Source organism: Patella vulgata, chromosome 7, assembly GCF_932274485.2.
Source record: "Patella vulgata chromosome 7, xgPatVulg1.2, whole genome shotgun sequence".
Taxonomy (NCBI): domain Eukaryota; kingdom Metazoa; phylum Mollusca; class Gastropoda; family Patellidae; genus Patella; species Patella vulgata.
This window is the reverse complement of record NC_065885.2, coordinates 21563816-21635904: the sequence shown is the minus strand read 5'-3', so window position 1 is coordinate 21635904 and position 72089 is coordinate 21563816. Positions and strand designations below refer to the sequence as shown.

Below are 72089 nucleotides of genomic sequence, written 5' to 3'. Positions count from 1 at the left end.
GGCCCTCTGTCCTATACCACTGACAAGGGGGGAAACATGTCGGAAAATACAGATGAACTTTCTCAACACCTTGATCGAACAAGGGACCGCAAGGTTTGTGAGTCACTGTGGCACCCAGTTATGAAATGGGTTTTAACATCCTTTTTTCTGCACCACCTGGGGTAATGAAGACGGGTATACGCAAGATTATAGTATGCTATGGGGTACTTTTGCTGAACAGCAGCGCTATGGCCTAATCTTATTTCAAATTCTGTCAAAGGATTCTTTTACGTGAAAGACAACGTGTACACCAGTTTCCAGACCTGTCCGAATATAAGACACTGTTCCTTGCCAGGCCCTCCATCTTGCACTATAGTGAAAACCGGAACCAACGCTGGAAAATCCTGAGGTACTTTCTTGGCCAACATTGGGTAGGATTGAACCCATGACTCCTGGTTAGTGGGCCACCATGGCTCCTGTTTTATGTACCAACCAGGCTGATGAAGACAGGCATACGTATGGAAGCCGATGGGTACTCTTTAGCTCCTTCTTGGGTTAAAGTAGCTAAGTCTCTAATTATATATCATCCAAAGTCTTCAACATTGAAAACACGAATTATCTGTCAATTTAAACCAACATTGTTGTTGTGATCTTACCGGGAAAAGATGGGCTTCTGATATCCAATATTTAAGACAAAATAAACATTTTACCATTAGTACACGAATCGTGTACCATAATGCGTTTCAACGTCATTTGTAACAAGGGACTCGAAGAACGAGGCTAGACATATTTCACAAGTCATGTCAAACGGTGACGCCATATTCTTATCTGGAGAGCATGCGTAATAAATACTATCGGTGTAGACTGGAATAACCAGACGTTAGAGATTGCCATTCGATTGAGACTTCTGGCATATTTCGCCGAACATAATTGATTTGAAAATGAGTAAAAACGGAAACGATTGAATGTAAATCAGTTTATATACATTCATATTACATTATTATATCCGTTGCGACCCATTTGTGTCAATTTCTAGGTCCCAAAAGTTAGCGATTTAGCTCCTTTAACATGCTAAGCCGAGAAGCTGCGACAAGTAGTCAGTCTCGTTCAATTGTGGGTTCACTTCCCTATGAGGTTCAGCGCAAGGGGCACCAAATAATCAGTCAATATCAAAGCAAGTCGTAAGATAAAAATAAGGCTAAGCTAAGAAGTGACTGATTAATTTTTGCCTTTGCGAGATTAGGACCATTTGTTACGGCTTCCTGGGGCCTGTTTCACGAAATTTGAACTAAGTTAAAATCCAAATTTTAGTAATTTGATTGGATAATATTAGATTGATTTTAGTGCTTAGCCAATCAAAATTGAAGTATCTACTACAGGGTCCTGGTTTTACACTTCGTCAACTTAAACAAAAAGCGAGTTTTCGTACAATCAAGGGTCATAATTCAGAAAGTTGCGATCCGATATGCGCGAATATCGACAGGATATATTCAAACGGGTTTTTTAATCGGATAAAAATTGTTACCTCTAGAGGGACCACAAGCTAGAAACGCGATTTTTCGTACAATCAAGGGTCACAATTCAGGAAGTTACGATCCGATATGTGTAAATAGCGAAAGGAACCAAGATCTTTGGGTTATAAACATGCATTTCAAGTTTCATCAAAACAGATGAAAATTGTGACCTCTAGAGTGTTATAACCAAGCATTTGAACATTATGCTTGGACGACATATTTTTCTTGTATTATGCATATTCATACATAAATAGTTCTTGTCATTTTATTATAACAGAATTATTATACATTGTAACTTGAGACCAGTAATACCTATAGTCAGACACTAATCTCCAAGCTTGTTTCAATATAATTATATGTATTCATTGTTTTAATCTTTACAAACAGAAGTTTTATTGCATAGTTGTTTTAAGGATTTAATGTTTAATTAAGCTCCTTCTACACCCTTACGTATTGTCTTATAATTAACATATTTTCATTTAGTATAAGTCACCAGTGGCGACATTTTGTTTATATAAATTAGATTAAAGTTTCATATAGAGAGATATTTTTGGTTATAGAAAGAATGCACATCATATTGTTGAGCTTTTTTAGTTGTTAGTCGATTTTAATGTTGTTGCTGTTTGAATAAATTCATATACAGATTATACCGTTGTTCCCGTTTTATGGATTTTCCGGCGTGGTTCTCCCTTGTCAGTGATGCAGGACGGAGGGGCTGACAAGGACAGCTGTCTAGTCGTTCGGATGGGACGAAAAACCGAGGTCCCGTGTACACATTGGCGTGCACGTTAAAGATCCCTTGACAGTTGGAATTCGATATAAGAGTAGGCCGTAGTGCCGCTGTCCGGGCAAAATTTCCCTCATAGCACACTGTATGGCGTATGCCCGTCTTCATTAGCCCAGTTCGGAGCAAAACAGTAGGACGTTAAACCCCATTTCATTTCATTTCATTTCCCGTTTTATGGAAGTCACCTACTACGTTACAGTGTCCACAAGCTAAAAACATGATTTTTCGGACAATCAGGGGCCATAATCCATGAAAGTGTGACCTCTAGATTGTCCACAAGCTAAAAACGTGATTTTCCGTACAATCAGGGGCAATAATCCATGACGTTACGATCCGAAACATGTCAATATATAAAAGAATCGATATCTTTGGGAGGTAAACCTATATTTCAAGTTTCGTCAAAATCGAATAAAAATCGTGACCTGTAGAGTGTGCACAAACAAATTGCAGACGGGCGGACAGACGGATAGACGTCCGGACGGATAGGGGCGACGACAACATACGTCCACATTTTTTTTTTAAAATTGAGCATGACCGATTATTTGTGAAGTTGTCCGGCACTGCCCACCAAGCCCTCCCCACCCCGCCGCCCCGCGGTCTCATGTGTCTATGAATTTGGAGCAGTGACGCAGGGTTTTCTCACAGCAGGACACGGTCGTGTCACACCAATTGTGTTTTATGCTAAGTTAGACGAAGGTATTATCGAATAATTTCTTTTATTTTAATTAAAATTGTGAACTTTCTTTGTCAGTTCCAGAAACATTTAAGCGGAAGGGCCCCTAGGACCCGGGAGGTTTCCTCTATTACGGTTATAAAACCGGGTATGAGAATTTATATAGTCCAACCATGCTTGTTTGCCCACCCACATCTGGTATTGATCATTTCCAAATCTTTCCTTGCATTCGTCTTCACTGATAACACCAATAGGGTCTGGTCTGTAACAATCCCCGTTTGATCCAATATATATACATGATTCAGAGCCTGTAAAATAGTTTTTATATATTTTCATATGCCACAGCCTAAACAAATTTCGTTCTGTTGTATTTATTGTTGTTTAGATGTTTACCCCTTTCATGTCTGTTTATCTTTCAGTACGAGTGGATTGCGATCGGTCTACTCCAGCTCAACCTATCAATCAAAACCTGTGATACGGACAAGAAACGGCATCTAGTCGTTCTGATGAGACGAAAAACTGGAGTGTCCTGTACACGCTAGCGTGCACATCAGAGAATTCGTCAAATAATTCCTCATAGCAAACGACAGGGCGTATGCCGCCTTCGTTAGCCATGGTTGGTGTACACAATTAGGATGTTTAACTACATTTCAAAGCCTGAATTTAAAATATTTACATATATTTAGTGAACTGTAAGTAATTATATATTAGATAGTAAACATATATTTTACCTGGACGGTGGAGTTGTCCCGGTGGGCCTGGTGGGCCTGGTGGGCCCGGTGGACCTCGTACACAATCTGTAACATAATTGTAAGTGCTCAAGGAACTATCCAATGTTTTTATGTGCACACTAGTCACTATGCTGGTTTCCTGCTATGAATATTTCGTCTTCATTTCAATTAAATAGATGTTTCCACCTTATGATTGCAGTTACCATGCGGAAACAATTTTGAATTATTATTTTTTTTTTTAGTGTTGCGTTTTTCCTTATATGAGCTCCGTGGTTCGTTCCATCAAATAGGTTCCGCATATTTATATAAACCAGAGAACAGTGTCCGTATGAAGGTTGTGTGTTATTTGTTCTGAGATTGCCAACAATCCATGAAATAGAGGGTTATTAAACGCTTAATGTCCCACGTATCAGTCAAAACAGGAATCCAGAGATATCACCTAAAATATATGCATTTATAAGGGTTACCAACAGTTGCAGACCAACCTCGCCAGAGCCTTTCAGACCAAATATCCAGTGTCCGCCACTGATTACGGAGTGGAGGTCAGAAAAATGAGTTCAGAAACAACTAATTACAGTAGTTAAGTCTCTAACTCATTCGACATTGAAAACACGAATTATTTGTGAGTTTAAATCAACATTGATGTGATCTTACCGGGAAAAGATGGGCTTCTGATATCCAATATTTAAGACAAAATAAACATTTTACCATTGGTACACGAATCGTGTACAATAATGCGTTTTAGCGCCATTTGTAACAAGGAAATCGAATAACGAGACTAGACATATTCCACAAGTCATGTGAAACGGTGACGCCATATTCGTATCTAGGGAGCATGCGCAATAAATACTTTTGGTGTAGACTGGAATGACCAGACGCTAGAGATTGCCATTCAATTTGCGTCTGGTTATTCCATTGAGTCGCTTCATTACAAATGGCGCTTGAAAGCATATTGACACGCGATTCGTGTGCCAATTCTGAAATGTTCATTTTGTCTTAAATATTGGATATCAGAAGCCTATCATTTCACGACAAGATAACAACCTTAAAAAACCTTTAAAAAGCAACTCGTACAACATTAGCTATTTCTCGACAATGAAACAAGTTAGAAGCAATTTATTGATAACTTTGCGATCGTATTGGCTTTATCCATTCAAGGCTCATTTGAATAAGATAATTTTTTTGTCAAAAATACGTCACTTACGGTGACGCTGACAAATTTGTTTGAAATAATGACTAATGGTTACAGGCATCAAATGTCGACATTTCCATGAAAATCAAATACTGGTTAACTCTTTTGTCGGCAAAAATCAAATGATGACAATGATTATTGGCTCCGAAGCAAATATCTGACTAAAGCTGATTATAATGTTTCATTGCGTGTAAGAGACTGTAAAGTGTTCCAAAACGGGCAAAGACACGGTACATCGTTACGGAACGTTTTCCTGTTAGTAAATAGTTTTTAGAAACTGTCAAAAGTTAAAAAGTAACATTAAACTAATGCCTCATAATTAAAACAAACGACAACAATGCGAATACAAAAATATGCCACATTAACATACTTACCAAGGTGGTCATAAGGATAAGTAGCCTGTGAATAAATATAAATAAATTTACATTAATTTAATTTAATTTTTAGCTGACGCTTACAGACAAGGTAAATGTGCAATTTCTCCCAATTTTCCTACTTAAACACACTTGTATCAGTGAATTGGTCCTGTATTAAAGCGAGAATTTCAAATTTTCTAAGAAAGTCAAAACATAATTATTTCTATGTCTTTTGCTCAATAGGTTATCAACTCACTATTATACGATCATGGGCATTATTTCCCACCCTTAAAAATCTATGACACAGGAAATAACAACACAATTACCTCCCCTGTTTTGCTATTGACAACATGGGGCAGCGATTTTCCAACGTTGGAATTTGAAATTAAAAATGATATTTTTGCCAATTTCTCAGGTGGCAATAGCGAATTATAGGATTAATAGGATTATTCTTTAAGGTAGGAGTGTTTATGGATACCATCTATTTTAAGGCTTTATTTTAATACATTTTAAAAATATAACTTGAAAATTTGAAATTTCCGCTTTAAGAGTATACTGTGCAAGTTTTAGTTTTTCTGCTTTTTAAAGAATACAAGTTCAAATATTAACATTACTTTCAACATTTACACATTATAATTCAGTATAAGATAATGATATATACTTACCAAGGAGATGGCTATTAATGACGAAAAGAAAATCAGTAGTTTCATAATGACGCTCTATGAACTGTTACTGGTTCTTTATTTATAATATCCATCATCGTTATCGTGCATGGTTTTTATATTGATATTTAACATCTGATAAATATGTCCATAACATTTTACATCCGTGTGTAAATATAATTTTACTTACAATAACCGGTATTACAATATAATCAAGACAGTTTGACATTTTGCAGGAAAAGAATATATAATTAATAACACCATTTAACAGGGGCTAAAAACGTCAAATAATTAATGTGACGGCGCAATTCCAGTGATAACGTAATTGCGTGTTTTCGACACTTTGCTTTAAAAAAAAATCTATATCCGTGATTGGAATTAAAATTCACAGAGAAAATTAGGGTGTTACTGCGACATTATTTTAAAGAGGTTTTTATGTTTTTTTAATCGTAATGTTTTAATGCTTAAAGGTGGTCTTTAGTCCTGTGTTCGAATCTTCGTAATGGCAGAGAAGAATCACAGGGATTGTTAAAGGAAGTCCCCATACTTGTCTGAGATGGCGTCCGCGGGCCTGGCAAACGATTGTCTGTTTTTAGGTGGGGTGAAAAACCGAGTTGAACCAGTGCACACATTGACTTCAATATAAAAGGGTAGGCTAAAAGTTCTCTTTCACATTGCAGACTTAATCATAGGAATAAAAATTAACCATATCTTAGACTTTGTATCAAAATGACAAAACATTAAACTCCATTCCATTTAATGCCTAAAAATATGTTTTACATATAATCCAGCAAACAAAATATCACTTTCGTTGTCAACAAAATATGAAAATTGAATTACAGAATTAACCACTTGGCACAAAAAACTATTTAAAAATGTACAGAGTATATCCGTCATAAAGCTTTATTGAAGTGGGAAAATCTTAAAAAGTTACTCACTTCACTAAAATTTCATGCTAAAAATACAGTTTTATTAAAACAGTGTCACTTCCGGTAAAGTCTTAAGGCATCAACTGATGAAACTATTTATGAAAATCTATAATGTGCAAAAAACAATGAAAAGTGGGTAATCGGCTATTTCTCGGCAACGCAACATGAAGATTTTAAATTTCGTTTGATATCTTTAAAGAAAAGCATCAGTCATCAAATGGTGGATACTAATCTAAAAAAGTCGAAACATAATTAACTCTATAGTTAAGTATATCTCGACATAAAAGTTATAACAGCTTTTGCATATTCAAGCATAAGACTAATGCACAATTTGTCACGTTTCTGGCCAATCGTCGAATCTGTATATTTTTCAATTTTGAGTTTTTATCGCCAAAACGTATAATTTAGAGCTCTGTACTTTCTGGCTAATCTGCATTTATGGCGAGCTGTTAGCTTTTCATCGACAATCGCAGCTTTAGTACCCGATGGATATTCTATACGACATTGTGCTAGAGGTTCACGGGAGGTGTAGCACTATTTTCTAAGTCATCTTTAAGTGTAAGAAAAGTCAAACATGCAAACTGTTCAGCTAGTCTCTTATGGCCAGCTATCTTAGTTTTCAAGCAAATGTTTTATGGAATAATCTACCATTTAGTTTAAGATGTTGTACATCTCTTTAATCTGATAAAAACAACTTAAAACACATTTATTTAACCAGGGGCCTGTTTCACGAAATTTTTACTAAGATAAAAGCCATTTTTTATTAATTTGATTGGATAATATTATATTGAGTGTAGTGCTTGAAGTATCGACTAAAATTTGGATTTTATCTTTAGTTAACATTTCGAGAAACAGGGCCCAGGCTTTTAATTGACTCTGTATACAACTGTTATAACATCCATAATCTTTATTTATGACTACATTACCACTTTATAAAGTGCCCCTGGGCATGTTATATGAAAGGGCGCACTATAAATAATAATAATGATACAGACGATCAAGTGATGAATATCAAAATGTCTGCACAACTGAGTTCTTGCAAAATGCATATGTCGGCATTCGCCACAGTCGGATTTTTAAATTTCAGTTTGTCCATGTTAGTTAGGTGGAGATCCCGGATATTCTTGGATGAGTGATATTTGATTGGTTCAATATGCCCAAATATGCAGAGAATTGCCCAAATACATGTATTGATTATGTAAACAAGAATTGAAAACTGCGTCTGATATATCTGATGATTCGACAAGTGAAATCTAGATGACATTTTATTTACGCTATCTGATGGTGGCAGATGCGTCTGCAACACGTTCTATAATTATGAAATAAGAATCATAATTTGAAACCAAATTAATTACGTTAATAATATGCATGTAGCCTAACAGGGAGCTTTTTAGGACAGGATGATATCATATTCATATTATTACACTTATGTATCGCAGCAATCTCCAATTATATTACACTCTTTTATGGGCAAATAACAAGCAAACTAAAATGTCACTCGATAACGGTACGCGCTAATCTCTGTTACCTATTTGATCGTATGCATTTATGCTAGGCCCTATACTAAATTGCTGTGCTTTTGAGACAACATCTATTTAAAAAGCTTAAAAATCTCGAAAAAGAATCGGTTTATAATCTAATGTTGACATAGGTTGTCTTCCTAACCCTAATGCTATAATTTTATGAAAGCTACTAATAAATAGTGACTCAGCGAGTAAGAAGTTGCCTCGCTAACCTGGGGGTTGGTCGAGAAAATTCACCGGGATTGTCCGGCGGGGTTCCCCCTTGTCAGTGGTGCAAGACAGATAGCCTGACAAAGGACAAAGTTTAGTTGTTCCGATAGGACAAAAACCGACGTCCCGTGTACACATATGCGTACACGTTAAAGATGGCAGTTGGTATTCGATATAAGAGTAGGCCGTAGTGCCGCTGTCCGGACCAAATTTCCTTCATAGCACACTGCCTGTCTTCATTAACAAAGTCGGGGGCAGAACGTACACAGTAGGACGTTAAACCCCATTTCATTTCATTTCACTAATACATAATTCATGAAAATGGTGAATGCATTTTAATTCTATACTTTTTTTAAACCTCATGTCCCACACTAATCAGCAGTGAATATTCGCTAAGCCACTACAATCACAGATAAGGATGACACCGATGCGACTTAATGAGCCACAAATATAAACTTTTTTCTTCCGACAAGTTAAAATCTAAAAAAATTTTTTGGGATGTATTAGAAAAATAAGTGAAGACGTTTGACGTATTTGTAGGTAGAAATTATTTCTTATTTAGTGTAAATGGGTATTAAAATGAGTAAAAGACTCGATTCTGCCCGAACCAGTAGCGCCATTGAGCCAATGATTGACGCCGCGTGATGAGACGTCACATGTTGAAGGTAGTCAACTTTAGAAGACTTTCATAATCCTCTGTCAAACAGATTGCTTATGTCCAAGGGCAAAAATATGGGTGGGGTGGCGGCGTTCTCAAAATAAGTGCAGTCGGTCTCAGAATTATGCATCGGCGACTGAATGAATTAATGAGACAAAATAAACAATGTCAAAATAGAAGGGAAAAATCCAAAATACTTAATAGCATATGTATGAATGTATCTGTGTATATGTATAATTGCTTTGATTGGATATCATGTATCTTTCAAATAAAAGCAAAAGTTTATAAAGGTTACGAATAAATATTTAAAAATATGAAAAGGCTGAATGAATTTAATAAGCTTGATTTGCACCCTTTTACGCCTTTATATGAGAATGACATGAAAACGAAATCTAAAACAATATCTCCAACATAAATATCAAATGGTTATTAAATCAATGGTAAACATTTTAAACGTGGAAAAAGTTTAAAATGAATAATAGACAGTTCTGCCCGTGTTACCTTTCCAACAAGTACCACCGCACGATGGACCTGGAACTGGCTATGCCATCATATAAGTCATCTTGAACTTGTGACGTCAATCGATGCGCAATAGTCCAAATAGCAAGAATGACAATTTTCGTGTCTATCGTACTTAGTTGAATTAACCGATATTCAGGCAGTTTATTTTTTTCGAAGAGCGTCTTACCACCAGCAACACCAGTTGTTTATTCAAAGGACTTTATTTGGGAATGTTTTGTAATCATTTGATGACAAAAAAAAGTTTCTGGCCTATAACTCCCTTAATTTACAATCAAACTGTCCCCAAAGTGTAGGTGTAGTGCACCTTACGATATAATAAACCAATTCCCATTGAAATAAAGATGAAACCTTACCTTACCTCATAATTAATTATGTGATTTGCTAAAAATCCAACGACTATGTGATATTTCAGTCCTTTTCAAACTTAAAATGGCAATATTTAGATGCCAATAGTATTTGAAAATGTGGGCGTATAAAAATAACCTTGGCGATGGCAGTTGGTATTCGGTAAAAGAGTAGTTGACTTGTATGATGGTTTTAATTAAGCTTGTTACTTACGCTTTTACCTTTTGTTTAACGTAAGCGACTTTGAGCACTCTTTGTGGAAATTTGGGGTAGTAGGTACCTCAGGGAGTACCAAACCAAACCAAACGGCAGTTTGGGAGTTGCGAGGACTATGGTTTTATTATTTTAAACCCGCTTCCCGTGTAGATGCATCCTTTTGGGGTCTGGTGAGCTAAGCCCGCAAAAATAATTTCGCGCGCATTTTGCTCTAAAAATTGTTTAAATTCATTGACAACTCATACCTGTGTCCTTTTCACCCCCTACCCACATGTGTATTGCTTTCTGTCAAGCAATGTTGAATTTTACTGGAGTTAAGTCCCCTTTAAAGGCTCAATACCACTCTTGTTGTAAATGAATAATATGTCCCAATCTTTATTCTGGTCAACAAATCGTACTATTTTACAGTATTCCAATTAATTGATGATACAAATTTCATCTTAACACACCTAATTTAAAAAATTCAACTAAATGATTTGAAAAGCCTAACTAAACCTTTCCAAATGTGACTTGGATTTAAAAATATTTTCGAACCCCCTCTGGACAAGTAAAATAGGATGTAATGGATAATTTACACAGCAGGTAGGACACTTAAACATCTAATACTTAGAATAAGGCTAATATTTATTTATTGGAGCTGTCAAGCCAGCAAGAGTGTTATTGTCCCTTTAAGACATTTTACTTTGGAGTTTTGTATAAAGCTCGGTTCATACTACATCCGTATCCATAAACGTATCCGCATCCGTATCCGCGTTTTGCCGTTCAAATAGAAAACGCGAAAACGTCCGGCTTCCAAGACTGAATTGTCTGTCAGAGATTGAGTTTCTATTTGGGGAGATGATGTAATAAGGGAAAAGTACTCGTTGATTGGCTAAAGCTCGGCTTACTAGCCGAAATGCCGGACGTATTTTACAAAAATACGCTCTGGGAGCAATCAATCCGGCTTAACGGAAGCAGTTGTTTTTGTGCGCAATACGTGCCGGATTCTATTTGAACCCTTTCTCTAAAAATGACTAAAATATACCAGTACGTATTCACGCACGTATTTACAGATACGGATATGGATGTAGTATGAACGGACCTTAAAGCTCGTACGGTTCATACTACATCCGTATCCATAAACGTATCCGCATCCTTACCCGCACCCGTATCCGCGTTTTGCCGTTCAAATAGAAAACGCGAAAACGTCCTGATTTCAAGGCTGAATTGTCTGTCAGAGATAACATATTGTCATTTGCAATCATGGAGTCTGACATTGACACAGAGGAAGTCATTCTTTTGTATTTGTGGACCCAAAGACGAAAGAGAAAAAAGAGAGTAGGGGTCCATGAACTGTTCCAAAGAAGGAAGAAATTGTTTTCTGTTTTGTCATAATAGTATGGGATTCCTCTCCACAAGGATGATTATTTCCTCTGTCTTGTCCATGTGTTCTTCACAAGACTACACAAATCCACAGCACACAAGGCCAGGCTTTTCTTGGAATGGATTGAGTTTCTATTTGGGGAGATGATGTAATAAGGGAAAAGTACTCGCTGATTGGCTAAAGCTCGGCTCACTAGGCGAAATGCCGGACGCACTTTACAAAAATACGCTCTGGGAGCAATCAATCCGGCTTAACGGACGCAGTTGTTTTTGTGCGCAATACGTGCCGGATTCTATTTGAACCCTTTCTCTAAAAATGACTAAAGTATACCAGTACGTATTCACGCACATATTTACAGATACGGATACGGATGTAGTATGAACGGACCTTTAAGCTCGGTTCATATTACATCCGTATCCATAAACGTATCCACACCCGCATCCGTATCCGCGTTTTGCCGTTCAAATAGAAACCGCAAAAACGTCCGGCTTTCAAGGCTGAATTGTCTGTCAGAGATAACATATTGTCATTTGCAATCATGGAGTCTGACAGTGACACAGAGGAAGTCTTTCTTTTGTATTTGTGGACCCAAAGACGAAAGAGAAAAAAGAGAGTAGGGGTCCATGAACTGTTACAAAGAAGAAAGAAATATGGAGAATACCACAACCTCGTGCAAGAATTGTATTTTAAAAATCCGGACAAATTCAGACAATATTTCCTCTGTCTTGTCCATGTTGTGTTCTTCACAAGACAACACAAATCCACAGCACACAAGGCCGGGCTTTTCTTGGAATGGATTGAGTTTCTATTTGGGGAGATGATGTAATAAGGGGAAAGTACTCGCTGATTGGCTAAAGCTCGGCTCACTAGTCGAAATGCCGGACGCACTTTACAAAAATACGCTCTGGGAGCAATCAATCCAGCTTAACGGACGCAGCTGTTTTTGTGCGCAATACGTGCCGGATTCTATTTGAATCCTTTCTCTAAAAGTAACTAAAGTATACCAGTACGTATTCACGCACATGTTTACAGATAGGGATACGGATGTAGTATGAACGGACCTTAAGAATGTATTATTGAAATCTAAATCCTGGCGCTGCTACTAATTTAATATATTCATTTGTACACCCCATTTCTGAATTTTGATTAAAGATATATACTATTCAAAAAAAGTAGGGGATATTTGATTTTGGGGGCATAATACTAAAATATGCAAATGACTACGAAAAAAGTCACTATAGAACCTAACAGAAGAAACATTTCCAGTTACATGTGACGCCCAAACGCACCAATAGCTACCGCATGGAATGCAGGTGATGCTTGGGATCATCATGGGGGTCCAACCCAAGATTTGCACGACTCTGACTTTGAATGTTACAGTCATTGTGGCATTGAATTCCAGGGTGGAAACATCAGTTTAATTGTTTTAGTGACCAGAAAACAAATTTTGATATGCGTCGGCTTACCCAAAATGAAAGGTTACGTGCCCTTGGCATGCTACAGATCGGCACAACACAGGCGGTTGTGGCGCGGACGATGAATGTTTCTCAGTCTGTCATAAGCAGGCTATGGTCCAGATACCGTGATACACAATCTGTACAGGACAGACCACGCTCAGGTCGACCAAGGGCGACAACTCAAGCCCAGGATCGATTTATCCGTACCTTGGCCTTGAGAAATCGTGTCATCACAGCAAATCAGATCAGCGCTCGTCTTCAAACAGACACTGGTGTGAGAGTGAGTGGCCAGACGATTCGGAATCGACTGCATAGGGGTCACCTTCGCGCCCGACGTCCTCGCGTGATCCCTTGTTTGAGAGATCATCACATTCAGGCAAGACGTCGTTGGTGTAGGGATCGTCAACACTGGGATAATCGACGCTGGAGCAATGTGATGTTTTCAGATGAGTCAAGGTTCACTGTTGATTTTTTGGACAGACGTAGGAGGGTGTGGCGTCGTCGAAACGAGCGCTTCCAAGACGTTAACGTCATCAGACATGATCGATTTGGGGGTGGTTCTGTTATGGTGTGGGGAGGCATCACTGTTGCTGGAAGAACGGCTTTACATGTTGTTGCAGGGCGTGTTACAGGCCAGTACTACCGGGACAACATCTTGGCAGTCCATGTTGTGCCGTTCGCACGACGTCATGGCCGCCGTTTCATCTTCCAGGATTACAACGCAAGATGTCACAGGGCCATGATCGTTACAGGTTACCTCCAACAACAGAACATCACCACATTACCTTGGCCAGCACGGAGTCCCGACCTCTCCCCCATCGAGCATGTCTGGGACATGCTTGGACAGAGGTTACGTCAACGTCAACAACGTCCTGCCAATGTCCAAGAACTTGCTGCTGCGTTGCAACAGGAATGGGACAATCTGGACCAAAATGACCTTAGACGTCTCATTAGGAGTATGCCACGTCGGATCAATGCTTGTTTGGCAAACAGAGGAGGATTTACCCGTTACTGACTTGGTTGTGATGCTGTGGTAACTTTGCTGTTTGACCCCGGGTATCATTTTACCCTTATAATGGTCAGTCTGTGCCTTACTTAGTCTAACGATCATTTGGAATAAATCGATGAATGTGAACTTCATTTCATTTTGTCATTTGTTTCTTCGTCAGTTTCATTAGGTGACTTTAATAACACTTAAAAATCAAATATCCCCTACTTTTTTTGAATAGTATATATTCTCTAGTCATTTCCATCTTAATATTTCTTTATTGTGTCTGTTGTATTCCTGTTTTGTTTGTTATGTCTGTGTTTTGTGCTGCACTATTCCTGTATTACCTATCCAACAAATGGTGTGGTGATAAATAAGTCAAACAAGAGTACATAATAGCATGAATGTTAATTTATATCTATATAAATAATAATATTATCATCTTAGTCAATAGAGAACATCTAGTAATATACAAATTTAAAATACATAAATTACATAAAATTTACAAATATCTACAATTTCACGTGAAAAACACATCAATAACTTATATTCCCGATAATCTCTTCAGTTATTGTCTACGGGTTAACTAGACAGAGAACATGATGACCAGTGATATAAAAATCATAACAGTAAATACATTGTACAATACCCTATATATACTAACTATAATAATTACTCATGATCTCTTGTTGGGTTTTTTTTTCTGTTTTTCATTGGGGATTAAAGAGTATTTGTTCAGCCAAGATTTAAAAATAAAATTTCTTTGATATAGGTATATATACATATAGTTTAAATGTATAAATGGGTATTAAATAATAATATAATGAATGTATGCACAGCCTACTATGTAACATGATTAGATTACTATATGATCTACAAGACGAGGTAGCTAAATTTAGTTTATTAACTATATACCACAAATCTAAAGAAACCTATTGATATGCAGGGATTATTTTAACAACTTTAAATATATTTAATTGCATATTTATCATAAAATACCATGGACGAACACAAAGCAAAGTTATCACCATTAACTGACTGAGAATATATCACAATGATTTGCTGTACTATATATAATGAGTTAAAATAATTGATCAATAAATTAGATTCATGTGGCATGTGTATATGTTCAAAATCCATTTATCTTCTTTGATCGTAAGTATGTAGCAGAAAATATTTTATTCATCTTGAAAATTATATCTCCATAATTAACTTTTAACTCAAAATATCATTTGCAAGTACATGTAAGATCTTACAAGCAATCTTCTCCCAATAATTATAGAAATCTTTCTCGAAATGTGAGAAGATTACTAAACATGTTTGCATGAAATTGTAACTATTTCCTTGCCTGTTGTTTTAAAAAAAAATCCTCAAATGAGCAACAATACAAATTATCTTCTGAAAACTGTAATATAATAAATTTATTGCTTGAAGTAGTCATTTTGTTGGCAATATAGATTAATTTAAATAAACACACCATCACTAGACTGATGGCATTACACACTGGAGAGAGAGAGAGAGAGCGAGCGAGAGCGCATCCACATGACAGAAACTGTATTTCGGGACTAACATGTTTCTATTTTATTTCAATAATTTGCTTGCGCATAGAGGTCTTTAGCAGTGGAAGAAAAGCAGAGAAAACCCACCACAATGTTGGACAGGTGACCTTACTCTTTGTCAGTAATAAGCCAAATCCTCTATTTTAAAATTTAATGTGAGAGGCTAAGCTTGAATGAGTATTTTATAATTTTTCTAAGACACAAATGGTTAACAGTTCATTCACACTATATACATATTGTTTTATAACTAATAATGCATTATTTAGAGTCTGCTAGACATAACTATTATCCATGACAAAAGCTGAAATTATCTTAAACTAGTATCAAAAATATTCAATTTACACAAATATAAGAATTATGAATACAATTTTTAAATCAATCATAAATCTGAATCACCGAAGAAAAAAAACTGAAAAAAAATCGCAAAATGGAATAGAAAGCTAATCAGCAGTAAATCATATCACTTAGCAATAAAGCATCAAAAATGTAATGTATAAAACAACAAAAAATAATATCAAACAAGGCAAAGCAGATTGCAATCTAAATTCTACGAATGAAACTTAATGTGAAAATAAATTTTGGCAGATATTGTATGGTGGCAATAAATTAAACAGTGTGAAATAATACAAAATGTCATATTACCCAACTAGTAAATAATAAAAGAAAATCAACAATGGCAGTCAGAAAACAAAATCAAATCACATTCCCATCACACTGTTTTATTTGATGTGTCACTGGCTCCTGTTGTATCATAGGCATTCACATAAAGGCGATCTTCCTTGGCATTCATATAAAGACGATCATCCTTGACGACAGAGTTTTTATCTTGACAACCAGTAGGACGGTGGCGTAATAAAGGATTTCGACAGACAATCATGTGTAATTTATTACCAGATTCTGCTATCAGAGGTACAGTTAAACTACAGTCATAATCTTTAGTTTTATGTCGGTTCACCTGAAAGATACAAAGGTAAAACATTAATAATAAAACCATTTATTATAAACAACAATAATAAAAAATCTACCTTCTTTGAGTTAGTCAATAATGTGTTCAGTATGTTTTATTGCATTAGTCAAAAATTTGTTCAATATTGGGGTTGGGTTTGATCCGACAATATTTTTCTTCTTTTTTTATTAGTACTGGGGAAAGCTCTATACCATTAAATAATTACTTTGTTATTTATTCAAAATACCAAACCATTTTAATGGCAGAATTCTGTTGTATCTAAACATTGGTTTTATCTTTAAAATACATCCTTCCTTTCTTATTTAGCAAAGAAAGTTACACCGAGTAAGTCAATATAGTTTTGTTGTACTTGAATTATCTCCCCTTAGACCACAAACCTGAACAGATTATAACAATCTGTTTCACAGAGATCTTTTAATATCTATTACAGATGACTGTTTCGACACGTGACGTCACATCACGCGGCGTCAATCATTGGCTCAATAGTGCATGCATTGTTTACATAAGACATTACTGATTCGGGCTAAATGGTGAATTTTACTTATTTTAATACCCATTTACACTAAATAGGAAATGATTTGTACCTATAAACAATTCAAACGTCTTTATTTATTTTTCTAATAAATGAAAAAAATGTTTTAGAATTTAATTTGACGGAAGAAAAAAGTTAATATTTGGGACTCATTAAGTCGCATCGATGTCATCCTTATCAGTGATTGTAGCGGCCTAGCGAAAATTCACTGCTGATCAGTGTGAGATTATAAGAGCAGTAATAAATAATTAAATCACCATATACCCATAAGATCTGTACACCCATAAGATCTGAATCACATGGTTTGTCCTATTTTACTTTTCTCCATAAACAGATCTTCAAACACTCAAAGCTTCAAACACTTATAACTTTGCACAGAATAAAGTAATTTGACAGGAATTTTCAATAGATTCATTTTAAATGATCTATTTTTTAACTATTATAGCAAGAACAGCCAGCACTTAGCTAATTCTTACATAATGCATCGTTGAATTACTTTATTTTTGGGGAAGTTATAACTGTTTGAAGATTAGTGTAGGTTGTTTATTCAAATTACTCTATTGCGAGCGAAGATATTAACCTTTGAAGGTTTGACAGGACAATAATTTTAACCACCGTACTGGTTGTTCGAAGCTAAGTCTCGCTCCTCCATTTTTAGCTTAAATCAAAATATGGCTGAAATGTTCTAATGCATTTTAATATCGGAGAAATCTGATGCCATCGAGAGTTGATTATGGCCTGGATAAGTTAATTAATGTCTAATTAATAATTTAGAAAACATTTCAGGCCTAAAGAAAGATCTGCAATAGAAAGATTTAGCTCTTCCATAATGTATGTTTAAATTTTTAAATCTCACGGGTGTTCAAATCCATTTAAATATCTGCAATCCAATTGTCTATAGAGTTGATTATAGCTTTGGCATGTGAATTAATGTCTAAATAATAATCTATATAACATTTAAGGCCTAAAGAAAGACCTGCAATATGCAGATTTAGCGCTTAACATAATACATCTTAATAAAACCACACTACAGATTATCTTGTCCTAAGACTACAAGTCAAACGTTCTGTGCAAGATTATTAAATAATTTGCAGTAATTTTGTTTAATTCACAAATCAAGATAAGTGTCGGATTTCTTCAAAAGATTTTTCAATTATTACTGTAAATAAACTAACCTGTAAGATTCTATCAAAAGCCTTTAAACCAGCTTTAGAAGCAGCACTACCAGGCCTTACACCACTAATAAACACACCTTTCTCATACATACCATCTGATAAACCAAATCCAAAATCTTCTGTAGCATATGATTTAACCACAGTTATACGATGTAACTGTATAGGGGTAGGTGTAAATATTGTCTGAACATGTTCACTTATAGATTTCCCACCAGACACTGGATTTGATATTCGTGAGTTTTGGTTACTAAGACTTAGAGAGTCATGGGATATAGCACTACGTCCAAATCGTCCAGCACTTTTTGATCTAGAATAACGGTCGCTGGGCTCTGAAGCTCGAGATCTACGATCTAAACTTGCTGTGCTACGATCACGTAAACTAAGTCCTATTTGTTTTAACATTTCTGAACCGGATCCATGCATGAAATCTTCAAATGTTCCCACCCAATCCTCTTCCTGGTTACTACTAGAAAAACTGTGATTGCTGTCTGAGTGGTTGTCCCATTCACCATCTGACATCTGTAAGTCGGCCAAGCCCTCTCCACTTCCTTCAGCATCATTACTAGATTCACCAGAAAATGGACGATAATCTGTCGTGGAGAGAAAAAAGGAAGAACCTATCAACTTTCCAGCAAAATAAAACAAAACAAAACAATGGTGGGGCCTGTTCGTTTAATAAATTCAAGTATACATTTGATGTGGTGCTTTGGTTGTTCAAAAATCCACAAAAATTGGGAAAATATAGCCATAAAAACCTACCTGACTTTCTGCGTTTTTCTGGTAATTTTTGTCTTGATGCCGAGTTTAACTTGGGTTGATTAATATTGCCAATATTGCCACTTCCCATTTCTGGTCCTGAACTATCCCATGATTCTAGAGCACTATCCATACTTGGAGTAGGTGGTTTACTTAAATCACTTTTATTACCCTATAAAAATAGAACACATAAATTAGTTTTCAAGTTCTTTAGAACTTTATTGTATAAATTCTATAATTGTATAAATTTGAGAGCGATTTATTCTAAAAACAATATGTTAACATAATGAACTTGATTATCATTATGGCACAACACTGTAAGTAAACCTAAAATTTGTGCTGTTGTCCACATATTTAAATAATTAAGTGAAAAAATATGGATTTAACTTACACCATGGTTTCTACTATGATTTTCTGAAATTTAAAATAAAAAACAATTTTATTACAAGAAGTAATAAACAATCAATTAATGAGGAACCTACAACAGGCAACTGGCTTATTTAAAAATTCTCTGATGCAGTTTAGATCAAAGTATATTCCACTTACTTTTATCTGTCATTTTACGAGATATTTTAAGTGTAACAACATCTCCTGCATTCTGCAACATTTCTATAGCTTCTGATAATCTCTTATATTTCGTTGATTTACCATTTATAGCCAGTAAATGATCTTTTACACGTATAGCACCAGTTCTATTAAACAAAATCAATTACTTTACCATGTATCTATTACCATGAATATCCTCAAATAATTATTTTTTTCATAATGGAATACCTATATATCTAAATGTAACCAAAAATTTAAATATAATCACCCATACTCGGTCGCTAATATTTGGTACCTTGAAATTGACACAAATGAGAGGCAACACATATTAATAATGTAATAGTATTTATTGCGCATGCTCTCCAGATAAGAATATGGCCTCATCGTTTGATATGACTTGTGGAATATGTCTAGCCTCGTTCTTCGAGTCCCGTATTACAAATGGCGCTGAAACGCATTATGGTACACGATTCAAGTACCAATGGTAAGATGTTTATTTTGTCTTAAATATTAGATATCAGAAGCCCATCTTTTCACGATACGATGACAACACCAATGTTGATTTAAATTGACAAATGATTTGTGTCTTCAATGTCGAAGACTTTGGATGATCCTGAGTTAGAGACTTGGCTACTTTAAATATTGAACATCTGTTCCTGATCTAACATCTTATTTCAGGGAATATGGATTTCTTTTTACGAGAATTCTTTTTTGTCTAGATATGTATAATTTAGTATAAAAGTGACCAGATCTAAGATCTAGCTAACAAGACACCTGTCACAGGCCTGTCAGTTAAGAGATGACACAAAACATATCATATTAAAATTATTTTTTTTAACAATTTTGAGTTTCAAACATGTTTGTCTTTTGAAAAACCATTTATTTTTACCCCCCACACCAACATTTAAAACAGAAATGCCTGAGATTTGCTGAGTATGGTAGCTATGGAGTCATGCTTAGTTTCTTTTAATAATTTGTTTTGGAAAATAATATTACTGTGTATACAAGCTTACCTTTCTGCTAATCCCCCTTCAATAAGATGTGATATATATATTGTATCCATGGGATCTTCTGTACCAGATATAGTTATACCTAATGGTCCACCAAATCTCTGTAATTCTACTGTATAAGTTACACTATCAGCACTACCTTCAACTATAACACAAACACTGTCTTTGACTACAAAATTCTTGAATTCCAATAAAATATACAAAGTATTATTTGTCTATATTTTATAGAAGACTGTCTACAGCCCATAAATTTATTATTAAATTATTATTTCATTGAAAACTCATTTTACTTGTGCAGTGGTGGGTAATGTCTAAATCATGCTTTTGGATGGTTTCGTATGACTGACAGAAGCTTCCCTTGGTTGCTAATTGCGATGGGTTTGTGATATCTATCATTTTGAAATATTTCAGTGAAAATCTGATTTCAGTCCAGACTTTGAAGAAAAGACAAAAAACTATCAAATAATTAAATATCATCCACAGACTAAATACGAGTCTGTGCTTTCCATGACTCAGTTATCTGTGGATACAATGTCTTCCATGATGGACGATCCTAATTTGGATACAGTTGCAAATCTGAAAACAAATCTTTCAAATACATCTACGCAGGATGTTCATATGCCTACATAATTCCTGTGACTCCAAGATATTCTATTCTATTTAAATTCATGATACTATATATATTTACATCACTAGAAAATGACTGCATGATGAAAGCTAAAGGTTACAGTTGAACTAGAATATGAGTGCATGATGAAATCTAAAGGTTATACAGTTGAACTAGAATGTGATTGCATGATAAAAGCTAAAGGTTACAGTTAAACTACCTGTATACGGATCTTCTCGTTTGATTTTTAATTTGATTATATCTTCTGACATCTGCAATAGATGGGCAGCATCTTCTACTGAACAATGTTCTGTCCTGATATCATTAATAGCCAATAAATGATCACCTGGTTGTACAGAGCCAGATCTATAAAAAACCAAAACATAGATATCAAGAAAATATATCTTAGTAGGCGAAGAAATAACAATGCATACCATACTCATTTAGAATATATCATATAGGATGTTTATCTTGAGTATTTATCAAGCATATGTAGAAAATATAGGTAACATGTCATACAATGTTATTGCCATTAATATATTACATATATATCAAGAAAATATACCAGTAATACACAAAAGATTTAGTGCACAAATACAGAAAAATAAATCAAACATACACAACCATGAATAACCATCTTGGAAAGAGAGTGCAAATGGGGTTTAATGTCCACTCGACACAAACTAGGTAATTTCGGGACTAACACATGGTTCAATTTTATTTCAATAATTTGCTTTCACGTACATGTAGGGGTCTTTAGCAGTGGGAGAAAACCAGAGGGCCCTGGAGAAAACCTATGAGGTTGGACATGAGTACCTTGGGTATGAGTATAAGTATTTAAAATATACTTTATGAGTATGTATTAGTGCTGGCACAATATATATCTTTGAATTGATGTATGGCGATTCACCTTCTCACAATTCGAGTATTCAATCGCTAGACAATGAATCATAGGTACTCAATCACTCTTCACTTGTTTTGGTCCTTATCCACATCAATATTGTGATATAAAACAGTTTTATTTCTTCAATATCAGCAGGACTAAAAATATCAATTATTCATTTATCCTGTTGTTTTCCTGGTAAATATTGACCTGGTTATGAATCACGATACGAAACGAATCGTAGTACCTGAATCGTGATACAAATAGCATTGTAGCACCTGAATCGCAATATGTATCTTATCTTGACTGCAGTGGCAATACCCACCACTAGTACGTATCTATAAAATACACATCATACACACCAGGATATAGGCTTTACAACTAGAAAGAAGCAAACAGACTGGAAAATATGCTTTTATACCCTTTCTAGTCATAACTAGAAAAAATAAAATAAACATGTCTAACTTACCTATATGCCACACTAGCCTTTTTAACATTTGTAATAATTAATGGATCTCCTATTTTTCTTCTCAATGGAGCTGAAAAAGATATTCATTAGTTAAGTACATCTAACAGATTAACAGAGTTATTTCTAAAGTATTTAAAGAATTGAAATGAAATAGGGTTTAACGTCCTACAGGTCTGCTCCGAACTGGGCTAATGAAGACGGACATACGCCATACATAGAGCTATCAGGGAAATTTTTCAGGGACGGCGGCACTACGGCCTACTCTTATATCGAATTCCACCTGCCAAGGGATCTTTTACGTGCACGCCAAAGTGTAGACAGCATCATTGACAAGGAGGGAACCACGGCGTAAAATCTGGATGAACTTTCTCGGCCAATGCAGGGATCGAACAAAGTATTTAACGGATGGAATAAACATAATACATTTAATTTATTTTTTTTAAGGATAGCAAAATTATAATGATTCACCATTTATAGTCATGCCAAGTCCTCCAGCAGGTTTCGGAATCTTGACACAATATGTACCAGAACTCATTGTTACCGATTCTGAAAGGAGAATATTTAAAATCATTTTTCAGTCAATAAATATATCCAGTGTATTTCAAAGTAAATATGTGAACATAGAAGAATTACACACCTGTCACATCAAATTCTATTTCTAGAACACATCTTGGACGACAATCACGCAATAGTTGATTGACTTCATCTAATATTTTATCAGCTACATGAATACCATTAACAGATAACAATCTATCACCAACTTGTATTAAACCGCATCTATAATATATAAAATTTTACATATTTACATTAAGAAAACAAAAATAGGTTATATTTATTGAAATTTTGAAGTCTAACCAAGCCTCTGCTAAATCAAACTCCCACCTATATCCTGTTTTAAAAATTAATGTCCCCTACAAATCCCAACAATGCTTGAATTATATGAGGCTGATTCTGCAACTTACAATTGTATGCCTCACAGTTTAACCTGAAATAAATGAAATGAAATGAAGTTTTATGGCACGTCAGTTCCAACCGGGCTATATTGCGCCAAACATGGTGAATTTAACAAGACAAATTGAAAAGAATATCACAGACATTTATATATGTAAATAAAAACAAATATCACAGAAAGTATAATTTAAAAACAAATATCAAGTTTTACATATATAAATATTTAAAATGTAACACATGATAAAATATATACAATTTAAATTTATTATAAAAGTTTGTCTCCTTTAAAAATGTTAACAATTTATCATATAGCTCCGGTTGAGCAAATAGCTGACGTACTGACTGACAACAGTAATATTTAGATCTAATAAATCCTGAAATAATTCTGAATAAAAAATAAATGGAATCAAAAGAAATGCAAAGCAGACCTGTAACTCTGCTAGTGCTATATAGAGAACTGTATCAACTTTTAATTAAATAATTTAGGATTTGAGAGAATCATTCAAATGAAGGTATAATTACTTATATATCTTACTTTTCAGCTGGACTGTTTGGTTCTATCATGGCTACTAATGGAGGATCTGTTAATACAGCTGTAGAGAATATACCACCATCTAATTGTAGACCAATACCACGATGATGATCCGTAAATAATACAATTTCTGTTGATTCTGGATGGCAAACCTGGTTGTTAGAGACTAGTACAGATGTCGCAGCAGATGCTATGGACACTGCAAACATAAATTACATAACAATTCTTACAGTTATATTTTTTATTGTGGCCAAAAGGATGGATTTTATAATTCTTTTCCTTTTCTTATATTTATCATTATTTTAGTGCCATTAAATATATGACTGAGTCAAAATTCATTTAAATAAATCAACAAGTGGTTGCCATGCAAGATACACCCACATTTTTTAAGAGATGGACAGAGAACAAGCAAAAAGAAAAAAACGATCAGAGGCCATAATCCAGAAAGTTACACTTTGATATGCACAAGTATCGAAAGGAACCCAGATCTTTGGGATATAAACACATATTTTAAGTTTTATCAATATCGGATAAAAAATGTTATCTCTATAGTGTCCACATGCTAAAAATGTGATTTTCGTACATAATCCATTAAGTAACGATCGGATACATGTCAATATCAAAAAGAACAGAGATCTTTGGGAGATAAGCCTAAATTTCAAGTTTCGTCAAAATGGGATAAACGATGTGACCTGTGGACGTACTGACGTACGGACAGGGGAGACAACAATATACATCCACATGAAAACGTGGGCGTATAAAAACTGAATCTAAATGCAGAAAATCAATTTGCAACATCTCTAATATGTAAAAATCTTAATAATTGGAAAAAAATACAACTGATAACTGATTTCTATTATAAAATAATAGTTGATATAATGACATTATATACCATAGACATACAGCATGCCACAAACTTACTACACGATGATGGTTTTCTATCAGCAGGTCGTAACCAATTTCTCTTGCTTCTACCAGAACCTTTAGAGCTAAGGGTACCATATTGGTTGTTGTTGTTGACAACACTACAAAGGGTACCATACTGGTTGTTGGCAACACTAAGAGAAGATCTGGCAAACCCAGGCATAGAGCCAAAGCCATTAAAGGATGAAGAAGAGGGAGATATAGATGGAAGTGTAGCAGTGGAACAAGCAGGTAATAGAGCTGAAAAAAGTTATCCTGATAATAAACAAGCTTTATCATGAATATGTATGAATTATGAACCTAAGCAAAAGCAATTTCTGGTAACATTTTGAGGGTGTTTCTCTAAAAATTAAAACAAAGATGCTTTAGGTTTCTGAGGCTATTTTATTCAGTATAGGAATATCTTACATTTTTTGTAGATTTAAACTTTATGAAATCACATATTTTACATCAACAATTAAAATTGATGGCAAGGTATATAAGGTCTACTGTAAATTGTAGGCAGAGATTGTGTTGAACTTCTACCAGATATCACTTTTGTAAATATTGTAATGAACAGGCAAAGCAACAAAAAAATATAACTAATGCAAAAAATAAAATCATAAAAACATCTTCCTGAAAAAATATTCTATTCAACCAAATATCCATTACCGTGCATATGATCATATTACCATTAAGCTAAAAAATCCCTTGCTTACCCTAACCCAAGGAAGGTAAAATAAACTATTCTAAAAGCTCACCATTTTTAGCCATATATTCACGATTTGCTTGATGTTGTAAATGTGATACAGGTAGAATTTCTAATCTGATTTGTTCTGAATTACCAGCCTTTAATAACTGGGTTGCCTCGGCTACAGACATATGTTCAACACTAGCTCCATCTATTGACAGAATATGGTCACCTTCATGAAGAGCACCACTTCTGAAATTCATATAGTGAGAACAATCGTTTATGATGTGTATTAAAGATGGACTCCCTCGAAGTATTTATTGGGTAGTTAATACCAATAAAAGTATGAAAATTTTGGAATATATCTGGAAAGTAGACACCCTATCTTACCAGAAACATACTGGAATCTCTGAGGTGCTCAGAGAACAAAAATATAAGGGTAATACAAACTGGTAGTTTGCTGTCTACTCAAGTGACGGTATTGATCAAATGGCTAGTGGTTGTGAGAACAGCAAGAGACTTAAACATACAATACACTCTGTGATTAAAACACGGAAAAAGTGGGCAGGGGATAACCTTAATTAATTATACGAACCTATCAGCTACACTCATTGAATGAATACAATCCACACAAACACATCGTCTGCCCATATGAGAACTCTGAGACAGATTTATACCTAATGATGAACCAGGACTTTTATCTATTTCTACTAATAGTGGTCCATTAGCATTTTGTACAGCTTCTGTTAATGTAAAAGTTATTTCAAATATATACCTTTATACACTCTTCTATAAATTGCATAAATTTATTGTGCAGTAACATATAAGTTTCATTGACATATTACTGTCTTTATGAAAATTATTTGCTCCTCCAAACATTTACTGTACAGTATTAACCAAGGTTCTTAATTCCAAAAGAAGCTAAGTGGAATCAGTATACCCTGCATGGTGCAAGACATCTGTCACTAGATATATGAAGCTACCTGTAAATATGTATTTCGATTAAATAGACTTTTACCTGAAAGTTTTTAAATATTTTACATACCCATAACAGAGACATCATATTCCACACTAAATGTTGCTTCTTGTTCTACTTGATGTATTAATGTCATAGTCTCCATTAAACTAAGATGTGTAACTCTATAACCATTCATAGCTATTATACGATCTCCTTCTTTTATAGACCCTTCTCTGAATATAATAACATACTTGACTATAAAATTGTAATGGTAATTATATATTAAACAAGAATTATTTTTTAGTGAGTATTGCTAAAGCAATACATGTTCCCTATATTATGTTCCCTATCGTCAAAAACAAATGTTAGAATGCATACATCTATAAGATGTTGATACTGAACATGAATCTCAGTTGAATTTGTCTGTAACTCTACTTTGAAAAGCAGTGCATTAAATTTAAATCAGATATCTCATAGTTAAAACTAAAATAATTCTAGAAAATAGAATTCACAAAATCCCACGAAACGCAAACTTTATCCAGAGGTCTTCCCGAAAATGACCAACAGATGCGACAGTAAAAAAACTCATAGTTCCTCCAGTTTTACCATTAGGTTACGAATATATGAAAACATGTTTTGTTTCTATGTAAATGTAAGAAATCCAACTATAGAGTATAACTTACCGATCAGCAGGTCCACCAGGTCTAATATTAGTAACAATTAATGGATGAGCTTTCATTGTATCTATAAACATACCACCACGTAATAAAAATCCAAATCCTGTTCCTTCTTTAGGTAAAGTCACATCCTGACATTTACTATGTACAGAAAATGAATTTAATGCTGAAATAGTAATAACAATCACTCAGTAATAACTTTCAACTTTACACAAAGTATATTACCAAGTATTTTGTGAGGACTTACTATATCAGCCCACATTAAAATATAGTGATCGGCCTTGTTCGACAGGAGAAATCAATCTGATCTGTATTTTCTTAGTTTTTTACCAGAAAAACAGGATGGACCTTTCGGTTTTGTCTCTTTTGGTTCATTCACCTGTCTGTAATTTTTATTTTCTAAAGGTTTGCTACCATTTGGTAACCAATTCCAACATTAATAGGCAAACAGCCCATAACTAAAAATCTACAGTACAGCGCTATATAACTGGGCTGCCCATGTGTCCCAAACATTTTCAATATGGATGCTTACTTACCAGACTCAGGTAGTTCATATTCAATCTCCAATATAAGCATTTCCTCAGCATTTTTTAAAAGGTTAATAATTTCATCATGTTTCAGATTAGCTGTACGAATACCATTTACTGATATAATATAATCTCCTAAAGCCAGAGCATCAGATCTAGAAATAAAAATTATCAACATCGCATCTTATCAGTCGGCTTTCATTTTTGCGCCATTTTATACCTATTATTATATTTGTCATAGTTTTGTACCATTGTTGAGAGTAAGTCTACTGGAATGTCTTGCATATGACATATTCAAACCAGTTTAAACTGGCAAAGGTGAGGAAAATGAACTAGTTTTAATGTGCCTTCTCCCTAATTATCTTCGAGAAATATTTTGGTGGATAAGTTGGTTTAAATTCAGTCCTCTCTCTGTAGGATAATGTGCACATATTACTAACTAACTAGTCTAACTTATGACAATACTGTCAAATATTCGAGCTGGTTAAGCTCTCTCATGGTTTTAAATCGCTCAGGATTCTAAACTAAATTTAATTCTGCCATCAGAATGGCATATCATATATTTATTTCAAAGTAACCTCTTAAAGTATCTAAGAGTAAGCCAGCAATATGAGCAAAGGGAAGAATAATATATCTTAGAGATTTCGATAAAGAACTGTTGCTATCATAGTTTCAAAATAGATCATAAAAAATTAATATATTGAAAATTTCAGTCAAATTACATTTTTCTGAGCAAAGTTATGAGTGTTTGAGTGTTTTACAATATATAGTCTCAATAGTAAACAACATGTGCTATTGCTATGATAATAAACAAAGTCTAGATTATTCATTTCAATGTTAAATTATCCAATGGGAAAGGTGTTTTATTTCATTCAATATCACAGCCATTTGATAGTCTAGAGAGTGAATAACTGCTTAATTAAAAATTTACATAACATTTGAAGCCCCCCCCCCCCCAAAAGACCTGCATTCCAAAGCAGATTTAGCTCTTACATAATACATCTTTAATATACATCTTTGATATATACACTGTATCTAAAAATAATAATCTTGAAATAATACCTGTGAGCTATTCCACCTGGTCGTAAATTAGAAACCTGTGCTAAACATCCCTTATCAGTGCCACCTAAAATAATTCAAACCATAGGATTAGGACGGTATTTAAAATCATCAATCGGGCCATTTCTAAAATAAATATTTCAGTTATACATATATATTGAGTATTTTGAAAAAGAGATGTACTACTGTTTATTAGTGAGTGATATTTCCACTTACTTGAAAAAGATTATAGAATCCTAGTCAACCGTGGCTCAGTTAAAAAAGGGTATTCCATAAAATAGTGTCCTGTATATTTCCAGTTCAATTACTAAATGCCATTGAAATAGTCATTGTTTTCTATATTTGACTGGTAAGTTTGAAAAAAGCTCTTCTTAATTTGCAAAAGTCAAAATTCTCTTTCCTAAAAAGTCCCTCCCCATTTGGACATAGATAGTTAGGGATTTGATAAATAAGGAGTGTGATTCCTTTTATTCATAAGGCAAGGGTATATAAGAGTACAAGATTCTATTTGATAAACTTTTATTTCCAAATTGAAAAGACACAAACTTAAATCAAATGTAATTTACATGTGCGTACAAATGTCAATACATGTGGTATGACCTTGGACATAAAACAACCAAACAGTAGATCCCTCCCTCAGTAAACATTCTGCTTCATAAACAAGCTAGCTGTATGAAGATACAATAAGTATCCTACATGTAAACTGTCACAGTTCACCGAATAGGACAATATTCTATAGAAGTAATGTATCTACTGAAATATTTAAATGTAATTCACATTTAAAGATTTAAAGAATACATTTCTGAAGGTATATGTAGATTCAGTTGTATTCAAGTAAATTATTATTTAAATTAAAACACTACAATGTACCTGATACAGTTAATCCTAATCCACATCCTTCTTTCTTTTGTAATTCAACAAATGATATTCCTTTTCTCTCTTCTGTAAAATATGACAGAAAAAATATGGAATCCTTATTCTTTATAATCCTTAATAATAGTATAATATTTATGTTTTGTAAAAAGGGGTTGAAGTAAAGACGTTTGTCAGAATACTAACAGGCTTAATAATACTGTCAAGTCTCAAATAAAACAATTTAAAAGAATTAGATGTAAATTTTAAGACTGGATATATGGTACTGGTTAAAGACTTTGTCAGAAACAAATTCAGACTATGTCAGGCACTTACCATCAATATCTTGACTGCCATTGATGCCACTATCAGTTCCAACAATATTCAAAGGTATTGGGTCTGCAATAACAGAAAGTATTTGTTTAATGTACTTGAGGAACAAGTCATTCATAATAATAAAATAAAATTTAAATCAGATTCATTACTCCAGTCATTTCTCATTTCTGGGACTTGGAAGATTAATTCTCTTTCAAATTACTTATATTTATAAATATGGTGGGCACTTGTCAGGCCCCTTAATACTACCAAGATCAGGAATCTTTCTTATTATTGGCTAATGAACAATTTCACAGAGTTATAACAACAAAGTCATGCGCTAGTTCTAAAATCACACTGGTGAAGGTGACAACAATATCCATCCAGTGAGCATAACAATTCTATCAAGAGCTTAGCTTAGACCTTGAAAGGGTTCCATAAATTTGAATGTAAGCCGTGGAATAACTTCATGATATTCTGAATTCTAACACAATGAACCATAGTAGATTGGTGACAATTTGATATCTTCACATCAATAGGCTTGTGTGTGAGGGTTAGGGTAGAGTTGTGTGCTGTAGAATATAGGGTCTGCCATCAGTGAATGAGTTCATCCCACATCTATCTGTGTGTGACAAGGAATATGTTTGTGGGTTGAGTGGTCTCCAAACCTGGGAATATTTTAACATCCTTGATTGATGACTTGTTGCAATTTCAATGAATTTTGGTGGAATATGTCTAGTATAGTTGTATTTAGTTTTTATAATTGATTAAAGGAGCTAAGTCACTAATATTTGGGACCTAGAAATTGACACAAATGGGTCGTAATGCATGCAATAATGTAATATGAATGTATATAAATTGATTTACATTCAATTGTTTCTGTTTTTACTGTAATTTCTAATCAGTTAGGTTCGGCGAAATACGCCAGTATTCTCAATCGAATTTCAATCTCTATCGTCTGGTTTTTCCAGTCTATGCCGATAGTATTTATTGGGCATGCTCTCCAGATAAGAATATAACGTCACCGTTTGACATGACTTGTGGAAAATGCCTAGCCTTGTTTTTCGAGTCCCTGATTACAAATAGCGCTGAAACGCATTATGGTACACGATTCGTGTACCAATTGTAAAATGTTTATTTTGTCTTAAATATTGGATATCAGAAGCCCATCTTTTCCCGGTAAGATCACAACATCAATGTTGATTTAAAGCGACAAAAAAATTGTGTTTTCAATGTCGAAGATTTTGGATGATATTGAGTTAGAGACATAGCTACTTTAAGCTTATCTTTAATAAAAAAAGGACTATAAACTGATGGGCAATTATACATGTAAAAGTACCAAAACAGTCAAAAATTTGTTTTACAATGATATGAGCAGTGTTATCAGATATCAGATGCTAGTATTATGTAGGTCAATTGTGGGACAGTTCAAAAACAGATTCCAAGATAAGATAGAAGAGCCTCCAGTTAGTCTATAGAATGTCGTAATATGTCATTAATCTAACTTAATACATCTCTAGAGTGGCAATATCATAATTTTAGTTACAGAACTTAGTAGATCAACATAATCAGTTCATCTTTATACTACAAACAATACCTAATAGACCATATGTTAAACATGTCAGAAACCACACAGTAACAGTGTACAGTTATTCTAAATATAATGACAAAAACACAGATAATCCAAACCACAGCTCTTTCCTTAAATACCATTCACATAAAACATTAAATCACACAGAGCTGCACCGTAACATCTATTCCCAGCCAGCTACATGTAAATGCAGATCTAAGGAGAGCATGTGCACTTTTTTATCCTTGACACACCCCCCCACCCCTTAAATCTGGTATTCTTTCTTTTATATACATGTAATCCTAGCTATATCAATAAATGCAAGTAATCAAAATTATCTAACTTTTTTATTTTCATCTTATAACAGTTGTTATCCTAACGATCGATTGGAAAATATATCTCTTCTTAGATATTATGGATGGTTTTAAGTTATATGCATGTACAGTATGGACGAATTCATACAATCAAGGCTATCAAGATTAATATAACAAATCAATACCAAAGATATACCAGCAATTATTATGTGTCATGAAATAGTACTATCATAATGCAATTGAATAGTCTGAATATTCCAAGAACAAATTTGTTTCTGGAACCAGTTACAGAATTATCACAAAATAGTAAATACAGTAGTTTTGATTGAAGCTGTGTGTATGGAAGCCAGACAATCAGACGACATGTATGATAACATAAGCATAAAAAATATTGAGCTATGGTTATTTCATTCTCCATTTTCATGTAATTACTGCTGAATTCCAGACAGGGACTTCTAGTTCTAATTCTATACACAAATCTGATATTCAATATATTTAAAAGGAAAATAAAGTTTGCTGTTAACGCCCAAATGACAGATTTGACACATCTCAAATTCCCCCTCCTATTCTTTCTGCATACATTATTTAGTTTAAAAGCAACATTTCTAAAATAATGCTTTATATTTTTGACCTACACTCACGTTCTCTTCTCCCCTACCATTCATGACAGCAACTTTACAAAGCTAGCTGAAATGAAATGGGGTTTAATGTCCTACTGTTCTGTTCCAAACTGGGCTAATGAAGACGGCATACGCCATACAGTCTGCTATGAGGGAAATTTTGCCCGGACAGTGGCACTACGGCCTACTCTTATATCCAACTGTCAAGGGATCTTTTATGTGCACAGCTGTCCTTGTCCGCCACAGTGTTGTTCTAGTCTAGAAAAGTCAAACTTGTTTTTCAAACTGGTACAAAGAATACTGGTAATCAATATGGAATATAGTTAAATTTTACATCGCAAGTTTTTAAAATTTCATCATCTCTTTTATTGTTCACACTTTTTGTTGCAACAATACCAAAGCACAGATGTTACATGCTCAACTAATGTAGTGCCTGCAACACTCCATTTAGCAAACAGTTGACAATGAAACAAAGCGACCGGGTATATCACAGTCCACATCAAAAATATCATTTCGGAAATGCAATAACTTCTTTGTTTCACAAATTAAATTCGATCCCTGCATTGGTCGAGAAAGTTCATTCAGATTTTCTGGCATGGTTACCCCTTGTCAGAGATGCAGGACGGAGGGATAAAAACCGAGGTCCGTGTACACATTGGCATGCAGGTAAAAGATCCCTTGACAGTTGGAATTCGATATAAGAGTAAGCCGTAGTGGCCCTGTCCGGGCAAAAATTCCTTCATTATAGCAAACTGTACGGCATATGCCCGTATCCATTAGCCCAGTTCGGAGCAGAACAGTAGGACGTTAAACCCCATTTCATTACATTTCACAAATTAAATAATGCATATAAATTTCATACAGATCGTTAGCGAGTTCACATGGTTCCACAAAGTGAAATAAGGGCCATAACTCTAAGAGGCAATTAACAGAATATGTTGAAATACAATATACTTCTTTGTTTTGCTACCATAATTGATATACATGCATATAAATTTCATACAGATCAGATGATAACTTTTGTTATTAAGAGTGTTCACAAGGTACCACAAAGTGAAATAGGGGCCATATAAGTAATTACCCGAAATTGTTAAAATTCAATAGACTTCATTGTATTACTAATGTAAACAACATATGTATAATTTTAAAAAGATTGGATAAGAAATGTAGTCTGTCTGTCGAGTCTTCACAAGAAATTGTGGACGACGGAAAGATCGCCCAACAGGGTGACGACAATATTCCAAATTTTGTAACCATGCTGAAATTAGAGTGTGCCCTCATCAGAATGTTTACTCTTACAAGCGCACTCAAATTCAGAACATGTGGGCTAATTTAATCGTATTTTGTTAGTGATAAAAGTGTTACATATGTATATATATTCTTGCAGCAAATTATCTATTATCCATGTATATCTTGCAACATGTAAATGCTAGAAACAGTACTTGATATTTCCCTGTATTACTGAACAAGCTTATAGTTCCTTCCCAAATGCTTATTTATAACAATTCAGTGGAATTGCAGACATTATTAGCCTGCAGAAAACTAAATAGAATATTTCTAACATGTCTAGTGTTACATGTCTCTTCAAAACAGATGCTAAAGCTCTTTGAAAACCAAAAATTAGGTTAAAAAAAACGATAAATTTATAGAGAGAAAAAAAATAGAGAGACGTCACACTGAGAAACTAGAGAAGAAGTATGAACAAAAAACAGACTGTGTATAGAATTACTTACTCGACTGGGGTTGACGACCATGTTTCTTCCTTCGTTCTAAAGACAACATGTAGAGAAAGAATTGTTGGGAGACTAGTGCCCAGTGCTTCTGTAACTCAGATAGATATTCTAACCGTCAACTGTTGCAGTCCTATGTAATTATGTAAAATCTAGGACTACCATCTAATTATAGATGTATTATGTTAGTAATTAACATACAGAAGTAAAACAAGAATTCAACAGTAACAAGTTGTCTTTATAGATCATGTTAACTGATAGACTCTTCACATTCATATTAAGTTACACAAATAATTGTGTCAGTGCCAAATTTTCACTCTTCTCTGTTGTTAGTAGAATGTCAAGAGAAAGGAGGGGTTTATCATTGTAAAAAGAATTTGTGAATTTTTTTTAATCTATATAGGAAATAATCATTGGGCCAGATATGCCGGATTGTGATTTCATCCCATTTGATATTTTAAATAATTTTTTGTTATTGACAATTTATGCATAATATGTGTTCATCTATAATTTCCACATCATTATATAGATTCATGTTCATTCAATAAATGATATTTCCACACTGATAAGATGGCGTTGTATTTTTTTATTTAGTTATTGGAATGGGGAACACAAATTCAGGATCTTGGATTTTATCTACATATACATAATAAGTGCTAAAAAATTTAGCTCATATCCATATTTTGTATGTTGTACACCAAGTCAACAATTCATACAAATTCAGCCATGTAGTAAGGGTAACTTCAATGTAACAATATCGACAGAAAATAATTGCTGACATTAAGAGAATATGTTAGAAAATTGCTCCCTGCAGAAATTCAATGACATAATTAGCCATAACTAACAATAACATTAAATTTGTACAAAATAAGAATGTCAAATATTTTACAGATATTTATGTAAAATCATTGTTTTTATATGACAGACTTTTAAAATTCAAATTCATACAAGTGAAAACTAGGTTGGATGTTTGGAACAAAGTTAGGGAGTGATGAGAGTCTATGTATAAATTCCAAATGCCTTTTTATCCATCTTGAAGTAAAGCAATATTTACTTAAAAGCAGTGGTTGCCACCGAAGATACGCCCACATTTTCTAAGAGATGGATAGAGAACAAGCTAAAAAAAAGCATTTTTACATAAAATCAGGGGTAATAATCCAGATCTTTGGGATATAAACATAAGTTTCATTGAAATCGGGTAAAAAAAAATGTGACCTCTACAGGGTCCACAATCTATTTGCGTACGGGAAGTGGCCATTTTGTCGGGCAGTTTCAGTCTGATTTTCATGAAATTCGAACTCACTGTCATTATGGTGTAACAGTGATAAATTTAAACATTTTTTTAAATCAGATAAAGATAGGTTGCCAGGCAACGAAACATACGCCCACAGCAGCTAAATCGTCCGGGCAGTCAACAAGTGTTGTCGCATATTTTTACTTCTTTCGGTAATGAAACATTTATAATACACTAAAATCTGATTAAGAGTAACAACTCATGAAGTAATTATCAGAAAACCATTAGAATTTGTTTGGTTTTTATAAAGTTCTGCCCCATGCTAACGTTTAGTATACAAAACTTTTAATATCATGGATTTAGCTGTTCAAGTCATAAAAATTCATTGAAAATCAACATACTTGTTCGTCTCAAGCTCTTAAACTCTGTGTATCAATCTGAAGTCAACTCTGGCAGTAATTATCGGAAATCGCTGAAAACCAATAGGCTTCTTCGTCTCATGACCTTAAACACTGTGTATAAATTTAAAGTCAATCGGATATTAACTTTGGCCTTTAGAGCGTCCACAAGATTTTTTGAAGTGATCAAGGGCCATAACTCTGGCAGTAATTATTGAAAATCGCTGAAAATGAATAGAAGTCTTTGTCTTATGACCTTAAACACTGTGTATAAATTTAAAGTCAATCGGATATTAACTTTAGCCTCTAGAGCGTCCACAAGATTTTTCAAAGTGATCAAGGGCCATAACTCTGGCAGTAATTATCTGAAATCACTGAAAATCAATAGGCTTCATCGTCTCATGACCTTAAACACTGTGTATAAATTTAAAGTCAATCGGATATTAACTTTGACCTGTAGAGCGTCCACAAGAATTTTTAAAGTGATCAAGGGCCATAACTCTGGCAGTAATTATCGGAAATGGCTGGAAATCAATAGGCTTCTTCGTCTCATGACCTTAAACACTGTGTATAAATATCAAGTCAATTGGATATTAACTTTGGCCTGTAGAGCATCCACAAGATTTTTTGAAGTGATCAACGGCCATAACTCTGGCAGTAATTATCGGATATCGCTGAAAATCAATAGGCTTTTTCGTCTCATGACCTTAAACACTGTGTATAAATTTAAAGTCAATCGGATATTAACTTTGGCCTTTAGAGCGTCCACAAGATTTTTTGAAGTGATCAAGGGCCATAACTCTGGCAGTAATTATCGGAAATCGCTGGAAATCAATAGGCTTCTTCGTCTCATGACCTTAAACACTGTGTATAAATTTAAAGTCAATCAGATATTAACTTTAGCCTCTAGAGTGTCCACAAGATTTTTTGAAGTGATCAAGGGCCATAACTCTGGCAGTAATTATCGGAAATTGCTGAAAATCAATAGGCTTCTTTGTTTCATGGCCTTAAACACTGTATATAAATTTAAAGTCAATCGGATATTAACTTTAGCCTCTAGAGCGTCCACAAGCAATTGTGGACGACGGACGGACGGGGGCGACGACAATATACGACCACATTTCAATGTGGGCGTATAAAAATTGTGACCTCAAGAGAAGCAACAAGCGAAAAACACGATTTTTCATACATTCAGGGGCTATAATCCAGGAAATTACGGTCCAATGTGCGTGAATATCGAAAGGAACCAAGATCTTTGGGATATAAACATATATTAATTTTTATTTTCATCAAAATTGGATAAAAAGTATTACATACTTTAATGCTATTTGCATTCAAGCAGCGGCTATTTAAACAATTTTTAAAATCAGATAAAAATTGTGACTTCTAGAGGGTCCACAAACTAAAATTACGTTTTTTTTGTACAATCAGGGGCCATAATCCAGGAAGTTATGGTCCAATATGCACAAATATTGACAGGAACCGAGAGGGTTGGAATATAAACACATGTTTTAAGTTTCACCAAAATCGGTTCAAATTGTGACCTCTACAGGTTCCGCAACCTTGTATACACTATTTGCTTACAGGGAGCGGCCATTTCGTCCGGCAGATTTGGTCTAATTTTCACTGAATTCGAACTCAACCAGTCTACTCGGAGATTATAAAAAGCAATAAAATCTCTGGATAGCTTGTTCTCTATCCATCCCTTGCAAAATGTGGGCGTATCTTTGCCTGGCAACCGCTAGTATTTAGTTGTATAGATATCAAAAATCCATTTTGCCATACTCAAGTCTTGTTTACAGGAAGAAGCAGTTTAGAATCATCTCAATTTATTCCTACTTGTGACGATCTACAGGTACATTACTCTATTCACCATAGTCATACGAACTGGGGCAGGGGAGGGGGGGGGGTGCGATAATTATTAATTAGGTGTGATGATGAATAATACACTGAGATCAGTTGATGTAAACATTTTAGTTCTTAGCAAACTTAACTGATTATTGATCGGGCACTATCTGGTAAAGTTATGCAGGTTCATTTTTCGGCCAAAAATGATACAAAGATAAGTCTTTTTTCAATCAATAAAATAACATTACTCAAAGTCTAAAAAAATAAAATATTGGAAAATTGTCAAATTTATAATTGAAAAAGATGCAGCTTTTCAATATTTTACTAAAACCACAAGACAAGAATTGTTTTGATCAAAAATCATCAGTTTGTCCAATTTGGAGAGCCATTGTCATGTACAATTTATTTTAATTCAATAGGGCAGAATGTAGCCAACCAAAACAATACATTAAATTCCTATGTGCATGACTGATTACATACCCTGATACATGTCCATGTGAGCAAGTTTTGTACCAGTATACATTTGTATATAGTAGGCCTACACTACTGTACATTCATGTACATAGTACTGTATGTAAACCACTAGGAAGTTCAAATACTAAATGTATGTAAACAAGTGTATCAACATATCAAAAGACTTGACTATCAGTTACTAGGTATTTAGCTTGATGACCTATGAACATACATCACCAATACAACTACCTGTTGAGATTTTGTCTGTGTTTCCACATTTAGCTGGAAGCTATAATATCATTGTAAATCTGTCAGGCATGTAATTAAATTAATGGGATGTGTCCATCTGTCTTCTCTTTACATGTAATACTTTTTAAAAAAAGCAATTAATTTTGATTATTATAAGCACCAAGGTATTTCAAATTATATAGATTATAATATGTAGTTATCCTTTAAAATTCAAGAATTAATCCTACAGATGTAGTATTAGTAGTAGTAGCAGTAAAAGACTGTATAAACTTAATCTTATGACCAAAATTTTAACCAAAATAAATGTCCTTTAAGTACAGTATATATATTGATCTTATTTATATTGATTGCAGTGTTTATATAAAATAAGTGTTAGTAAATACGCCTAGCCTACTTCTACTTAATCTTTCAAAACAAAAATTTAATCAGATACAGCTTTCCCAATCACTAACTGTAATAACACAACATATCATCCCGATTTCAATATCTAATCTCACTAATATCTACAACTTTCCTGATCACTGATCAACTCGCTTCAATACCGGTACTCTATTTTATTCTAAGTAATTTAGCCCCTTTAAGATAAATTATCTACATTCAAAATTCCATGCCCTTAGATTGGGTCAATATTGAGATAAAGTCAAAAGATGTGCCAGCTGTTGATAGTCATTAAGGAAAAAAAGCTAATACTAATTACAGAGATATGAAAATGTTAATACAGCAATATGTGTATTGGGAACACATATCTTAGAGTTTCATGCAGACCAGAATTCAACACTGAATGCATTGCTTCTTTAAATAAGCTTTACAAATACATAAATTTATTAAATGTGCATCATTCGTTATTACATGTACCATACAGCCCCAGTGTGCTCTTTTCAGCTGTACATGTATTGTCGTGTCCATCAAGTATGGTATTGTGTAATCGGTCTAGGTTGGGTTTTTGTTTTTCATTCATTACATGTTGGCCTACATGTAATTTAAAGCTTTTGTTGAAAATGATATTGATCAGACAGGTAAAAATTAAATCTGGGTGGGGTGGAGGGGATGATATGTGTATTGAATCCACGTCATTTTCAGAAGTGATTTCTCAGTAAGTTATTCCACAGGCTTCAATGGTTTTAAAGGGGAATTATGTAAGATTTAATAACGAGCTGACTAACTCGCTACACTAGTTAAAAATCAGATAATGAAAAGGGAATATTATGTCAAAAATTTCAGTCAAATTACTTCACTATGAGCTGAGTTATCGCCGTTACAAGACCAGCTAGTGTAGCCTCGATTGTCATTGCTTCTGTTGTTACGAAAATAAACAAAGTTTTGATTATCCATTTTTAAATGAAATCATTAACCAAAAATTGTATTTAAATCTGCTGAAAATCTATAGTATCCGATGGCATCGTCAATTGATTATGGTCTTGGTACATGTAAGTTAATTAATCTCTAATTAATAATTTATATAACATTTAAGGCATACAGAAAGACCTGCAATAAGCAGATTAAGTTCTTATATAATGCCTGTTTAAATTTTAAAAATGCTACAGCATTGAATTGGTCAAAGAGTACATTTGGAATTAGTGTCGTAATCTCATACTCATATAGGTGATTTTAATATACAGACAAAATGCAATAGAGACCTCGACTATATCTTGATATATCAAACTGAGCTGGAACAGACATAGCTACGAGGACAACGCTAGTTTATTTTTTAACGATTGGAACAATTTACTTTCACCTTGCAAGATCACTTTGTTTATTAAATTAATGCATGTAATGTTTAAAAAATACCATATATATACCAGTACATGTAGCAACAATACTAGTGCAAAACTGTAAATATTATCATCAAGTCAAGCAATGTTTTTCACTATTGTCATAGACTCATCATCACATAAACATTGCTAAATCGCATATTTTGATTGGCTGTTGGAGTAGCTTCTTCCTATTTTGATCCGCATTGTCAGATGTCCACTTCAACTGATACAATGTATCAGGTCATTTGAATTAACTGAGTAATTGGTAAGAATCAATTGTTTTAAATAAAAATATGATAGTTTTTGCTCCGTTAAAGTTAAAGGAGCTAAATCAATAATTCATTGTCACCTAGAAATGGACACAAATGGGTCCCAACGCATGTAATTAATATGAATGTATATAAACTGATTTACATTCAATTGTTTGTTTTTACTGTAATTTCTAATCAGTTATGTCTGGTGAAATACGTGAAGAGTCCAAATTGAATGGCAGTCTTTTGCATCTGGTTATTCCAGTCTACACCGGTAGTATTCTACTTCATGTACATGGGATAGGTTTAGCCTCGTTCATCGAGTCGCTTCATACAAATTTTTAAATTTTCATTTTGTCTTAAATATTGGATATCAGAAGACCAACATAAACATAAACTAGGTCATTTCGGGACTAACATATGGTTAAATTTTATTTCAATAATTCGCTTGCGCGTAGGGGTCTTTAGCAGTTGGAGGAAAGTGGAGGACTCAGAGAAAACCCACGAGGTTGGACAGGTGACCTTAATCCTTGTCACTTTCAACCGGGGAATCAGGGGAATCAAAACCACGGCAGTTGACTTAATGACAGAACATTAAGATACAATACCAGATGCGAAGTCCTTGTCACTTGTCACTTTCAACCGGGGAATCAGGGGAATCAAAACCACGGCAGTTGACTTAATGACAGAACTCATGATACAACACCAGATGCGAAGTCGCTAACCATTCGCCCGCCCCCCCCCACCCATTGAGTTAAATAAATAGCCTACTTTTGCAAACTATGCAAGAGACAGGACATCACAGACACACACACAAGACAGTGAGTAACCTAAAAAAAAATAGTTAAGCACTGCTTACATGTTTTCAAATCTTCCAAATAAGACGAACACCAAATTTGTCAAAAATAAAAGCAGGGCTGACTTATATTTTGGATTAGACTATATAGTAGCAGTGATAGTATTCCAATAGAATCTTAAATTCATGAATTTGCAAACATGTCAAGCTCAACAGTCAACAGTCTGGCCTATATATAGATACATTTTTACATTGACAACCTTCTAAATAATAAGAAAATAAAGGCATAAATGAATAGTGACAAGATCAACCACTTGGAACACTAATTACATTTTTAAATATTAAAATTTGGTCCTTCTTGTTGAGCAGCCATATTTTGGCTGAATCAGAATGTGAGTATGGCATGCATGCTGATGCAGACAAAACAATCCGAAAGAGCACCTTGCCTCTCCTCGTGCATTGTACTATGGGATGCAAGATACTTACATGGTTCATAGAGTGAGCCTCTGAAACAATCTGGTTTCCACACGGGCATAATTTGATTATTTCCGTCTCATTACACTAATTACATGATAAACAAACTTCACACCATCGGTCACAACTTTCACAACATACTTTGTTTCCCCGTTAGAGGGCGCTTTATTGCGCAAACAGTACTGTGAAGTTCAAAATTGCGCAAATTCACATTGCACAGTGTGTCTTCGCCACAGATTAATAGATCGTGTACAGCTCTATAGATCTATGTCTTCACATTAAACTGATCGGTGTCGTCAAAAGGCAAAACAGAATAGTCTCGGCGCAAGATAATTACACAACACGTAGGCCTACCAAATAAAAAAATAACTATAAAAGTTAAAAGAAAAAAAAATCCCGACACGGTAATAGCCAAATAATAAGAATGTTAGGACAACACAAATTGTAATAGATCTAACTACCAATACTATGGGAAATATATAGTTGGCTAACAACAGTTAGGGCAAATATTCATACACAAATACTATTTGAAATAGTATTGAACAGAAGGTAATCGAGCTAGTTAAATAAACCAATGAAATGTTAAAAAAAAAAAAAAACTCTTAATTTGGCCCAACTCCTAGCTGATCTTTCAAAGGATAAGAATATTGATTGGAGTCTTTTTCCACTTTTTTTACTCAATTCAACTTAACCTCCGTGGACCCACTCCCACTACCAGTTAATTAAAGGAGCTAAATCGTAAAAATTTGGGACCTAGAAATTAACACAAATGGGTCACAACACATGTAATATGAATGCTGAATGTATATAAACTGATTTTCATTCAATCATTTCTGTTTTTACTCTAATTTCATATCAGTTATGTTTGACGAAATGCGTCAGAAATCTCTCTAGCATCTGGTTATTCCAGTCTACACTGACAGTATTTATTGTGCATGCTCTCCAGATAAGAATATGAGTCACTTTTTGACATGACACTGGCACTGAAACGCATTATGGTACATGATTCGTGTACCAATGGTAAAATGTTTACTTTGTCTTAAATATTGCATCGGAAGCCCATCTTTTCCCGGTAAGATCACAACATCACATCAATGTTGATTTAAATTGACAAATAATTGTCTGTGAAACAAGATATAACAGTGTGGTCTTTTTTAATAGAGATATTTTAGCATTTGTAAATGAAGCAGATACAGAAAGTATTAAAAAGGCTGGATGAATGTGTCAAATTTTGTGAATTTTACATCACATTTGATGAACCCTGGTGCATGTTAACTTGAATGAACCACAAATAATTTTTAAAGGTCATTTCAGACGCACATTGAGGCACTTAAATAAAGGCTAAGGGTTGTGGGGATTGGCAGGGGGAATGATGTGGGATTTCGTGCCTTTTCATTCAGAGAGAGAGAAATGGGGTTTAATGTCCACTTGACACAAACTAGGTCATTTCGGGACTAACATATGGTTTAATTTTATTTACATAATTCGCTTGCGCGTAGGGGTCTTTAGTAGTGGGAGGAAACCGGAGGACCCGGGGAAAACCCACGAGGTTGGACAGGCGACCCTACTCCTTGCCACGTACAACCGGGGATTCGAAACCACGCCAGTCGACTCAATGACAGACTTTATGATACAGCGCGCGCTCGCTAACCATTCAGCCATCCAACCCCCCCTTTTCATTCAGAAAACAACACTTGCCAATTTGACTGTCCAGTTGAGTAACGAAAGTGGCTCTTCCCTCCTCCCCCACAACACACATCAAAATTCAAGATCCACCTGCTCTGTATCAAGTGCTCTTGCTATGGTTTAATTGTCCTTTAGATTGTGTTCTTTATTTATTATTAGCAAGCAGCAAGTAATAATCATCATAATCATACTCCTCTGCAAACAAAAATTTGGTTACAGTACCCAATATTCAGCAATATTCTTTTATTCACCCGTTTGTATCTTGAATCTGCTATACTACATGTAGACAAACTACTGTGCAGTACATGCCTACATGTATGTTGTAATAACTCTCAGGTCAATATACCAGTACATGTGAAGAGTCCAAGGGAAGAACAATCTAAGTCACATTTTTGTCTTTTCGCATAAAAGACAAAACAGACTTTTGGGCGAGAATGCTCGATGCGAACAGAACAATGAATGGTTTTAATTACAACTTCAAAATGATGTTTAATACGAATCATAATTACCAGTACAACAACTGACTTCCACTTTTCAGCCAAATTATGGTCAAATAAAGGGCACGATGGACTTGTATTTGTCCAGGAGGCCATTTCATTAGGGCCTTGGTTCGATGTGACTCTGATTGTTTTTACCTGAAATTGATTGTTCCACAGAAAGCTTACACAATATGCTACCAGAGGGCGCCATTAACTGCGGTTCGTCGAAAAAGTGACTTAGATCGTTCTTCCCCGGGGCTTTTCATGTATTATTACCCATACTAATAATACATATTTAATGTTGACATCTTCACTGTACTTCATGCCAATGGTAGACCCAACCTTTCAGCAACAGTGGTTAAATAAGTGTTAACAGGAGCTAACTGGTTAAGGTTAGAAAAACTCTTGCCAAAACATAGCACTTTCCAGGCTGATAGACATCATTGTCGATGTAAAATAATCAACCTAGGTATAGTTTAATGTATCTAGACTGTGAGTAGATTCTAAGTTTGACCCAAAAGGAATATATGGTAATAACAATAGTATACCAAAGCCTTCTACCACAAAACGTTTGATCACCAAAATGCTTTGGTTAGGCCTAAAAAAAACACCTAAATTTTAACAGATTAATATACACATAAAATAATTTAATATGATTATTTAGTTTATTTTTTTCAAGAGAAAAATGTTTACAGATAGAAATAAAAGGCACATAATGTTTATATGAACTTATAAATGTATTATATAGATGATTACAATTTAATATACTAATAAGTAGAGTTATTTGTATACACATATCTTTCAAAAATATAGAAAATATAAACTGCATTAAAATACATTATATTATTTCCCTAATTATTTTATCTTGAATAAAATAACTGTGAAATTTATAACAATGAATCAAGAGTAAATAATCTAAGTAAATAGAAAGCACAAACTTCATTAAAGCACCATTATTTTCATATAAACTTACTAGAAAGATCCTTTGTTTTCTAAACAATATTGATGGCCTTTTGAGACATACAGAGAAATAAAACTGTCAGCTTTCCAGAACACATATATCAGGTAAATATTATTTGCTTGAAGATATCATGAATCTTCAATCCTGTCTCTGATTACAGGTTTATTAACAAACCAAATAAAACCCAATAACACGCCCAAATTCTTAACCAATTAAAGAAATATACCAGATATGATAGGTATGAACATTATTACATTATATACATAAATCATGACTATATAAACGTAAAAATGTTAATATTTACAAAAACTGGTACAAATACTAACAATAATAATTGATTTCTTAACTAATAAAATTTAATGGACGGGATGCACAGATCCCCTTAAATAATATATTTGCTAGCCAGATGAATATTAACTTTAGTGGGCTATATAATTAGCAAATTAAATCCTAAATGTGAACATCCCAAGCAATATTTTGACAATTGATTCACCAGGAACCCTTTATATTTTGAATATGCCAAATAATAAAAATTTACCATGCAGAATATAAGAAAATAAAACAATTTATATAATGTACTGTCCCCATCAAAAGCTGACAGTCAAAGGTCAAATCTACACTATATATAAATTCATTTGAAAAACAATAAACAAAACAAAGAGAAAAAGAACAATGCAGTCTAATCTAAACTTGGGTCCATGCCTCAACCCCATAAAGATCTACCTGGTTTGGGTTGGAGGTCAAGTCTGGTGTCACAAAGGTGAACTCTGAATTGAGTGGACTATTTCTAATTAACCATTATTCTGTCCTTTTCTCTTCTGCTCTATAGGCATCACCCAGAATTCCATTCACAGTTTGAATAAAGCTAGCCTAAACAGGTCATTAAATTGGTGAAACCGAGACATCAAATAGAACATGTTTAGTGTAGTGAAGACAAATAAATCGAATGATTATGCAGAATAGCACTATAAAATTATTAAGACAGTAAATTAATGTGTAATTATGACAATAAATAATACTGTACAGTTTGAATCACAATATACTTTTAAGATACTTAGGTCAGCCATGTAAGCCAGAAAAATAAGTGGTCATATCAAAGGCCTCTGAGTCAAAGATGACAAGATAAGCATATTATTATTTTACATAATTTAAATCCACTGGACAATATTAATGTATCTATATACTAGTCGATTGTACATACACTTCAGTTAACATTATTTTAGTGGACAGATATATACCATGAATTATATATTATATTAATTATTTTTATACTTATATAGTCATGGTATTCATTATGTCATACATGTAATTTTTTTTTAATAAGCTAAATTACATTAGATAAACAATCTTGATCAATCACTGTAAAATATTGGGAGCTCAAGTGACCTTTGTCCTTCTAGCTTTAAATTCATAAATATTATTGTTAAATCGGTCGGATAATAATAATAATTGATAATTAAAACTGATTGAGACATTAGATTATCAGATACAGTAAGAGTAAGACTCAAGAAATATTATAAAATAACAAATATTATTTACAAACTATACAATATATATTTTCTATTTAATATTAAATTAACACTTGTGGTTATTATCAAGCAAAAAATTTTTTCTTTGATTTGGTTAGGTCAATAAGCTTTAGATCCAATAACTTCATAATTGTCAAGCATTTATGGTATTCACACAAGATGTTAACTGTCATTCTTAACGACTCATGATCATGCAATCCATGATTTGATGCCGTAAGATGAGCACATATTATTAATATTTATAATCTTCACAATTATCCTCTGAACATGCACAATAACTTTATATTTTCTACTAAAATAACAGGAAGCCATATTGGCAATATTATACAAAAGTTGTGTTTGTTTATCTAAAATAAAGTACAAAAATTCAGAGTATATATTTAACAGATCTGGTATTCAACTGTTGAACTGGCAAAGAAAATTTATTTTTCCAGGTCTGACTTGGTGATTGATAGGGAAACTATCATACTTTACATATCCATTGTACTAAACATAGATTATGCAAGAGCTAAATCTGCCTAATTGCAGGTCTTTCTTTAGGCCTGAAATGTTTTCTCAATTATTAATTAGACGTAAATAACTGATCCAGGTCACAATAACTCTCAATGGCATCGGATTTCTCCGATATTAAATAGATTAGAACGGTTCATCTATATTTTAATTTAATTTAAAAATGGAGGAGCAGGGTTTGGCTTCGAACAACCAGTATGCTGGCAGAAATTATTGCACATGTCCTGTCAAACCGTTAAAGGCTAATATCTTCGCTCGCAATAGAGTAATTTTCATGAAATTTTCAAACTATTCATTTTATATTATCTATTTTCGAACTATTATAGCAAGAATTGCTAGCTCTTTATCTAAATCTTACATAATGTATCTTTAATTAAGATATTCACAAATGTGTCATATGAAAAAAACCAGACAAATCTTCTAAAATACAGAGGTTATCATCTGCATTAAATCTCAGAACAATTCTTACGAATTATCACGGTTCGACAGTATTTGCCTTTTAAAACAGGAGATTGCTGTGTGTCCCTGACATGTCCATTATTCTATACAAAATAGATCAATACCAACTTAATACAGTAAATATATCATTACAACATAAAAGATGATCAAGAACAAAAATGTAATATACAGATATCAAATCTTTTTATTAATAATACCTGGGGCTTTAATGATGGGTTCTCCCCACCTGAATTTAATACCAATACCATTTTATAGTACCAACTTCCAAATAACCAGAAGAAATAGTTGTGACAAACCCATAGCAACTGAGAAATTGACAAAACAGGGGACCTTATAAAGCTTCACTATTTCTTAATCTTGTTGCTTGCATATATAGAGTAACCGATTAACATTGATGCAATTTTCATGTGGAGTGTGGTTTTTCATTGTCTACATTTCTCAGAAACTACTTAACCTGACCGTAATGAAATTTGAAATGACCAAAGAAATCATCTGTATTTTGTCCCTTTAATATTTCTCGTATATATACAAATTATTAAACATTCATGTCCTGAGACTTTTAAACTATAACAGCTCAACTTTTGGAATGTTATAATGTTAAAAAGTTATCTATATAAATACATGTACATTTATGTGCATAGCTTATTTTGTGACAGTTTTAAAAGACATATCTAGTCATCTACTTTAGGATTGACCCTGTTCTCTTCGAGCAGCCAATATCAAAGGTTTGAGAGTTGTAAGAGGCATACATTTTTCTAAAAATGGATGCTTGAGCAGTTGTAAGGCAGAAGATCTTTTCTCTGGTTCAACTTCAAGACAATTACTGAGGAAACTCTTCAACTCAGGAGAGAGTTTGCCTTCATTCTTAACATCAGGTTTTCCTTTTGTTGCAATTTTGAAAATAGCCTTTAATGGAGTTTCATTTAGGTAAGGTGGTTCTCCTTCCAACATTTCTATAATCATAATTCCCAAACTCCAGATGTCTACTTTATTATCATACTGTTTCCTGAAACAAGATATATTTAAATAAATAAATGTTTTTAAAATATATACAAATGTGAGTTTAAAAGTCATTTAAACTAATATAGACATACTGAGGTAACTTCCTATTTGTACTCCAGTATTTTGTTGTTGAATTAACAATGTTATTATCAGCCAGATCTGTTCCATATTTTCATAGACGTATATTAATAATTGTACCCAAAGCCCTCAAGAATTCGCTAAATATGAGTGATCAGCTCAAATCAAAACTAACCCTAACTTAATAAGCAACAAATGGCTACTAATACACTAGAAATAGAGCGAGTCTGATCAACCCTACCCTGGGATCCACAAATGATTGACGTGTCGCAGGAGCTAAGTGAGAGGGACACGATGACGAACTTTGCGTCATGGTTTTGAGTTTTTGTGCCCCCCCCCCCCCGCAAATGGCAAAAAATCATGCGGTTTTAAACATTATAAATATAATCCTTAACCAGTGTCGAACATATACCGTGGGTCAGATATGCTACAAATCTACTCTAGCATGTTCCATATAGCCCAATATTACCCAGCAGCACTGGAAGGGATCCCTGCACACACATATAAAGATTGTTTTTGGGAGGGCATGGACGGGATCTTGTACCTCATGCAAAATCATATGTCACCACGCCCCTGTGTGTCGGTCCTATATTTATTCCAACAATGTGTCAAATGAGACTGTAGCAAATAAAACCAAATAGCTATTTCTTTATTGGTACAACTCGCAACAAATCTCTCTGTCATAGTAGAAATAATATGTGAATTGAAGAACACTTTGCACATATTAAACATAACAGATGGAAACTGGTCGAAATACACAGTAATCTCAAAGGAGTCACGAGTAGAAGTGTTACAACAAAAATAATTGAGCTTTTCAAGACTGATCCCAATCGTGACAAGAATGATATGTCACTTAGAAAGTATTTGAATCCAGATGTGACAGCTCATCCTGTCGTATATTTTTTCCAACAATTTGTGAATTAGGAAGTTTGTTACAGTGGAATTGATATGTTCCTCAAATTAGTGGTCTGACCATCTTTTCACACCATGATATGCAATATACACCGAGATTTGTACTGTGCTCTAGTCCCAAACTACTATATAAAGGGTAAAGTTGTATAATCTCACTGAAGCCCATAGAGTTTGCATAAGAAAGAAAAATCTGGGATGGCTACCTACTAATTTTATCTGTATTGTTTTCATGTACCTATAGTCGACAAACCATAAAGATGTTACAAAACAGATATACTAACCTTGAGACCACCTCAGGTGCCATCCAATATGGTGTTCCAACCATTGTATCACGTTTATTTCTCTCTGCATTTAACTGTGCGCAAAAACCAAAATCAGTTAGTTTTACGGCTCCAACCATACCTAACAAAACATTGTCACTTTTGATATCGCGGTGAATTATATTCTTATCATGTAAAAACACCAAGGCTTTAAGACACTCACGGCACACAGCAGCAATTTGTCCTTCCTTCATGATAGTCTCTGTTACAACATCTGTAAGGGCACCACCATCTAAGCATTCCATGACAACCCATAATTCCAGATCAATCATATAACAGTCTAGAAAATTAACTATATTATCGTGGCGATATGTCTTCATGACTTCTATTTCAGTTATTATTAATTCTTTCTTCGGTTGGTCAGTTAAATCCATCTGTTTGATGGCTACTACATCATCAGTTCCCTTATGACTTGCCATAACTACATTTCCTGAGGCTCTGTAACAAAAGAATGGAGTTTGTTTTCATTTCAGTGAAAATAATCAGTTGTAACTATCTACTCTAGCAATGATGATGTTTCATAGTTACTGGTTTTAAGATATACTGGTCAAAAAAAGTAGCGGATAGTCATGTAAAGGTAAACAAGCCAAAAGTGAGGCCGATATCTAATGCCAAATTGAAAAATATACGCCAAGTCTCCTCCATTAGAATCAAAGTTGTTGAGCTCCAAATTGCTCATCATAGTGATAGTGATATTCAAGGTATTGATGTACTGAAATTATAATCAGAGTTTGATTTAATGAAACCATACACCAAGTTTCACCACTTTCACTCAATTGAAATCGCTCACCATCGAACTTGGTCAAGATTCAGAATTTAGTCGAAGTATTGATGTAATGTAACACAGTACGTTTCATCACGATCATGTCCCAAAGCATCGATCAATCAAATAGCTTATCCCTGTTGGCCTAACAGAAAATGCTCATCATCCAACTCAATCATGCCATTCAAGGCAACATGTACACCATGTTTGAAAATTCTAGCTCAATAAGAAGCAGAGTTATTGTGAAGGAAGTAGCATCACTGGTCATTTGGGAGTTCTGATTCCCGTATATATATTTATCAACCATCTGTACAATGTATTGCAAATCCCAAGATAATCTTCTTCAGTCATGGGGCATATCATCATATTTCAAAGGTTTTATTTGTGTAGTCAACCAGTTTAAAAAATGTTTTAGAATATCATATTTTCCTTCCTTAAATGAATTTAGTACAAATCTGTCTTACCCTGATCCAAGTTTTTTCTTGATATCATATTTCTCATTAGGGTTGCCTGGAGAAGATAACTTTCCTTAAAAAAAAATTAAATAAAATAATCAAATCAGACAGTATTAGAATGAGCTGAAATAATGTTAAGTTTCCTAAATTTTAAAGATACATTATGGGAGATTAGATAAAGAGCTGGCAGTTCTCACTATAATAGTTAACCAGCGGCTGCCAGGCAGGATACGCCCACATTTTCAAGAGATGGATAGAGAACAAGCTAAAAGGAAAGTGATTTTTCCTACAATCAAGGGCCATAATTCAGGAATTTACTTTTTGATATGCGCAAATATCGAAAGGAACCGAGATCTTTGGGTTATAAACTTACATTTCAAGTTTCAACAAAATCGGATAAAAATTGTGACCTCTATAGGGTCCACAACCTTGATATACCATATTTTTATGCTATTTGAGTACAATTGGCGGCCATTTTGTCAGTCAGTTTAGGTCCGATTTTCACGAAATATGAAATCAGCCATCCTTAGGGTGTAACGGTGATATACTAAAACGTTTTTTTAATTGGATAAAAATTATGACCTCTATAGGGTCCAAAAGCTAAAATCGAGATTTTTCGTACAATCAGGGGCCATAATTCAGGAAGTTACATTCCGAAATGCGCGAATATCGAAAGGAACCGAGATCTTTGGGTTATAAACTTACATTTCAAGTTTCATCAAAATAGGATTAAAATTGTGACCTCTATAGGGTCAACAACCTTGATATACCATATTTTTAGGCTATTTGAGGAAGGGCGGCCATTTTGTCTGTCAGTTTTGGGCCGAGTTTCACGAAATTCGAACTCAGCCATCCTTAGGGTGTAACAGTGATATAATAATACGTTTTTTTAAATCGGATAAAAATTATGACCTCTATAGGGTCCACAAGCTAAAAACATGATTTTTCGTACAATCAGGGGCTATAATTCAGGAAGTTAAGGTTCAATATGCGCGAATATCGAAAGGAACCGAGATCTTTGGGTTATAAACTTACATTTCAAGTTTCAACAAAATTGGATAAAAATTGTGACCTCTATAGGGTCCACAACCTTGATATACCATATTTTGACGCTATTTGAGAACGAAGGGCGGCCATTTTGTCTGTCAGTTTTGGGCGGAGTTTCACGAAATTAGAACTCAGCCGTCCTTAGGGTGTAACGGTGATATAATACTACGTTTTTTTTTAATCGGATAAAAATTATAATCTCTACAGGGTCCACAAGCTAAAAACGCGATTTTTCATACAATCAGGAGCCATAATTCAGGAAGTTACGTTCCGATATGCGAGAATATCGAAAGGAATCTAGATCTTTGGGTTATAAACTTACATTTCATTCAAGTTTCAACAAAATCGGATAAAAATTGTGACCTCTATAGGGTCCACAACCTTGATATACCATATTTTTACGCTATTTGAGAATGAACGGCGGCCATTTTGTCTGTCAGTTTTGGGCCGATTTTCACGAAATTCGAATTCAGCCGTCCTTAGGGTTTAAAGGTGATATAATAATATGTTTTTTTAAATCGGATAAAAATTATGACATCTATAGGGTCCACAAGCTAAAAACACAATTTTTCGTACAATCAGGGGCCATAATTCAGGAAGTTACAGTCCGATATGCGCGAATATCGAAAGGAACCGAGATCTTTGGGTTATAAGCATACATTTCAAGTTTAAACCAAATCGGATAAAAATTGTGACCTCTACAGTGTTCACAAGCTAAAAGCGTGATTTTTCGTACAATCAGGGCCCATAATCCATGAAGTTACAGTCCGATACATGCCAATATCGAAAAGAACCGAGATCTTAGGGGCGATAAACCTATATTTCAAGTTTCATTGAAATCAGATAAAAATTGTGACCTGTAGACTGTTCACAAACAATTGTGGATGGACGGACGGGGACGACGACAATATACGTCCACATGAAAATGTAGGCGTATAAAAACAAGATAATGTAAAGGGAATTTGCTAAAATTGATCCACTCTGAACTGAGATTTTAGTGATTGAATTTTCGGCCTAGCCTCATCATCATTACTAAAGTCGGTACGATAAAAAAACAGTCTCGATCATCCATTTCATGATTAAATCATGATTAAATTGGAACCTAATCCAATAAACATCACAGGCTATCGATGACATTGAGAGTTGATTATGATCTGGATAAGTTAATTAATATCTAATTAATAATTTAGATAACATTTCAGGCCTAAAGAAAGACTTGCAATAGGCAGATTTAGCTCTTGCATAATGTATGTTTATGTCTCAATCAAAATCAATTTTCTCTTTATCTTTCAGGAACTAATAATAAACCTTACTTAATTCTCTGTGTATTTCGTCATCTGTTAAGGCCTTTTTAGCTGCTTGTTTTGGTCGACGGACTATTTCTTCTCTATCCTCCTCATGTTTTCCATCAAGATTGTCTGCTTTGGTATGATTATCCTTTGTGTGGTTATTTTCTTCAGCCTTCTTTTCTTCCAAAGACTGAAAAATATGAATACGTACATCATCCTAATGCTACCGGTTTACAATTTAACTGATTGGAATGCAGGGATAACCAGTCTTAATCAGGAATTCATTACACAGTTAGGATATAGCAAACTCCCAGGTCTATACATTGTAGCTCAAAAATCACTGTGCAGCCCTCCTGCATCACTTTCTGATAATCTTAATCATTGTTTAGTTCAGAAAATTTTGAGATGGTAACTCGAGTATCAAATATAAAGAAAGGTTGCCAGGCAGCGTTATTATATGCCTGTAATAGTTATTCCAGACATCCTAGATTCAAGGAAGAAACCTAATATTAAGTACACGTACATGTAACAGTAAATCAAATACATAATACATATCTACATAAATATACACAGTACACAAATATAATTATGAATGTTCAGGCATTTTCATCATTAGGAATTTTTTTTAACCCAGATGGCAGGTCCTATTAATCAGTCTTGGCGTAGTATTCTGCAGACGAATTCCAACACTGAAATTTCGGTATTGACAGTCTGAATTAGAATTATTTTACGAAACCTTAGTCAGTAATTAAACTTAAAAGTGTCAAGGAATAAATAATAAACACCTAAACAGTATTTAAAATGATATGACAACGGTTATGGAATGCAAGTTTCCATGGCATCCGAACATAATGGGGAACCGCAAGTCATATTCAAGTAACCTAATTCAGCTAATGGTACGACAGTGAATAATATTGTGCTATGTATGGAAAAGCCCACAGAACATTTCCTGGTTTATATAATAATTTAAAACATTCAAAGCAATGCTAAACATAAGTTTATGTATAATATCCTGAAACATTCGACAACACCAAATAATTATTTTAGACAAAAGAAGGAAAAGATTTTCCAACTGATCGCACCCTATTTTCTTTGATGAAGCAACCGTACATACATGTATTATTTATTATGGCCTAAGTGATATGTGAGTCTTTTTATTCTTCTTTACAAAATTTCCTGAAACAAATATAACATACTTTTCCAGTTTGTTCAGGTGCTGGTTCTTCATTTAATTCTACAGGTTTCTCACCATCTTCTTCTGTTTTATTTTCAAATGCTTCTATTTGACTGTCACTACCTCTACTTGATGCATCAGAATCTAAAAGTTCATCAGATTCACGAATCTCCTTTGCAATTAATAAAAATTTCTGTCCTGTGGAGGATTTTCTTTTAACAGAATGCTGGAAGGTTTTTAAGGAATTTATCACAGCTTGAGGGTTTTGTCTTTGATCTTCTTGCCTGCAAAATTAAAATGAATAATGTATGAACTTTAGAAACAACCAGTGGCTGCCAGGCAGGATACGCCCATATTTTGCAAGAGGTGGATAGAGAACAAGCTTAACAAAAAGTGATTTTTCGTACAATCAGGGGCCATATTTCAGGAAGTTACGATCCAATATGCGTAAATATCGAAAGGAACCAAGATCTTTCAGTTATAAACTTACCTTTCAAGTTTCATCAAAATCAGAAGAAAATTGTGACCTCTAGAGGGTCAACAACCTTGATATATACCATATTTTTACGCTATTTGAGAACGAGGGACGGCCATTTTGTCTGTCAGTTTTGGGTCAATTTTTACCAAATTTGAACTAAACCATCCTTAGGGTGTAACAGTGATATACTATTTCGTTTTTTTAAAATTGGATAAAAATTATGACCTCTATAGAGTCCACAAGCTAAAAACACGATTTTTCGTACATTCAGGGGCCATAATTCAGGAAGTTACGATCCGATATGCGCGAATATCGAAAGGAACCAAGATCTTTGGGTTATAAACTTACATTTCAAGTTTCATCAAAATAGAATTAAAACTGTGACCTCTATAGGGTCCACAAGCTAAAGACGTGATTTTTCGTACAATCCGGGGCCATAATCCAAGAAGTTTCGATCCGATACATGCCAATATCGAAAGCAACCAAGACCTTTTGGAGATAAACCAATATTTCAAGTTTCGCCAAAATTGGATAAGAATTGTGACCTGTAGAGTGTCCACAAACAAATTGTGGACGGACGGACATGGGCAATGACAATATACGTCCACATGAAAATGTGGGCGTACAAAAAAACAGTGGTTGCTAGGCAAGATACGCCAACATTTTGCAAGAGATGGATAGAGAACAAGATAAAATAAAAGACGATTTTTCATACAATCGGGGGCCATAATCCAAGAAGTTATAGTCTGAAATGCGTGAATACCGAGATATTTGGGAAATAAAGATATGTTTTAAGTTCCATCAGAATTGGATAAAAATTGTGACTTCTATAGTGTCCACAACCTTGGTATTACATACTTTTACACTTTTTAGGGGCGGCCATTTTGTCCTGCAGTTTTGGTCCGATTTTCACAAAATTCGAACACTACCATCATTAGGGTGAAACGGTGATGTATTCCAATGTTTTTTTATCAAATAAATATTGTGAACTTTTGAGGGACCACAAGCTAAAAACGTGATTTTACATACAATCAAGGGCCATAATTCAGGAAGTTAAAATCTGATAAGTGTGAACCAGGATCTTTGGGTTGTAAACATGTATTTCAGGATTCATCAGAATCGGATAAAAATTGTGACACCTAGAGAGTCCACAACCTTGGTATTACATACTTTCACACTTTTTGCGTACAAGTGGCGGCCATTTTGTCCGACAGTTTTGGTCCGATTTTCACAAAATTCAAACTAAACCATCATTAGGGTGTAATGGTGATATATTCCAACAGTATTTTTAATCAGATAAAAATTGTGACCTCTAGAGGGACCACAAGCTAAAAACGTGATTTTTCGTACAATCGAGGGCCATAATTCACGAAGTTACGATCCGATATGTGTGAATATCGAAAGGAACCAAGATCTTCGGGTTATATTACAAACATGCATTCAAGTTTCATCAAAATCAGATCAAAATTGTGACCTCTAGAGGATCCACAACCTTGATATATCATATACATGTATTTACACTGTTTGCCTACTTGAGGCAGACATTTTGTCTGGCAGTTTTGTCTGATTTGCACGAAATTCGAATTGAGCCACCTTAGGGTGTAACAGTGACATATTCAAATGTTTTTTTAAAATCGGAAAAAAATTGTGACCTCTAGAGGGACCACAAGCTAAAAACGTGATTTTTCATACAATCAAGGGCCATAATTTAGGAAGTTATGATCCGATATGCGGAACATCGAAAAGAACCAAGATCTTCAGGTTATAAATATGCATTTCAAGTTTGATCAAAATAAGAGGAAAATTGTGACCTCTAGAGTGCCCACAAGCTAAAAATGTGATCTTTGTACAATCAGGGGCCATACTCCATGAAGTTTCTACCCGACAGATGCCAATATCGACAGGAACCAAGATCTTTTGGAGATAAACCTATATTTTAAGTTTCGTCAAAATCGGATAAGAATTGTGACCTGTAGAGTGTCCACAAACAAATTGTGGACGGACAGGGGCAACGATCATATACGTCCACATGAAAATGTGGGAGGATAAAAACAGATAATACCGGTACACAGCTTGGCCAATAGAAAGGTTTGACATATAATAACTATCGGTAGGAATCAATATTGATATGCCCTTGCATGCAAATATCCTTCCTCAATCTAGAGTGTTAAGGTATTCCATGCGTTTGAAGATTTTAACACAGAGTGATTACTGAGATATCTTGTCATTTCTACATGGGTCTTGCTGTGACTGGCTGACTCTTTCTCCACTGACAGTTCATGAAGATTAACTAGAACATCTGCCAAACCATAATTAAACTGTTGAAATTAATGCTAATAACAGACAGATATAAAAAATATCTTACGAGATTTCAGATCCTTTCAACAAGTCTTTCCATACTTCGGGTATACCCTCAAAGTTTCCATCCTTAAAGCCCACATGTATATTATGTTTTACATTGATTGGAGAACCAATGGACATACCAGGCAATTCACTGTCCGAGTTTTTATCACTTCGCTTGGTCTTAGTCTTAAAAGGGTTAAACCTACTCATCCTCTCACCTCATCCAATCTGAAAATACATCAACACATAACAAAATCTGAAAACTTATCCAACACTTTCTTGAGCTATCACAGTAAAGCGTTTTTCTTTGTTTTAGCTATAAATGATTTCTACACAGATAGATAACCTTACTGCCACAGAGATTATAAAAAAACAGACAGGTGGCAAACATTGCTTTGCAGGGCCTATACATATTATTATACATTCTATGAAGGTTCTGATTTTTTTGAATAATTATCACACAATCAAAATACTTAAAGCTTGTTTTTTTGGCATGCTCATATTTAAAAAGCTACTATTTTTAGCCAAGAACATGCCTACAGAAATGTATTCGGTAATAATGATCATTACTTGACACCTATATGAACTTATCCTATAAAAAGACACAATGAACATACATGTACTGATCTACTTGGGTTGAGTTAAATAAAGCTATTATACATTCACTCACTGTTACAATATAAAGCTCAGGCATAATACCCACTATAGTGTTTCACTATCTTCATATTAAACAGTAATAACACTGTATTGAGGAAGTTACTTGAACATAAATTATCAATAAATACAGGATATAAAATTCTAAATAGTACATGTACTAACACCCTAGTTGCATCTCTCCAAAGTGAGTGGCAATGAGATAACATCACACAAGTAATAAGGCTACTTGGCCTAAAATTAGGTCATTTATTTATTAATTGTTATACAAACCTGTCAACATGAAAAATCCAAATTCCAATACTAACTGTAAAGGGATTATTTTCATACCAATATAGATAGTTTCTTTTTTGATGTGTACGAGTAGATAAACTTTCCTTGTCTACCCCCACAGGTATTATCCAAAAATATGGGCGGCAACAACAAACATGTATGGCCACATTTCAAAAACCAAAAACTCACATGGAATAAAACTGGTTAACAATAAAATATTATCTTTATATCTTTTATAAAGCATCAAGCAAGCAATTTTGATACATGTATATTATATAGTGAAAAATTACACCAAGATGTAACAGGTACTTATTTGATTTTCATAATTTTTATTCTTTGAAAATGTACAGATCCAAAATTAAAGTAAAAATCAATTTTTGTATTTCTCAAAAACCTACATGTAGTCAAAACAATTTCAAAGAGTCTGTTTGGAACCAAAAAATATAGATCTCCAACACTTACACATGTATATGTTCATTATTGGTATTGTATATGTTCATCAAAGAAGTTAGTTAAAAAAATGGAGAAGAAAGGGTGAAGCCCAAAATGGAATTTACACTTTTTTGAAACTGAAAATCATCACAGGTTGTATATATACTAATGTCAGTGTATGTCAAGTCGTCAGAGGAACACGGATGTGATATTAAGTAGGTAAGATTACCCAGTAATGTAAAAATATAAACAAAAAAAATTTTTTAATCTATTTTTAATTAGACTGCATTTCAACCATCTAAAGGTATTAACATTTTAGCTATAGATAAGGGTGTATTCAGAAGATATATGTAAGCATTCTGTTATGCTTTCAATACTTGTTACTAATTAATCGTTTTAATTTCTAAATTAATATGTTATTGTTATGGAGTTTAATTTCCTATCAACACAATAGGCTGATAGGCGTACTGAATATTTGGATTAACTATATTTCTTCAGCCTAATCACTGTGGATTGATCTACATGTAAGTTTAAAATTTTTGTGAGCTATATCTTTTTGCAATTTGAAGTTAAAAGTTTGGTGGCCTGTATCCTCTAATCTCATGTCAAATGTATTCATCTGTAGATCTTAAATAAACATCAGGCTATCCTTTAATGTTATACATGTAGCGTATTATACTTTTCAAGGTTTCCTTGTTCTGCTACTACATTGTACTTTCTAAATTCTATTACAAACAAGTATTTTTTTTCTCGTTCATTAAAAATTGCAAGCTTTTACGCTAATGATATAAATATTTATATTCAGTATCTGTAGCTGGGAAAACTTTGACCAAGTACATGAAGTTGTTGAATAAATGACATCTGTATAATCTTTCCTATGTGAACTTCCTAGTAAATGATTAATGTTTGTATTATACAATTTTGAAGACCATGGTTATAGTCCTTTAAGATTTTATATTCTAATTATAATATAACTGTTAGAGAATATATCCAAACTACAAGAGCAGATTTTGCTTTTTCTCAAAACAATAAACTTTATATTATTGTTATATATTTTTCTGTTGTGTCTTTTCTATTGTAAATTTAAAAATTTTGACTAACAGGATTGTCCACAGATACACCAGAAACTATTAAAACTCAACAATATAATTTCTAAAATTTTTCCTATAACCATAACCGTATTCAAAATTTTAATTACATACATGTGTATCATACCAATTATGAAATAACTGAATAGACAAAAAATCTAAATATTATTATTAGAAGAATTACTTTAAGATACATGTATTCCTACCGTTAATCTGAAACAAATAAGAAATGAAATGGGTTCAACGTTCTACTTTTGTATTCTGACTGAAAAACCAAAGAAACAAATAAGAGTCAGACAGATGTATGGTGGGTATGACTAACAATAAATATTCAATACTTTATTGATTTTTACTTAGTGAATGACTAAGATACATGTCATCATTACTCAACCTGTATAATAATCGAAAACAAACATTAAACTTTTGCTGAAATGTGTCTTTTGAAAGAGATTTTAAATATCAAGTACATGTACATGTAGTTATGGAAAGTGATTAGAACTGGAATTTTCGGATTTGCAAAAAAAAAACCCAAGTGAATATTATTGGTGGAAAACAATAGTTCTTACTGGAATTTAATGGCCTATATGTACATGAAATAATACATATAAACTTACCTGTGTGTTTGAAATCAACTTGGGTCAAATAAAATCTACTGCACAATTAAATATCCCAACGATTAAAAAAGTTCTCTCTTGAAAAATTGAACTCCCACAAGCTTTTGACAATGGGCAATACCAAAATGGAGCCTGATTACGTCACTCTTTGGGAGAGATCATTTCGTATAAAGGGGTGACAGCACGCCACATTGAAACGGTTTGCGGTACATTACGACAATTCAAGGTATAAGCTATTGGTCTCGGCTGGGTATTGAGTTTGGGCGTTCACACATATAACTGCCCGTATCCATTTATTTTGTTACCATCTTTTTACATTCTAGTAAAATCCCTGTTTATAGATCTTCTTTTGAAATATTTTCTTTTAATAATTTGATTAGTTGGATGGGAAAATTATCTTTTGAACACAAATGTGGCACAAAAATAATGACATTCATTTAACAGGCTTTAAAATTGTACCTATGTTGTTTGTTAAATTATTTATAATATAGAGAAGATATGAAAGTTTTAGTTTATATATGACTTTATCTTTACGAGTATTCGTGCAATCAGTGATATTTTCATTGTGAATAAAATTTGGTAGACTGGCCATCAATGGTTTCAATATATATCTTCTATGTAATTGCCTTCATCGTCGTCCATTCTCAAAAGATCGCAGTTTGTTTTCATTGCAACACGTGGTTGTCAAACTCTCCGTCTAAGTTAAACCATCCCTGCAACAGCCTCATTGGTTTCGCCCAGCATGTGACGAAAGCAGTGTTGTCATGTACTCAGTCGAAAATATAAGTAAACGTGTCAAATTTTTCAAGAGAGAACATTTTTATTCGCTGGGATATTTAATTGTGCAATGGCTTTTATTAACTGTAGTTGATTTCAAACACACAGATAAGTTCATAATATCCAAAGTTACATAGTTTGTTCATAATCAAAGAAATCCGTTTATAAATAGGAAGGTGCAGACAATTGGTATCTTTACATTAGAAGAAAATACCAAGTTTGTAAATTGTAGTCTGTAATTTCTAAAGTTCAGTTAAAACTTAAATTTTACATCAAAAGTGGATTATTGTTGAAGATGTCATAACTTTTATCCAGATCTAGCAAATTAATATCCAAATCAATAAGCAGATGTGAAAATATTTGTAGGTGGGAAGTTGCAACTTAATTAACTAGTAACTAGTATGAATCTATTGGCACTTCCGCAATGCTTACACAGCTCAACACCATAAGGAATAAACAAAGCTTATTTTAAAAGAAATACTTCAGCGCTATAATCCATAATTTAGTTGCATACGGGCGGCGATCCCGCCATTATACATCTATGAGAAATTACTTACCAATAAATAAGACAAAATAAAACAAAACAAAACTTTAAGCAACTTTGGATCGAGTTCAACCGACAGGAAATCATATCCCACAGTTCTTTAAGAACGACTACCTTCCCGATTGTCAAGTCTATTTCTGTCTTGGCACGCAAACGAAATCAACTTTGAAAATAAAATAAATTGTACAGTTTTTGAGAAGGAAATCCAGTAATACCAAATCTGCAAATTACTAGAAAAATAAACAGAATCGATTGATATTGGGTCGACCGACCAATGACGATTCTGTCAAAATATGTATCGACAGAGTAACAGAAAGATTTTTATACCTTGTATGACAAGCCATTAAATTCGACATTTAAATCCCGGGAATATTACCTAATATTACCCATAATCGTCTTCGCACATGATATAACCTAATAATATAATACATTATCTAAACAAAGTATTGCATTATCTAAACAGAGTATTGGCGGATTTTTAAATACAAATTTAAATTGGTTTTCTTTTCTTTTTTTTATTTATGGAGATTTATATTTTATATTTGGTATGGATACAAAATGAGGCTAAATCTATTTGTTAAGGCCAGCTCAATTTTTGTCAAGGTCGCTGAGATGTAAATAAGGTTAGGACACTTGATTGTTGGCGAGATTGTAGGTTAGGATTAGGTAAGCTAGGTCCAGGATTAGGGTTGGGATTAGCGCTAGCCCTGTTTATCAGGGTCACGAGATGTAAACAGGGTTAGGGCACGTGATTGTTGCCGAAGATTGTGGGTTAGAGTAATGGCTAGGTCTAGAGTTAGGGATAGGGTAGCGCTAGCCCTGTTAACATTTGACCATGACAAAATCTGCAAGTGGCCTTAATATTTAGATCTAGCCGGGAATGGTGGGATAGAATGGTTATATAAAAATTCACAGAAAATATATTTATCGTTTGGTTTTTTTTTAAATTATTTATGGGATTCCTTTGTAAAGAGGTGGGGTGGTTATATTAACTAAGGCAATTTGCGAAAGTTAAAACGGTGTGCGTTGATGGTGTGCTTAATAATTGGTTATTTCGTTTTTCAGGATTGAGATCCGAACATTCCTAAAAGTAGAGAAACCTACCTTCTGAGACGGTAGATTAAAGGTTTAGGTAGTTGAATTCTGTTTCTGGGTCCGAAGATAACTATCGGGATTATCCAGAGTTGGTTTGATATAAAAGCAAGATGCGCAGAATGTCTTCTCGCCTGTCATGTGGTCGTGATTTTCACTGTGTTCCTGATATAAATTCAGCCTTGGACACCGCATGCAAATCTGGATTTGACTTCATTTGTCTTCCAATTGTAAACCCACGTTTTAGAAGAGAGTTTATTGTGGGTCCTGCTAAAAAACGTAGTGGGGCCTTAACTAGATCTGACATGTCTCTGTCTAGTCAAGATTGGACATCACTTGTAGTAGGAAAGATCTCCCCATGGCTTCAAGTGGATTCAGAGCATGAATTAATTCGAAAAAATTCTGAAGCCGCATTTAAACAGGAGTTGATGTTTGCAGCACATCTGAGTATGCCATCGGTGTTGCTCACGCTTAAAAATTCCAATATTGTCAACATGGCCAGATGTTTAAACGATCATCTTATATCATCTTATTTTCAACAGCATTTTTGGATCCATGTGCCAATGACCAGTGGAAAGGATCAGTTGGATAAAGTTCTTGACATTGATGTCGAAGTAATTAATGAAGATGGTGGTGAGCCAGAGAGTACATGGGAATGGTGGAACACATTTCGTACTTTATGTGATTCCAACAAGAGGTTAGGTATCGCTTTAGAATTGACAGCTGATTTACCATCAGAGATTGTCTTAGATAGGTGGTTGTCAGAACCAGTGAAAGTGGTACTGATCTCAACAAGCGTTTTTATCACCAATAAGAAAGGTTACCCAGTACTCCCTAAACAACATCAGATGTATTTACGCCAGTTATTCAAGCTAGATATTCAACTGATACTAACAGGCAGTGATCGACATGCGGATAAAGGATTAAGATCTTACCAACAATACTTAGATCATCTGTGGCAGACGCAACCACAGCCAGATCAAGTAGGTCAGTTCGCAAAAGGCTATGAAGATTACCTACAATCACCACTACAACCTCTGATGGATAACTTAGAGTCTCAAACATATGAAATATTTGAACGAGATCCAGTGAAATACTCTCAATATCAGAAGGCAGTGTACTATGCAATATTGGACAAGGTTCCCGAAGCCGAGAAAAACACCAAAAAATTGGTGTTAATGGTAGTTGGTGCTGGGAGAGGGCCACTTGTTAGAGCAGCACTAGCAGCAGCTCAGGAGGCTGACAGAGAAATTACAAAGCTTTACGCTGTTGAGAAAAACCCAAACGCTATAGTCACGTTAGAGAATCTGAAAGATGAAATGTGGGGAGATATGGTCGAAGTTGTATCCATTGATATGAGGCATTGGGAAGCACCGGAAAAGGCAGATATTTTGATAAGTGAGCTATTAGGGTCCTTTGGAGATAATGAACTGTCACCAGAGTGTTTAGATGGTGCTCAAAGGTTTCTAAAAGACGATGGTATAAGTATTCCTTGTAAATACACTTCCTATCTTGCACCATTACAATCATCTAAGCTCCACAATGAAGTCAGAATGGCCAAAGAAAAAGAAAAAATATCAGACAGTTCTTTTGAGATGCCATATGTTGTCAGATTACATAATTGTCATATTTTGTCACAACCCAAACCTGTTTTTACCTTTGTTCATCCAAATCGAGATGAAGTTATAGACAATAATCGTTATCTGAGTTTGGAGTTTGATATTGATATGGGTTGTGTTTTACATGGTTTTGCTGGATATTTCGACACTATCCTCTACAAAAATGTTACCCTAAGCATATTACCATCTACTCATTCACCAGGTATGTTCAGCTGGTTCCCAATACTGTTTCCTATAAAGACACCGATGTACATCAAGGAAGGCAATAAATTGGTTATGGATATTTGGAGAAGATGTACAGACAAGAACGTTTGGTATGAATGGGGAGTTAGAAGCCCATTCCCTATTCCTATCCATAATCCTAAAGGAAGATCTTATACCATTGGACTTTGAGAACATATACATAGGCTAACACTAGTGCTTGAAGATTTCTTAATGATGTTTAAACTGTTGAAGAATAAAATTATATTTTGGTAGAAAAAATAGCCAGAAAGTGCTTAAAGCAACATATAACCACACCTACACAATTTGTACTCAATTATAATCATTTTTGTTTTGAAATATAATTACAGAAAAATAATTTGTAACAGAATTTAAGAAATAATGACAAAATGTAACAATATACATGTATGCCTTTTGATGTTGATCATTTTATTATAAATGCATTTTGTGGTTAAATATCTTGCTAGCAAAGCATTGTTGTTCCTTTGTTTTGTTTTATTTTCATGAATATTGAGTAATAACTTATGAACCTTGAAAATTTACCTGGTGCAAGCCTAGAGATACTGGTACATGTAAGTCACCTGTCACAGACTTAGTTATGCCCCCTTATTTTCGGTAAAATGTCTGACAAGGAAATTTTTAAAATCACATCACTGCCCTGGAGTAATTTCAGGCTTTGTCAGGCACAATCCCTCTGGTGTCTGGCATTTTGTCTGGTACCTTTTGTTATTGATACATTATTTTAAATACATGTTTGGCAGTAAGTTAAAAATGCCACATACCTGTTCAGTAGAGACAAACAAAATCATTGTTTCCAGACCTGGTTACAGTATAGATATCAATGTCTGGAGTGTCAGTTTACTGTACATGTAAATAAAAGTACACTAGCTGTTTAGCCATTGTTTATAAGTAAACATCATAAAACATTGCATTAATAACAGCCAGTGGTTGGGGGGGGGTATTCAAAAACTTTTAATCTTGATTTTGTTGTGTTTCTTTCTATGTAGCAAAAACATGTAATATAACTGAAGCACTGGTAACCAGCAATATTACCAGCTCATTAACCATAACTAACCACACTTGATAGCAGGTTCACTTGGAAACTAATCTAAATAATCAGTACCGCTTCAACTTGTATTTTATACTTTTATCAAAATCTATAATGGTTATGCATCACTGAAACATACATGTACATCAGTAATCTTTTCAGAATTGTATTGTTAATTTCAGTCTATTCAGTATCAAATAGTAATAATATATATACCCCAGAGAAAGTGTTTAGTCTGCATTGTATCTCTGTGCAAGATAACAAATTGGAAACGGACTACCACAGTAAGAATATCAATGGTTAATGAGTTGATAATGCAGTGTAACTTTTTCTTCAGAAATATTGAAAACCTAAGATATTTGAAATATGCAGTTTGAAATTCAAAATTGAATCATTTGTCCCAGCACAGTCAATCTGAATAACTGATCCTGGCAAGTTGATGTCTTCAAGCACACACTTGATATAAAGAAGACACCACTCCAATGTTCTCAGAAGCAGCCCTTAGAACTCATAAAGATGCTTCTACTGCTAGCTAGAGAACCAATTTTAACATCAAAATGGATTCAGAATTGACTTTGGTTCACTGGATAACTGCAACCACCACATGGGGTGCCATTACATACCAACTCTTGCTTCCTGCACCCCCACCCCCTCTGCTGATACTCTCCTACCACCCCATTGCCCGTATCCATGACGTAAGTGGGACGAAAGATCATTGTGTCAGAATTCTGTTCACTTATACAACTTCACTCAACATTCAGTTCTTTTTTTTCTGCTAAAAGAAGCTTCCAGAAAAAGTTTAAAATATATTTTATTCAAAATTATGCATAATTGTAAACAGTTATAGATATTTAAAAAAAAAGTTTTGACCAAAAACATGTACATATACAGGTTGTAGTCACATAAACATCTTTAAATCTATGATGTACAGGTCATATTACACATTAGATATTTGCACTTGCAAAAAATAAATTGAAAAAAAAAGCATTAACAAATTGTGGCAAAATTGAAATAAAAACAAATGGTATAAACTGCACATAAATTCTTGACAATTGGTTTACTGCTGGTCATAAAAAGATTAAACAAATTTCACTTTTTTTCTCAGTATAAAGGAGATATAAGTAAGATGTACATTACATGTACATACCAGTGACACAACCTGGTCCTGACAAGCTAGCATGTGAAACAAGGTGCTACACTGCAGACCAAATAAAACCCCACCACACAGAAGTAATTTAAATGTAGGTCTGTCTATAGCAAGAAATAAATTTCAGATAAATATAGACTGGGTTCATTGTCCTACTTTTCTGCACCAGTTGATTGAAGAAGGGCATACGCCATTCAGTGTGCTAAGAGGGAAATTTACCCTTATTTTGAATTCCAACTGTGGAGGGTTTTTTTTACATGCTCACCAATGTCACCTTGGCTTTTTATCCCCTCCAAATGACTAGACACTGTCCTTGCCTGCACAACTGAAAAAGGGAAACCACCTTAGAAAATCATGAGGATCTTTTGCAACAAACACTAATAGCGAACCCAAGACCTGGTTGGCATATAGTGCCTTACTGAGCCATCTGGACTCCCTCTCTTTTTAAAAGGTGCCACTCTGAACACAGGTGGATGTCTTTCTAACCCTGATTTTGACCACAGATACCGACATAAGAAATAAGTTGGCTCGTCAAAGACATTTTCTGGTGCTTTTAGTATGTTAATTTTACCCAAATTTTTAAAACTATATCCCATCCTTGGAATAGGAGCAAAGTTTTTACACAAGCTATGTTACTGGCATGTACAAAACCATTAATTTAGAGGCTCATGACCATGGTCGCAGTTTTTTTCATATGTTTTATATTAAATGTATTTATGTGTATAAATTGTTGTAACGTTCAAATATTGTTCCTTTTTATCAACATGTGTACTGATATGCTTGTGTAATAAATATAAATAATATACGTTATTTGATTATTGTTATAAAAAAATATATAAATATATATTGAAATCTATAAAATAATATATATCCCAATCACCACAATAAATAAATTTCTGTGTAATCATTCCTCATATTTGCCCTTAAGATAAATTAAAATTAATTTAATAGAACTTTTCCAATGTTCTGAAGTACTTTAGATTTCTATATGTGGTTGAATTGCAATGGTAATTATAACAACAAATCATTCAAGATATAAAATGTTTGAACATACTTCAATATTATTTGGATTGATATCAAAAGATATGACAAATTTTTAATATAGATTTCCTTATTAAAAGATAATCTAATCACATTATGAACAATAACCATAAGCATTATCATTGTGCAGGTTATTGGAATTGTTAAAGAGGCAGAGGTTTAACAAGAAAATAAATGTAATTAATTTCATATAAATTGCAATATCATTTTCAAAATAACACTACAACTGGTTGACTTAGATCAAAGCACTTTTCACTACTGGCTAGAATAAGTATGACTAGCTTGTATGTCTTGAATGTTCAAAGTATGAGCTTCAAACATTCATATTTCATTGATGGACTAGCATTTCTGTCTAAAATTTTACATGCAATCCAGTTTGATCAACCCAAACATAAAATATGGTCAAATTGTTGCCGAGGGAAAAAAAATAATTTTGTTTTTCCTCTTTAAACTGAATAGAATTTCAACATACCACAACTTAAAACATGTAACATAACATATCATAAATGTTTAACCAATTAGACATAGGTAATTCTGAGCAAACTAAATTAAATCAACAAATTAAAGTGTAAAAGAAAAACAGTCTGAGCAAATTCAAGATGTAACAAATTATAAAAGATTTTCAAACACTAAATGATATAACTTAAGCCTCCATTTTTAATTCAAAACATATCTATAGGTTCCATAATACTTCACAGCAAAAGCAAACTTTAATCTTCTTGGTAGACAAATTCAAAATATTAAATGTTTACATTACTCAATAGATCTGATTTAAATAAAACTCAAAAAGTTTTTAAGTCAAAAATATTCTACTGGAACAAGTAAATTTTTAAACCAAAGCAAAAAGAAATACTGCATTAACTAGCAAAAATAGAATTTAGCACTTGATATAATCTGATTGAAGATGGAGGCTAGTTCATGAAGCATTGTTTATACACTTTATCAAAATAAACTCAAACAATTACAAAAATATACTATTTTACACAACAAGTCTGGGAATTTTGCGTGCAGGAATGACAAGCAATAATGGACTTTTGAAGAAGCATCAGTAGCTTTACATGTGAGTTAGGTCACCCTAAAAAAAACATTTTATTTGCAGTAATCCTAAGCAAGAATTTTAATGCAAGATGGAAAAATGTGTTGAGTTATACATTCTAACACTAAACAGTTTCCTGAAAATTTACAATTTTCACTTATACAGTAAAACGTGTATCAATAAAGATGACATTCAAAACATACGCCCACAGAAGCTAAGTTATCCAATCAGTCCATAAAGAAGGTTGAAGCATATTTGTTCTTTTATAAACTGATCAAGAGTAACAACCCATAAAGTAATTATCAGACATAAGTATAATTTGATTGGCTATAGGTCTTCTTAGTGCTAAGATTTATAATACAAAAATTATACCAGTGATCAGATGATAGCTTTAGTTGTTTGAATTATCAGAAATCTTCTCAGACCATAAACACTGTGTATAAATTTCAGCTGATAAATTTAGCCTCTAGACAGTAGTCACCAGAAATCATTACAAATAAATAGGCTTTTTGATAACTTTAGAATGTGGAGTGCAAATATACTGTCTAATTTCAATGTGGGTGTATAAAAACCAAAATATAGGTAATATTTTGGAAGGATCAGTCATGTAAACAGTACTATAAATATAAAATTTTTATAGGGTGGCCTCATGATCATATTTCTGTTACATAAGGAAATGTACATTTATACAGTTGATGAAAAGTGATACCATATTAGAATGTGTCTTATGCCACAGAATAAAAGAACTAAAGCAAATATATACATTTTTCTACGGAATTAATATACATAACAATTATAATGCATAGAAAATTTCATTTTACACATAATAGTAACTAAGCAATATCAATTTTTGGCAAAGGTTAATAAAAATCTTAAGGTAAGTTAATAAAATATTTAAAAAAACAATAACAGAAATATCTTACAGAAAAGATCTTATTGAGGATCTAAAATCAATAATCAATCAAGCTGATCAATTTCCAAAAACAATATTATCAAAATAGAGTAAAAAATGACAATAATGAATTGCCTGTATTCTATAATTTTCGTTAACTACATGTATAAGGAGATATCAATTAACGTACATGTATCAGGTCATTTGTCAACAAAAATAAATTTTGTTTCACTTCCATAATACACTGTATAATAAAAACATAAAGTATTGAATTCCAACTTCTATATTCATTACTGACGACATTTCTACTTAGTTCTTATGAAATCATCATGAAATATTTTATATATCTGGATGAAGTCAAAAGAACTTGTCAAATTACCATTATAAATAAATGTGCTTTCGGTGTGTTTTATTATAGCCTAATCAGCTACTAATATATCGTCAAAAGATTTGTGTTCTATGGCTAACAGGTCTGTAGTGTTCTGAGTTCTAACTATTAAACATTTTCTTTATTGATGCCTAACCCCAAGACATTGGATTATTAAATGAGCATCAAAGTGTTCTTCCTCATATCTCAAAGATATTTTTATCCATACATGTATATGCAATAGTACATTATCTAGTACATTATATTTGATGCCAGCTCTTTTATACTTAATGATAAATATTGATCTAGACAACAGTCCTTTATAAATATATTATGTCCATGTAGCTCTGAAAAGTAGTGCAGACTAGTCACAACTGTGTTAATCACCATCCTGCTCTAAATAGTTTGCGTCCATTTAGGCTTTAAAAACTTCAAAAATATTTTTTTTAGAGAGGGGGGGTGGGGGAATTCAAGAAAAATATATGCATCAATAGGCCCTCAGTTACAGAAGTTTTGAAATCATGATAACCGAGTTATATGGACTTAATATAGGTTGGAGAGGAGATAGATAATATACAGTATTATTATATAATCAACCATCTGACATTTTACCTTCTCATTGTTAAAACATGGAATTGGTGTTCTTTTACTGTTAAATTATAATAAAATATACAGATAATAGAAAACAAGGTCAGCATTCATGGTTTACATTGTAAGCACAATCAACTTCACAACAGTATGCTGATTTAAACTATCTAATTACACTGCATTAACAATTTGGTTTAAGAAATGTGCAATAAAAATGTGTTTTAAGTTTGATTAAAAAATATAAAACATATAACAAGGTTGTTATAACATTACAGATGGTGGATCTCATCTTTGATAATATTTAAATAAATGTATAATTCAATATATTTCACACAACTAATATGATCCTTGTGTATAATTAAGGCATCTCATATCACTTTTGATAATAATATAACATAGTCTAACTGTTTTCTTAAATAATCATACAATAATGTCTCTTTCAGTCCATAATGCTGACTCACTTGTCAAATTTGAACACACAATGGTTGGCCATGTTCTACAAATATATCAGACCAAAAGCATACATATCTACCCTATCACAATAAGCTCTTGAGTTAAAACACATATCTATCTATTATCCACCACATCCTCCACAACTAGCTCCGCCTCCCCCATCACCACCTCCACTCCCACCCCCATCACCACCTCCACTCCCACCCCCTGAATCGCTAAAGCCACCTCCACCACCCCCTACAATGTATCCACCATCTCCCCCACTGTATCCCCCATCTCCTCCACTGTATCCCCCATCTCCCCCATCTCCCCCACTGTATCCCCCATCCCCACCACTAAAATCGCCATCATTCCCGCCAAACCCATCCCCAGAGTATCTACTACTCCCAGTATAATCCCCAAAATCATCGACACGAGTGTTGAAAGCCCCATCCCCATTGTCAGCATTACTGAAACCCCCATGGTCATAATTGTCATTTGATGTTCCTGCAATAGCATCCACTTCCGTCGAATGACCAAAATGATCAACATTGGTACTTTCAGTATAATCCTCTCCAATATCGTAATCCGCATAGTTTCCTGTTTCAGTTTCTGCCCCATAACCCCAAGTTTCATAATCATCTTCTGCATAGTTAGTACTAAGATCACCAGAATCACCAAACATTCCACCAACAGGATCATCAATATTAGCACCAAATCCATCCTCAATATCATTATGATCATTATCACCAAAAACTTGACCACCATAACCTAAATCATCTGTATCCGCAAAATTTATATCATCTTCCCCTGCTTCTGGATCATCACCAAAACTTGCTCCATACCCATAATCTTCTGAAGCAGTTCCTAAAACATTATCAAATTCAGCAGCTTCATTCTCTTCCACATCTTCATCAGCATCAACTCCATAACCAAGATCCACATCATTATCCTCTACAGGATCATCATCCAC

The 72089-nt window shown here is 33.9% G+C and overlaps 4 protein-coding genes and 1 long non-coding RNA gene across 7 annotated transcripts in view; 1 reads left to right on the top strand and 4 right to left on the bottom strand.

The window, feature by feature from the left end:
* Positions 1 to 2979: 2979 nt before the first annotated feature.
* Positions 2980 to 6031, bottom strand: LOC126827667 (uncharacterized). The gene is made up of 4 exons (XR_007682824.2): positions 5898 to 6031; positions 5251 to 5275; positions 3685 to 3750; positions 2980 to 3261 (listed from the first exon to the last, which is right to left on the bottom strand). It is a non-coding gene; the product is annotated as an uncharacterized LOC126827667 (long non-coding RNA).
* An 8467-nt stretch (positions 6032 to 14498) lies between these two features.
* Positions 14499 to 41917, bottom strand: LOC126827652 (glutamate receptor-interacting protein 1). Of its 3 annotated transcripts, none has more exons than XM_050557092.1 (21): positions 41778 to 41917; positions 30096 to 30158; positions 29778 to 29849; positions 28911 to 28974; positions 27858 to 28003; positions 27328 to 27487; positions 26732 to 26877; positions 26282 to 26429; positions 25757 to 25938; positions 25014 to 25256; positions 24096 to 24291; positions 23247 to 23386; positions 23078 to 23155; positions 22610 to 22679; positions 21478 to 21623; positions 20654 to 20795; positions 19641 to 19786; positions 19486 to 19508; positions 19098 to 19266; positions 18339 to 18928; positions 14499 to 16619 (listed from the first exon to the last, which is right to left on the bottom strand). In XM_050557092.1, the coding sequence occupies exons 1-21, from the start codon at positions 41824 to 41826 to the stop codon at positions 16374 to 16376; spliced, it is 3219 nt and encodes a 1072-aa protein (XP_050413049.1). In that variant the 5' UTR covers positions 41827 to 41917; the 3' UTR covers positions 14499 to 16373. The 3 variants fall into 3 exon arrangements, with proteins under 3 accessions (XP_050413049.1, XP_050413050.1, XP_050413051.1); XM_050557093.2 differs by lacking the exon at positions 41778 to 41917 and adding an exon at positions 34312 to 34485; XM_050557094.1 differs by lacking the exon at positions 25014 to 25256.
* Positions 41918 to 44573: 2656 nt separating this feature from the next.
* LOC126827660 (serine/threonine-protein kinase PAK 3) lies at positions 44574 to 61748 on the bottom strand. The gene is made up of 7 exons (XM_050557107.2): positions 61646 to 61748; positions 57273 to 57478; positions 54452 to 54713; positions 53280 to 53445; positions 50929 to 50992; positions 49663 to 50139; positions 44574 to 48395 (listed from the first exon to the last, which is right to left on the bottom strand). Exons 2-7 carry the CDS (start codon positions 57458 to 57460, stop codon positions 48074 to 48076), a joined length of 1479 nt encoding a protein of 492 aa, XP_050413064.1. The 5' UTR covers positions 57461 to 57478; positions 61646 to 61748; the 3' UTR covers positions 44574 to 48073.
* Positions 61749 to 62706: 958 nt separating this feature from the next.
* On the top strand, positions 62707 to 65036 carry LOC126827659 (protein arginine N-methyltransferase 5). Its single transcript, XM_050557106.2, has one exon. The coding sequence runs from the start codon at positions 62838 to 62840 to the stop codon at positions 64734 to 64736; it is 1899 nt and encodes a 632-aa protein (XP_050413063.1). The 5' UTR covers positions 62707 to 62837; the 3' UTR covers positions 64737 to 65036.
* A 4454-nt stretch (positions 65037 to 69490) lies between these two features.
* LOC126828047 (uncharacterized) overlaps positions 69491 to 72089 on the bottom strand; it is a 17750-nt gene continuing 15151 nt past the window's right edge. Inside the window, exons 6-7 of the mRNA XM_050557628.2 lie at positions 71471 to 72089; positions 69491 to 69498 (exon numbers count right to left, since the gene is read on the bottom strand). The exon at positions 71471 to 72089 is cut by the window's right edge and continues 654 nt beyond it. Of these exons, the coding sequence (XP_050413585.1) occupies positions 69491 to 69498; positions 71471 to 72089 (627 nt within the window). The remainder of the gene's footprint in view (positions 69499 to 71470) is intronic.

Bases quoted from the DNA above. Each gene is read 5' to 3' on its own strand.
- LOC126827652 (XM_050557092.1), bottom strand. From the start codon at position 41,826: ATGCCCGTGTGGAAACCAGATTGTTTCAGAGGCTCACTCTATGAACCA. The intron at 24,292-25,013 runs GTAAGTTTGTGG...TTATGTTTGCAG, and splicing joins TAGAAAACCATCATCGTGTA to TGTCCATAGCATCTGCTGCG. The intron at 21,624-22,609 runs GTAAGTTAGACA...GGTTTTTTATAG, and splicing joins AAGGCTAGTGTGGCATATAG to ATCTGGCTCTGTACAACCAG.
- LOC126827660 (XM_050557107.2), bottom strand. From the start codon at position 57,460: ATGAGTAGGTTTAACCCTTTTAAGACTAAGACCAAGCGAAGTGATAAA. The intron at 50,993-53,279 runs GTAAGGTTTATT...TTTTTTTTTAAG, and splicing joins CGAAATACACAGAGAATTAA to GAAAGTTATCTTCTCCAGGC. The intron at 50,140-50,928 runs GTAAGACAGATT...CTTTTGTTACAG, and splicing joins AAGAAAAAACTTGGATCAGG to AGCCTCAGGAAATGTAGTTA.
- LOC126827659 (XM_050557106.2), top strand. From the start codon at position 62,838: ATGCGCAGAATGTCTTCTCGCCTGTCATGTGGTCGTGATTTTCACTGT.